The 56,052-nt window shown below is 38.0% G+C and overlaps 1 protein-coding gene across 1 annotated transcript; it reads right to left on the minus strand.

Moving 5' to 3' along the window:
• Positions 1–13,450: 13,450 nt before the first annotated feature.
• MEF2C (myocyte enhancer factor 2C) lies at positions 13,451–48,871 on the minus strand (the record flags this gene model as incomplete). Its single annotated transcript, XM_009576794.1, has 8 exons — positions 13,451–15,079; positions 22,005–22,140; positions 23,024–23,153; positions 24,080–24,103; positions 25,372–25,544; positions 40,369–40,416; positions 41,582–41,768; positions 48,728–48,871. Coding segments are annotated over 8 exons (1,164 nt in total), but the record flags the coding sequence as incomplete, so codon positions are not given.
• Between the last annotated feature and the right edge of the window lie 7,181 nt (positions 48,872–56,052).

Consider the following 56,052-nt stretch of genomic DNA (forward strand, 5'->3'; position numbering starts at 1 on the left):
CGTGTCTGTTGCCAGGGTTGATCTCCCGCCACTCGCCGCCCCCGGGACCCGCCCGCTCCGCCCGCCATATGGAATGCTTCACGATGTAAAGAATGTGCTCTACTGGGGAGAATGGCTGGGGAGAATGGCCCTACCTGGAAGCTCTGGCAGAAAGCACCAGGGGAGACTCGAGGTCGACCCTTAGGGTTCCGGAGTCGGGGATACAGAGGATCCGAGGTGCCCAACGTGGGGCACGAAGAGTTGAGATAACGACAGATCTGACCAAAGTGTATTAAGGCAAAATTGGTTATAAGCATTCATTATATTGATTGGTCACAATGTTGATGTGTTGGCTCTCAAAGTTGTGGGGCTGGGTCTCAATGTTGGGTTATGTAATACCTTGCTTGCAGTAGATGTTCCCTGTTGTGCTGTTTATCATTATTCGGAACTGGGCCAAATTATCATCTCGGTGCAAAACCGAGATCCAAAGCACTTTAACTGTCGTATAGACAGTAACACTTCGGAGACGGCCCATCCACTGACAGTCTGGTCTGTATAGTAAGTCCCTGTGTAAAGTCTAAGTATCGCAGCCCTTACACGGGGGTTCTACATGGGATCTGGAAAAATCTCCTCGGCTTGATCTGTTCTCGGTCTTTTCTAAAATCCCTGGCTTTCAAGCAGAAGTTTTGCAGATGCTTACCCCATCATCGACTGCCTGACAGCTCATAGTCCTAGCTATGAAGACTGAGACATGTGTTTTAATACCATCATCACTTTATATACGAGGTTCCCTCCAGAACGCTACGTGATGATTGCTACGTGTGCCTCCATCACTTTAGAACCCTACAGAGCAAGGCCGGTTGCTTTCTTCTGCTTTGGGCAACATGGGGACAGGATCAGAGATAGGATCTACTGCATATTGTAGCCACAGAGAACAGTTTTACACTGTAAATTAAATCCAGTCCTGCTTAGCCTGTACTCTGGGACAAAAGGGCATTAACCTCAGGGAAATAAAGTCTCCCAGGAGTGAGGCTGAGCCAAGGTGCTGCTGTGCAAAGCCTGTGTGGTCTCTGGATCCCTCTCTAGCTGACTATTTGCATCTACCAGCTAAAGGGTTGCTAAACCTGGTGAGCAAACCATAGGAGTGGGACCACCTGCTGATGGAGAGCATGATTGCACCAGTTCTCCAAAAATCAGAGGAAATTCAGCAAAGCAGTGGTGAATAGGAGAACAAGTCTGATGAGGAGCGGCTGAGGGAACTGGGACTGTTTAGCCTGGAGAAGAGGAGGCTGAGGGGAGACCTCATCGCGCTCTACAACTACCTGACAGGAGGTTGTAGCGAGGTGGGGGTTGGTCTCTTCTCCCAAGTAACCAGCGATAGGACGAGAGGAAATGGCCTCAAGTTGCACCAAGGGAGGTTTACATTGGACATCAGGAAAAATGTCTTTACTGAAAGAGTGGTCAAGCCTTGGAACAGGCTGCCCAGGGAAGTGGTGGAGTCACCATCCCTGGAGGTATTTAAAAGACGTGTAGATGAGGCGCTTAGGGACATGGTTTAGTGGGCATGGTGGTGTTGGGTTGACGGTTGGACTCGATGATCTTAGAGGTCTTTTCCAACCTTAATGATTCTACGATTCTATGATTCTAAGTATGAGGTTCCTTTTAAGTAACTGGATTTAGTCCAATGAGCAGAATTGGCTTTTTTTTGGTAAGGGAGGGGGGTAACTGCCTGGGGTCACTGGCTGCCAAAGAGCAAGACGAGAGAAAATCACCAAACACTTGGGAGCTGGAAAGGAAGGGTCTTCCTGAAGCCTCTCTAATTCTAATACTCTGCATCTCCAAAAAATAGGGCAGAAAACCTATATAGGAGAGACTGGTACTTCTCTCTACGGGCAAAATTAGCTTCCTCATAATCTAATAGGCTGGAGAAATCTGCTGCCATTCAGAAGATGGGAGGAGAAAAGGTCTGGCTAATGCTCTCTCTTCAGCAGCTCTTCATAGGTTGTTTGAAGGAGACTGATGTTAGCGTTAGCAGAAAGACTATCCAAGCTTAGCTACGTGGCCTGACCCAGCTGGCAGCATAACTACAGAAGTTTCTCAGAAAGAGCAGTTTAGCTTTGTCAGAGGAAATCAGTGCGAGTGGGCAGCTCACACTCTCACAGCTATAAAAACTTTTATGATAAGAGACTATATTGGATAAAAAAGATTGAGAGGCTTATACTGTCTGCTGAAAAAATTAGCCCTAGTTCAAGAAAGTTTTACTGTCTCTTATATAGTGTTATCTTTCCACGCTTGGCAAACAGGCTAAATAATTATGAGGCAAACTGGTTCTCCGTAGGATAAATAGTCGTGTTCTTTCTTCCAGCTTCTGACTAGGGAAAAGAAATTTTTCAGTTAGTGAGAAACCAGAGGGGGATTTTACAACTTAACAGAGAACAAACCTTTTGGTACAGGCTAATTGATGCTTGTTTGTGCAGCCACCGTGGCCTAGAAGCTGAGTCCTGATATCCTCAAGTAAGTGCGTGATGAAAGCCTTGGCTGAGCTGAGCCTAGAGGTGACGCTGTCTGACTTTTTCTTACTGTGAGCATTTTCACTAGCATTCTCTCTCAAGCAAGGTTTTCTTAAAATAGTAATTATCACAGGAAAACTTTAAATAGTGGAATATCACATCTGCAGGAGGAGATATTAAATAAGAGTAGGGAAATTAACTCTTTTCTCTCCCTGTTCCTTGCAGTCTTCATTACTGGTCTTGTGCTCCACTCCAGCAGCATTTGCAGCCTCTTGCACTGTACAATCTTCAGACAATTCCTCTCAGTGTCCTAGGAAATGTTCCTTCCCTCTCTCTTTTTAGTCTTCTCTAGGGCAGGAGATTTCTTGCCATGATCAGTACCCCATTCCCGCTGGGTGGCTCAGCCTGCGATTATACGTCATTCCAGAAACTCCCTGCTCAGTTTCTCCCAGGGAAGGCTCTAAATCCCTGTTTTTCCGGAGGGCTTTGCCTGCCTGAAATAGTAAAAGCCATAGTAAAGCGAACTGATTGGCTTCCCAGACACAGCCTTTCAAACAAAACATACTGCATGCACACAGTAAACCGCAAACAGATAGAACACCCCTTCACAAGGTGCTTCACCTGTAGGATAGACGATGCAGCAGCAGAAGAGAGAGCCCAGTCAAATAAATCAGCTTATTCAAGAAAATGACTTCATTATATAGAAAATGACTTCATTATATAGAAAACAACTTCATTATGTAGAAAACTTGCAAAGTCTCAGAATTATAAGCAGTTGATTATAGTTTCCATGTTTCTTCCTTCAAGACCCTCATTCAGCTGTTACTGAGCCTGTGATTTTCAAGTGGGATCTTCCTACACAGAGCATAAGTAAAATCAGATAAATTGTGAGGAGGCGAACACCTCCCTCATTATCCTGGTTTGGAGCAGGAGCCTTGATCTGATCCAAAGAGGGGAGCCTACACTGGCCTGACTGATTCTCCCCAGCATGAACAAGTGGATGGAAGAGGGATGGAGGGGATTAGTGATTCTAATTAATCAGGAATGGACAAGCCAAAAGTGCTGAACCCAAAGTGAAAAATGTGATCTAACTGCTGCTGGGCAGCTACATAGAGGAGCAACGAAACTCTCACTTATGCAAAGATGTCCTCAAACTAATGCATATTTTCACAAGCAATTTATTCATGATGAAGTCTTCTTGAAGTCTTCTTGTAGACACACATTTAAACAGCACTGTGTGAACTGACCACTAATTCTCAGCTTATATTTTCTGATTAAAATTATTTATCTCACTAGAAATATATGATTAACTCTCTTTCTAATATAATAGCATTCTGCCATAAATTCTGCTAAGTTATATAAAAGTATCACCAGAAAAATGAAAAAGGAACAAAATGGCACCTTGTATATATGACATATTAAAAAAAAGAAGAAATCATGACAAGTCAGGAAAAATTTGGGATATCACTTCGCATAAGGAAATCTTCTGAAAAATAAATCCATGCAGATAGGCTATTACATTAAATCATCTCTCTTTTCTGTCCCCCACCTTAAAATGTGTCAGACGGAGATAAGCAACCCCTCAGGTCCAACGTAAAAGAAATGTGCTTCACAGCCTTCCTTCTAGCCAGAGCATATCTAAGGCAGGAAGGCAGAAGGGGGCTGAGGGAAGAAAAGGGATTTTTCTCCTTTTCCTGTTATCCATCAGCAAGGGGAGAGAGGGACAGCTGAACATTTGTTATGGTGTTGCCTTCACTGACTATGCAAGTTGTTGGAGTGCTTTTCTGTGGCTTTTCTGTAACTGCCTTTCCCTAAAACAATAGTTCATTTGGCACTGTGTTTCAAAGCTGCTGTTCATCTGACAGTTTTCTGAAGCAGAAAGAATTTTGCTTTCTCTGAGCCCCATTGATGCAATGATGGGGTTTTGTGTGTGTCCTCATAGTATCCTGAAAGCATCTTGGAATAATAAGAACTAAAGAGAGGAAATGCTAGATATTTAATACATTGACTGAGGAATTTAACTGCAATATATATTTAACACGTGAGAGGCTTGGAAAGGCCAGCAGTGGAAAAAACTCAGGAGGTGATTGATAGGTATCTGTTGCATATTGGAAGAAGAAGAGACTCCCAAATTCTACCAAACTATAATATATTTCATGTATATCCACATTTCATCCTGCAGAAATAGAGTGAGTCAGCCACAGACACTGGGTCCTGCGTTTTCAGGAGACAGAGTGTGCACTTCCTCTGCTAAATTCAAAAGTTCAGAAAACAGTAGCCTAATGACTCAGAAATTCTTGCCAGTATGACACTCCTGTGTGTGCTGATCAGCTATCTTTGTTCTTCTGAAAACCTGGACTAAAGCCATGCTGTTCTTAGTCTTTTCAAGGTCCTTTACCTTTAAAAGGGGATTAGAAGTCATTGCACTGGTAACTTCCATTGCGTGATCTGCAGGTTGATTCTAGTTCTGCAAACTGCCAAACAATTGCCGTTTACACTTGTGAGCAACACTGACACAGCTATATGAAGAGCTAGATCAGGATTAGCTTTACAGCTATTTAAATGTAACTTCTATTTTTTAACCATTCGAATTTAGAACAGCTGAGATTTCAAACAGATTTCAAAAAGATGGCACTGAAATTATGTTTGCAGACTGTTTACTCTTCTTGTATGCTTTTTCATTTGTCCAGCTGTGTTCTTCTATCTATCTTCTATCTTGGGACAAAGCTTGTTTGTCTGCAAGAATCGAATGACTTGATACACTGAATTGTTCAGCTAATATTCAAAGGGTATAAATAGAGAAGAAGTCATTGCAGGAGGCTGTGTTTGACAACGGCTCAGCCTCTGCCTCTACATGCTAATGCAAGATAGATTTTTTTTAAAATGATTGTTATATTTATGCTGCAACTGTCACAAGCATTTTTTATGAGTTGCTAAATCACTCTCACTAAATGATTTCATGGTTAGACTATTAATAAACTTGACTGGTTCACAGTCACAGATACAAAAACATTTCTGGAAACTCCTAAAATAACTCAGTCTATACTCAGAGATATTAGAGGCAGTAGAAAACATAATCTGGAAGCCCCTGAGTTTGAGCTGTGTAACACACCCATGGAATTTTGCTCAGGAGTTTCTGCACTTAGCCCTGTAATTTTGATTAAACTACAACACATCTTTCATTAAGTTAGTCAGTCTAGATACAGAAAACAAAGTCTGCACAGGGGTGGCTAATCCAGCATATCCATTTGTACACTGTGCTTGCAAAAGCAATCTTGCCCCTGAGCACATGGCATACATTTCCCGATAATGCTGTTCCGTGGAATTTCCTGTGTAGCTGGGTACTCCGACAGTGAACAAAGATTTCATTATTTATCCTGCGCGTGTATGTGTTTTATTAACTAAAGCTTGGTCCCTAATACTGGCATATTTACATATGCGAGCAATTTTTTTCAGGGTGGGGGTAGTCCCAGTGCATTAGCTTGCACTTTGCAGACAACTACAAATCTGTCTTTCGAGCAAAGTTCTTGTGCTTAGATGAACAGCAGGTATGTGAAATTACAGGCCCAGGTCTGTATTTGTGTCACTTCTCTGTTTTCATTTTCCACCCCCATACTTACACACTGATATTGCCTCATTCCTGTACATGCGCATTAATTCTATCAATCACGCATCCTTAACTGTACTTATGCGTCTGTAACTTATGCAGTTATTCATTTTTCCTGGCTGTCGTGGAATAAATAAACAGGTGCATGCTTACACTTGAGTCAACTGGGTGTGCCTCACAATATTGAAAAAGCAAAGCCATGCTAAATGGAAAGGTCTGACAGTTCTAGCTCTTGGCTTATTATGCATGCTGACTGCTTCATTTGTACTGTATTAATTTCTAACACTGTAAAATCAATATGCATAGTCTGAAAAAAAAGTGTTTGCAGGGAAAGGAAGGATGTTTATATTATCTAGTCACAAGAACTGCCATAGGGCATCAGATCAAAAGTCCATTTATCTTATTATCTTCTCCCTGACAGTGGTCTGTAGGGGATTTTCAGGGGTAAGAACACAAAAAAACATGGCATATATGAATTCTCCCCTAGAATACCTCTCACTTTCCAGAAATGAGTTTTCCTTTACTCCCTTAGCTGGGAACTGTAAGCGTATCATTTTGCTTAACAGGACAAATGGAGCCATGTCCTGTTAACTTACCTAACCTCTTACGAACCTAACCAGGCTTTTGGCTTCCAGGATGTTTTATAGCCATAAGTCCCACAACTTAATTACCTGTAATGGGGTCATCATATCTCCTTGTGAACCTGCTGTCTGATGGTTTCTTTGGACATCCCTTGCTTCCACCATTTTTGAGAGAGCACACGTAGTTTTTTCCTGCAGATCTGCTGTCTCCATACCATTCACATAAGCATACACTCTCTCATTCATTTTCCAAGTTGAAGACTCACATTTTATGTAATTTCTCCTTTAAAGCAGATTTGTCCCCAGATCCTTTTATTCTGTATTCTTTTTGAGGTGGAGTAATGTGTATTAGATCAGGGTTTCCCACCATAAGAACACATCTGCAAAGGATGTCATAATGATATTTTCTAGTCTAGCACTCGGTTCCTTTCCAAAAAAATCCTAATGCAGTATAAAAAGTTGCCAAAAAGTGACTTGGGCCTCCACCAAGCAGAGATAAATTTACTTCAGATGACTAAGTGCCGCATGTATTACATTTTCACAAGCTTGTCTTTGAAGGTGTAGAGTGTTGCTGTGAGGCAACAGCCACAGTGCAATCTCCTCCAAGTTTATGTCTTAAACTTTGCTGAGTGAAAAGTTCAGTATCCGTAGTCTGAGAGAACGGCTGTAAACCAGGCTACTTTTCCTTGGCTACTGACTATGAAGTGAGCATACTTAGGCCAGAAACCTCTTTTCAGCTTTTCCAAATTAAATAATATGTAATACAGTAAATTGTAATTAGAGAAAGTTATGTTTTTCCTGATAAAGTGTCAGAGGGAAACAAAGGGGTTGCATTTCAAGCACCATTCTTTTGAGATATATTCAGATATGTAGGCACAGAAAAGTGCGGTTTTTGTTTTTTTTTTTCAATATGAAATTCCCTCCTTTGTGATGATTTTCTCAGTGGTTCAAAATGCAATCTGGTAAATGCAATTGATTGCATTTCTACGGGCCGTGTTGGTGGTCTGCGTGCTGCACCTTGGCTTGTTATCTCTTTGTAGTCAGATTCCAGACGCTTTTTCCGTGTTTCTTCCTTTTGAGTTTTGGCAATACAACACACCTCTGTACATAGTTGTCACAGGATGCTGTGTTTTCACTGTGAGACTGCACGACCTATCCTGAGCAACTCTACTAATACAGAAAATAATTAGCTATGTCATGTACTGTCATAACAAAATTGTGGTTTACACCAATTATGTTTATCATGCAAATATATTACCTTTAAGTTTTTCCCACACAGTGAAATGTTCTATTACATCAGTTCTTGTCTTCAGTCAAAGAAGAAACCTTCACAGCTAACAGTGATCAACCACCGCCCCCCAGAACGAGGCAATATATTTTCTAGCCTAGAACAACTTCTATGTGATTGTCCAGACAATTACAAACAGTTACTTGAAACTGAAAACTCTGGGCAGGCTATGAAGGAATCACAGACAGAAGCACAAAGACAGAACAGGATAGAAAGGACAATTAGAAGACCAGAGTTTGCAGCTTTCAGAAGCAATGTATGCATTTCAAATTCATCATTCGCACAAGCATCCTCATGTTGGCTTTGAACAATCTCTAGCAATTAAGGGAACATGGAATGGAACCAAAGCATGCTCCGAAATCTGCTGGAAGAGGAGGAAGAAATACCTTCATCAGTAGAAATACTACTGTTAGCCATAATGCCTGCTAACAACAGTTAATGTTATCTTGGACGTGTTTACACGAACTGCAGAGAAAGCAGTATAGATTTACCTAGTGCAGGTGCTCTGAATACTCAATGTATTGAGTTTACTCAAATTACTCAAAGTGTCAAGTGCAGTACGTGAATACAAAATAAAGGTAGCCTGAATTTGCTATGGCTAAGAAGTCTGAGTTTCCCAAAATCAGGGACTCCAGAAAACCGGAGTTCCATTTATATGTAGGTGGGAACATCCATGGACCAGGTAAAGCCTTGCTGCATTGGTCTGCATTGGTAAATTTCCACTGAACTAACGAGGAACAGGCTGTTTGTCACTAGAGGCATGAACAATGTCTTTCTGCTGTTTACAGACTAAATGGACTGATTTTTTAAAAACCATTCCTCTTTGCTGGACCCCCTCACCACCCAGTATTCTACCTGTGGAAATGTAGGCATTACATTTGAGGAAGGGTTAGGTATGAATGGGTTGACAATAAGCAAAGGAATAAACAGAACTGACAGCCTGAGCTCTCTTTTGTGAGACATACGCAACAACTGTCTCAGCATAGGTTTCCAGTTCTAAAAAGATGCTATGTTGCTAAAGAAAAAAAAGGAAAAACTTTGGAGAGAAAGCAAACACTTTGGATAGAGAAGAATGGAGAAGTTATCCCAGACCACAATTGCTATTCAGAATGACATATGTGAGCCTAAAGTGAGAAAACTTACTTAAAGAACTGGTGACCTCCCCACTTCTATTGCAACATACAATTTTAAAAATTGTTTAAAAATATAGTTCATAGAATCTAAAGCAAAGTAATCAGTATGTGTATGGTTATTTTTCTGGAGTAATAAATAAGAAAACTGAGTATATAACAGACTCTATTTGCTACGGAATTCCTTTTCCAGTGCAAGTATAGTATTATCAATATTAATCACATAGATGACTTGTTGCAGGAGCAAGTACTCGCAGATATGAATTCTCTAAGACATCAGAGAGTATTACACTTCAACTGCATTTCCAGAAATACTTTGCTTATCCTTGCCAATGATGACAAAAAGTGATATGCTTGAGAAAAATGTATTATGTAATAAAACCAATAACATTTAATCTCAGTTTTAGCATCTAATCATTATGCTGTATCCAACACTGCAATACCAGAAACACTCCTTTTTAAAAAAAAAGTCATTAAAAGCAACAGGTAAATAACAGCACAGCTGTTTTCTTTCATAAACATATTTAGAAACTAGGCCTCGTAATGTTATTTTTGAAATTGCCACATTCACCAAGCACCTTAAGTTATTAATAGCTTGTCTGCCGCTGGCATGAAAAAACATCTTGTTGAATTAAAGCGATCCTTGTATTCTTAGACTGCAAAGCTATAAATGTTAGAGGGGAAAAATTAAGCAACAACAAAAAAGTACACAAAAGAGAATAGATTAATTCTGACGCAGTCCCTATGAAGTTATCACGTTAAAGAATATACTTAAAGCATAGACCCAACGATATATGATTTTGACACAGAACATGCATTTTTTGTAGGGTTTTTGCATGGTTCTCTGCAAAACTGGGAGAAATTGCAGGACATGTATATACAGGAATCTGGATTCCGTGTCAGGGACTTAAGTACCTAAAAGCCAGGCATTATCTCACCTAGCTCCTCTGCTAGCTCAGACATCAGGGCCAGATTGAGATGACCTCATTCAAAATGACACTAACTTCCAGAGGAGTAATGGAGTTTCTCTAACTTGGTGGGATGATGTGTGGTGGGGCATTAACATTTGTGAGGCACCGACAGGCTCAGGGCGCCATAAAAAGGTGCTTAGCTTTCTAAGCAAGCACAAGTGGCAGGCAGACCATTGTTAAAGTGCTGATTCTTTCATGTGTTACAGTGCAAAACAGTAAAAACGGAACATTATTTAAATTAATAAAAAAATGCACCACAGACACCGTATCACTAAGAAAGCCAGTAACTTTACTGATTTGTCTGCAAAATACAAATTATACCTTATTTCCAGCAGGAGAATCTTTTGAAATTTTCCCATTTTTGTTCACTACAGACAGCTGAATTAAGTCCCTTGAGATACACAGATGTGGTTTAACTTAGTTATAACATCTTGTCATCTAGTGGCGACAAAGTCCAGCTTATGCCGCTGTGAGCCTCTACTTTAATATTTGTTGCAAATGCTTGTATGCTCCCATTTACAAGCTATTTTGTTATCACCATTGTTTAATGGAAGCAAATCCCCATGAAAGAGAAGAAAAAAAGAAAAAAAGGATACAACAAACCATCTGAAGCAATCCAAGTGTAATGCCTGCGGTAACCCAGGTCTGATATTAGTTACTCCACACAAGACTCTGGTACTGCATTTTTTATTTTTTTTAAAATGAGTTACTTAACTGACCTTTTTTGAATCAAACTGAGGTACGGATCAGTCTGAGGTATGAGCAGGGAAGGTAGAAATGCAACACCTGATTATGAAAATAATCAAACAGATAGTTTTGATGCAGAAGGTCTGTGGCTCAAAGCTTGGATTGCTCCACATCTTTGGTTAAAATATATTAACAAAAGCCTTTTATTACATCTACAGTCTGAAGCATTCTAACAGACACCAATGTTCCATCAGTCCTTCAAGAGACCTGTAGTGGCAGGAAATTAATGCCATATAACTGACGACATCACAGCAGATGGCACAAACAGGAACAGATGAAGTATGCCATGTTTAGGCAACAGCCTTTATTGAGGTTTCAAGTGGCTTTTAAAAAATTACAAAGCATTTACCTTCAAGGCGAAGGAAAGAGGAAAACAAAACAGCTCTGTTAGGACTATAGATAAAAGAGGGTATATAGGATAACACATACAATACAAAAGGGTTGACATCCTTGAAAACAGTCTATGAGTTCTTTTAATTCTTACGCTAGCTTTACCTGAAAAAGATCTGAGGACAACAGATATTTTTATATTATTCATTAAAAACTGCTAAATTCCTCTTCTGGGAAAAATATAAGCCATTTTGTTATAAAACACAACTTTTGAAAAACACTGAAATGACAAAAGCTTTACTGCGAATGGCTCAATGCATACAATATACAGGTTGTGCAGATAGGGTATATCATATAATTGTCACCAGCAATTAAACACTAACTGACAACACCTTTTAATAGAGGTTAGCTTAGCTATAACAATACTTGCAGATGTCTAGAATGCCACTTCAGGTGTTTGAACTTACAATTAAGAATGTTGCCTAAAACATTATATAGCATGGGTTAAGGTAAAGTAAATGTTAATACTCTTTCAGGGCTCTGCCCCAAACTCCTTAAATACAAAGGAATCACACAATAAACCCAAATTAGCTTTGCAAATACAATAAATGGTAAGGTACAGATAAAGGAACAAGAAAGGTAGACAGTTATAGTTTACAGAAAGTGACTTCACAATCAAAGTTGTGCTTCTTATCATTAGATCAGTTTGCAAATATGCATTATCCCCCACAATTTTGCCAGTATAAGTTAGTTGCCCTCTGCAGCAGGAACAAGAGGGATAACTGGCATTTATTTTCACGTGATTCTGTTCTACTTGTGTTTATACAAAAATCACTGTCAGAGTTAATATAAATTGCCCAGGCAATACTTTTCACGCTACTTTCTGCTTAGTTACTTGCAGTAATATATTACACTGCATCTTCGTTAAATACGATATCTTTCCTTTTTCATGCGTTGCTGAGGCAAATCGCAAGGTAAACTATTAATATGGCTATTCTTCATATATCAATAGACCAAATCCCCTTCCCCACTGACAAGTTTCTACTACAATACTGATAAAGTTGTATTTTTTCTTGAAATGACAAGGTACATTTGTGATATATTTGCATATTTTTGACACACCAAAGTTTAAAATTCTCAGAAGAGAATACGAGTATAGGTTCATCTGAAGGTGAAGAAAGTGGTTTCAAAAACAGTTTTTTTTGTGTTTTAAAATTAATTATGGGCCCCATTTTACCTTTTTTTTTGTTTTGTTTTCATTTTTTGGTTTTTTTTGGTTTTTTTTTGTTTTTTTTTTTTTAAACATGCGTATCTTTTTATTTACCCTGCAGATTGCTACACAAGATAAGATGGATGCATTAGTAGCACAGTATTCTGCTTAAAGAGTTTCCAGATTATGCACTAGCCCCTGCACGGCTGAGAGTGCCTGTAAGGCAAGCTTCTATAAAGTCATGATAAGTGAAAAGCGTATGTTCTAATGCACGCCGTAGTCTGTTCATCATTCTCTACTACAGAGAGGTACACTCTATCACTGAGCAGTGCACAGCAACTGCATGTATAGGTGGGAAATGGAGTGTGGATTTCCCTTAACAAAATATTCTGTGTTGATATTTAGCTGTCACAGCTATAGCCTTCATCATAGTGTCAATGTATGTAGGTGAGAGTTGGAAGGACTCTTGGAAAGAGGAGAAATATTACAGTTTTACTATGGCACTAACATTTTGCTTAAACAGTTTTTCCCTTCAGCAGAAAGGTTAAACTGAAACATTTGACTATACCATTTTCTTCTAATAAACAAAAGGGACAAAGAGGGACTTAAAGAAACGATACACTCCCTCAGGTCAAGCTAATTTAGTCAAAGGAACAATACGAGGCAGGAGAAAATGTGGATGCCATATGCTGAAGCAAATCTTGCTGGGGTGCAAATACACAGGGAGCGTTGTTCAACAACCTGCCCACTGTGAGATGACGTGACCGCAGAGGTCCATGAGAACCAGGGACCTGGTGGCCAGTATTGGCTGTGTAAGATCAATCGACTTTTGAATGGTCCTTTAACTGATGATCTCTCTAGGGGTTTTACATCTGTGAGAGAGGGGAGTAATCTTTATCATAGGCATGTTCGTGCCGATCCCTCCCTTTAACTCTCCCTACCGCTTCCGCAAATATTCACCTGCACTCACGTAACTGACAGCCGTTAGAGCTGTACATCCAATTCCGACAGGCAGAATACCAGCTTCATTAATGAGAAAGGGCCAAGTTATGCCACTTTGTCATTTAACCCATGGAAAACTACAAGATACGCAGGACGTTAAGTAATAGAAGGGCCCTTAACTTGTTACAATGCACAAAACAGCATGAAAGAACTAATCAGTATATACAATGGATCGCAGTTCACCCAACTGATTGTAAAATGCTGTATTAAAATGATTTAAGTTGTTACACCATGGGTAAATTCTAACTTTTTACAGATCAGTCTTTCAACAGCTGACTTCGATCTGTAAAATGTATACCCAGTAAAAGAAAACCAAAAGAAAATAGTTAAATGTGCAACTGCACAAATATAATTCCCCACTATTAAGATAACAAAAACTTTTGCTATTACCATAATTATTATATATATTAGAAAGCTATACACAAGCATGTTAATTTCACAGATTTTTTTAAAAGATTCTTAATATTTTATATAATTAGAAATACACATTTCAAAAACAAAACTTCTGCAAAGAGAAAACAGTTATCTTGGTTAGCAAAGCATGGAGTTCTTCATGGCTTAGGGTAGTGCTTTCTATACAAAAAGTCCTTTTTGTTTGTTTCTTCAGGACTGTTTAAAAGATTAGCGAAGCTATCAAGGAAAAAAGAACACATTTTGGCTTAAGGAAACTACAAAAGCCACAAATGCTTTGCAAACTCTGTCTTACTTTTTAATATGAAAATAAGCAAAATGTAATGTACATATTTTTATATTTTTTTTTATTTAATAAGTGATGCAGACCCAGAATTTTTAAAATTAAATATGTTAGCCCTCGAACTCAACATTTTTACAAGTATGGTCCTCTTTAAATGTTTTGATCCTTTTTAACTGAGTGCCATACTCTAATGATATGCCTGCATGTTTGTGAGCATTTTCGGTATGTTAGGTGACCCAGTCTCTTTCTAGCATCAATTCATGGCCACCCAACCGCTGGGTCTGTCAAAACATCTGTACATTTTCTATATGTTGCATAACAGCTGCTTTCTCTCTCAGTAAAGATCTGCCATTTCTGGCAAATGTTTTCCTTTTGTCTATTTACATGTAAATAACGTTGAACCTGCAACATGACACTATCTATTGTAACATACATTTTGCAAGGGAGCACAACAGTGAAAAGAAGTTAGCCTTAAAATCTATTTTGTACAAGTGTTCTGTTGTACAACTCAAGTGCTAAGCTTATCTCAGCATTTGTTTATCCTTATATTGTATCACTGAGGCAATTTAAAAGTACTTTTACAAAACAGAGTACCTGACTTTTTTTTTTTCCACACACAGCACATATAATGCATATCGACCCCCCCTCCCCCATTAAGGTATAGCACACACACACTGCAAGAAAAAAAACTAATAGGTAATAATGTTATCATGTTGCCCATCCTTCAGAGAGCCGCATGCGCTTGACAGAGGGGCTTTCCCTTTCGTCCGGCGAAGGTCTGGTGAGTCCAATGGGGGAGTGGAATTCGTTCCGGTGATCTTCTCGGTCACTTCCATCGTAGGAACTGCTACAGCTGCTCAAACTGTCAACAGGAGATCTCCCCGCCTCATGGCGCGTGTGCTGTGGGTATCTCGAGGGTGTGGTGGTACGGTCTCTAGGAGGAGAAACAGGTTCTGACTTGATGTTGAGGCTTTGAGTAGAAGGCAGGGAGAGATTTGTACTCTGAGATAAATGAGTGCTAGTGCAAGCTCTGTAGGAGGAAAGGAAACCCAGTTACAGACGGAGGAGGCATGGAGCCCCCAGATATGCACAAACACTCACACAGAACACCAGTGTAAAGGCTCGCGCAGGGCCAGCGCACGCAGAGAGCACGAGGGCTGTTTTCTGGGCAGAATTCACAAATTCAAAGATGTGAAAGCATCGCAACAAACATGGTCGGCTTGAGCGGGACGTGCCCTCGGTTTGAAAGGAGGTCTCGCTTTCAATCTCTCTCTCCTTTTTCTGACTCAAGTGTCACAACAAATTTTGGAAGGCGAGCCTTTGCACTGTTGGAACCACCTGCAGGTTTCTTTATAACTAATGCTTGTGTGTGTGTATGCACTGGCTGAGATAGGGGAGGCACGGACTTTCTGCTGGCATTAATCCGATTAGTTTGAATGCACCCAACTATTTTTATCGCAGTTCATGCGACTTCAGATGCAAAACAGAAACAAAAATTTGGGCCAGGTAAATATACTTTTCAGAATAGAGTTGACATTACTGGTTTTAGGATTGACATTAATAAAATACAACAGGCAGGCAAGGATTTAGATATGATTTTATGGTTTAAATCTATGAATCCATAACTTCAGAATGCTTTTGAACAAACTACCAAAGAGAAGCTGAAGAGTAGTGGAAGATATCAGGGGATTGTACTGTTTGCCTATAGGAGATCCCAGCTCAGTGGATGCTCCTAGCATCGAGAGAAACTGCTAAGCTAAAACTTTTTCAAAGGCAAGCTATATAACTATTCTAAGCTCATTTTCTTTCTGTGCATTTTTGTGGGCAGGTAGTGGCAGAGGAAAGCTGAAACAGGGAGGGAGGAGAGTGAATACTGAGAATGTGCTTTATCTCTATGGGAGAAATGAGATCACTTGCATCTGCAGGATGTTTTGTACAAAAGCACCACCTCCTGGTAAAACCTGACTTTTCTCTTCGCTGTTAAAATAGAGTTCTCAACATGCAGTTCCATTATGTTCCACTTCAGGGACCATTTGCTAGGCTGAAGTTAGTGTCTAACCCCAGAGACACAGTTTCAAGGTTTCTCCTCCTGGGTATTTATATAGGGGGAGATGGAAGGCAGTAGGGGCAACAGACCACTTGGCCTCGTAAGATTTTAAACCCAAAGGCATGTGCAGGCTTTTTTACTGCAAGCAGAAGAAATATTGGGATTTACAAGTAATTTCTAAGCATGTAGAAGAAACAATTAAGTTTAGATGTGGTCTTTTCACTTATTGAAATATTCCACTTTTCCTGATATCTCATCAACTGGGAGTTCAGCTTTACTTAAGCAACATCTACTACAACTTCGATGAAAGACAAAATGTTTTCTTCTGGGAGATTTAAATGGAACTATATGGCTTCAATATTGAATGATATCAGCTGCTTTTATCAGGAATTATTGCAGTCTTTAATAATGGATGGATCTTGTTGGAAAACAGAGAAAACAGGATGTTCTACCTCCAATTGCTTTTATCTACCCTTCATCCTACACAGCGGAATGTGCCAAATTTGCAGCGATCCCTTTCATAAGTCACAGAGTTCGTGAGTAATAGCCCTCACAGTAGCAAATGTAGGCTTTTTTTTTTTTTTTTTGGCAAAGAGGACATTTTCTTTGCTTTTGTAACTATTAAATTAACACATGTAAGAAACTGTAAATATCAGACTTTGTCATTCCAATTTAGTGAAATATTCCACTCTTTTCCTGAAAAGAATCCAACAAGAATCAAAAATACATTCCTGTTGGTTTTTTTTTTTTTTTGCTTTTCATTTCCAGTGACTTTATTTTTCAGTTGCTTAGGAGATACTAGGACTTCACCTGGGAAAACAGGCTGCCAGTTTAGCATGTATGATAAGATTACATATGATTTTAGATGCCACGCTTATAGATAAATCTGAAGGTGGAGCCTGGAGATTTGATTTAGAAGTGTTTGATATGAGCAGATGACATGTCACTTTGCAAAGCTGGGGATAGCTAAAAAACCCATGCTAGTTAAAAACAACCATATTCTGTCAGATTTGTTCACATGGAACATACTTGCATTCTATTGTGTGACAGCCCCCAAAGGAACAAATCTAGAGGGATAAGCTACATTTTCAATGAAATAGAGCTAGTATTGCTATACTGCAATGTTGCTTTTTTAATAGTGTTTCAGAAGCAAATATGAGAATGCATCTGCATAGACTTTTCTTTAGATTCCTTGTGATTCATCAGCAGGGTTATGTAAACACCTGGCATATAAATTTGTGGCGGTTTTAAAAATGCTATAGGTTGATTGCATTTTGAACACTTTTTTGTAAATTGAAAAAAGATTAAGAAGTAATTTTGGCAGGTCAGGACTAAATTTTTGAGGTTTAAAAAAATATAAATAAATTAAAGCAATTATTTTGAGTCATCATTCAATTTTTTTTTTTTCTTTTTAAATACAGTCTTTTTCTGCTAAAACTATTTCTGAATTTTAATATCTGTTTTTTGGTGACTAGAATTTACATTATTTCATTAAAATTTTCTGAAACATTTTAACGAGAATCTTATGTAAAATAAAATGATCAATTACAAAGGAAACCTAGTGTTACACACAGATGGTGAACAGTGAAATAGTACATACTTAGGTGCAGTCTTTAGACCTGTATTCTAAACACAGAATTGACCTCTAGAATAGAAGCTGTATTATAAAAAATGAGAATTCTCTCTGCTACAAAATGGTTTATTTTCATGTATGTGTGTGTGTGAGTGTAGAAACAGCTATTTGTATCTATGAGTATCAATGTATATTTTACACTGTTGTTTCATATAATTATGTAATTTTGGTCCTATTTTCATCATTTGAAACCTACACTAAGTTCACTGGAAAAAAACAGGTTTTTAATACGGAAACCACAGAGGAAATAAAGCAAATTACTTCAAAGGATTGTGTATAATTATAAGCACTCAATAAGTGCCATGCAGTCCACTCATGTTGACGTAATCACCTTTTTCCATATAGTGTATGAAAACATTCCATTTTATCATTACAATGAAGAAAATTGATGTTTTAACAGCAGTTCCTATTAAACCAGTATAGTGATGTTTATTTAGAATACAAGAATCACATGGGAGAAATGCTGGTTCCTATCTGGGTTCAACACTGAACAGCTACACAGCTCTGCTGTGTAAGAGGTGGGAAGCAAGTCAGGATGCAATGAGCTTGCAAGTGAATTTAGTCCTTGCTGATGCCAGTGAGATCGGTTCTGTGTGTGTCTCCATCTATTCAAGTCTCCAACCAGTATGGAAGCTCAGCATGCACAGTTAGAAGTGCAGATCTGAGTAGGTGATGAGTGAGGACACGAACGTGCACCAGATACAGGTGTTTACAGATGGAGAAAGCGGTCTATTGAAGGAAGAAAAAGCCTCACAAACCTTTTCTTTTATTAGTTTACTTCCACACTTCATATAATTTTCCCCCATAAATATATATAAGGAACCACTGAAAATTCACTGCAAAATTTAGTTATGTAACTTTAGTTATGTGCCAGTCTGTTACTAGGAGAATAGAGGATATTTTTGACTTGCTAGCAATGCAACCTTCCTCCCCTCCCTCTTTTTTTCTTTTAGGTAAAAGCAAAGTTGCTTTTTTATATTTTTTGATAAATGTAAAAGCAGAATAAAAATTTCTGTGTCAAGATATTTTGATTAGCTCTCATATGTTAAGGTCTACCCTTTAAAAAGCAATTTCTAAATGAAGAATAATATGAAACTGAATCACTGGAACATCTTATTTACAATGGTGGCATAAGAAAAAGGCTCAATCCTAAATATATAAGGTTTTTATTCAAAACAAGGAAGTTGTTAGAACTGATACAAATTCACAAAACATGATGTCACTGCATCTAAATTTTTCAGTAAAAATGATTCAATGGAGAATATTTGCCCATATGGCTATTACCTAATCAAAATTAATCATTGCTAAGTAATAAGCTTGCTATGTAAGAGTCACAGAACAAGTCAACAGTATGCATGAATTTGGACAATCTTTTGTTCAGGTGGGTAGAAGTTTGGAGAAACTTCTTTTACATAAACATTTATCTATACTGAAGATTCTTCAAATGAAATACTGTTTTTATGCTTGCACTTACACTGTAGGAAAGCCAAAATTTCACCTGTGGATGATACTTAAGGTAAGGAAGAAAAGATTCTCTCTTAGACTTGGAAATATGGATGAAAGAGAACATTTTCCATATAATAGACTTGTGCCTAAAAAATTTAGATCATTTATTTCAAAGTTTGGAATGGAATTCCCTTCTGGCTAGCAGCAATTAACTTCTGGTAGACTTTTTGGTCCATGTTAAATAAGCAGTAACCCTCTCTGTAAGATACATTGCAGCAATATTCAGAAAAAATCCAACAATTTTGGGAGGGATTGATTTTCAATAGAATTTGTGTGTATTTTTTCCAGATGTAGACCTAGTTAGAAGACCATGAAAGTACTATTTTGCTTTTTAACCTAAAAAGTTGAAAAGTCTGACTTGTTTTAATGTCCCAATCATATCAAAACATGCTCTACGTTGTTATCCTATTCACCAGGCTCAGCAAAAGGCCAAAAGCTGTGCAGACAGGGAAAGTGAACTACTCCCATGTCCTCAGGTATTTGCCCTCAAGCCCACTGGCACTAGTATGGTTGCTAATTGCAGAGCCAACATGAAGAGTTAAGAGTTAGATTGTAGAGATCTTCTTCAATTATCTTAGAGATGGTTCTGACAGTGCTGCTGAAATTGTTGGGGACTTATCTGGAGCAAGCTAATACGTCTAACCATATCTTATTCTATTACTAACCATATTCTGCCATGCACAAAGGAAGCAGAGCTGTTTTGCATGTTTAGGCTTCGGTGAAAAACAAAACCTGCTGGAGAACTAGGATATCTCTTCCAGTAACTGTTTTCTCACAGGTCTTTACAGCCTACTGTTACCAACAAACATCTCACTGTTGCCAAATCTTTCCAGCATATGACCTCACTCAGCACAGGGATTTGGGTTGTCAAATCCTTTCTAGATCTATTTTCTCAAATACCTGGGGATGACTATAATTTTGTGTGATTGTTTTAATCTTCCTGCAAATTCTAGCTCAGGTTGACTTGGACTGAATATGTTCTGTATAATTTAAAGTTTTTAAAATAATCCAAAAGTTAGCACAGGTGCTTTTGCACATAGAACTCAGTGATTAAAATAATATAAAGAAATGCTTATGATTTTCTGCAGATAGAAGACTTCTCCAGAACTGTCAGAGAAGAAGCTTTCATAGCTGAATTCTTTTACAAATCACTGAAAGAATAATAATAAAAGTAGCAACTCAGAATGTATTCCACCAGCCACAGCCATTACACTTTGACATTCTGTGATATGAATTAGAAACAGATGACGATGTGTGACATATCTGAAAAGGCATGTAGTTAGTTTAGGATTTAATTTATACTTTTTTGGTTAACCAAATAGCCTTGTTACATTCTTTGGTACACCACTGAAAACAATCAGCTTATTGTAAGGTTATACATTGATATCTAACATGTGAGTTTTCAACTTATTTGAGACTTTATGTCTTTACTTATACAGTTAGCCTGAATGTTGCCCCAGAAACAGTGCAAACTCAAAAAGAAAATAGAAGAAGCGTAAGAGATAGGTATTAAGACTATTTTTTCTAGCACAGCAACTATTTCAGTTGTATGGTTTTATGTAGTTAGTATCTATATATGCTTATTTATATAGAAATGAGGTTTAAAAAATTTTTGTTTCCTCTGAAACACTTGTATAGCTGTCCTTTAAAAAGCCAAACCGTCTGTACATGGTAAAGAAATTATAGTAAGTTACAAAAAGTGGTCAGATAAATTAGAAGGAGAATTTTGAATTTTAAGCCACATTTATAGTATTAAATAGTTTCAAACTATGGCAACCATCTTGCAAAAAAATTAGCACATATGTGCAACACCTCTTTTGTTTACTTTTCAAATGCATGTGAAATAAATTTCTCCTCATAAATACACTCCAGCTGTTTTCGGCTTCTATTTTTATAATGAAAACTTTTAAAATTCAAACATGTCTAGCCATACCTTGGGCTACTTGTGGCGTGCTGGTGAATGCCTACAGTCTTACTCAATAGAAACTGCAGATACCAGATTTTTGAAAATCATACTCTTAAAGTTCACTTCAATGAGCCAATAGCTTTTTCAGGAACGCATTAGGTGACTTCCCTGTGTGAATTTTCACACTTTTAAAAATCCTGAAATGATTTAGCAGTGTGTTTCACCAATCTTGAATAAATGTCTGGAAATTAGCCACTAGAGGGCACGAATACCTATCCTCCTCAACACAGGAAAATCACAATGAGTTTTGTGGGCTTACAGTTCTTAGGCCTAATTATGTTATTTGCTCGTAGAAAACATTTCCAAAGAAATGAAACTTGAATGTCAGAGCTGAGCAGAAAGGAGTCTGTGATTATTATATAAGGTGAAGGCTTAATCTCAGGTCAAATCATTATGTCACTCTTACTTGATTAAAAATATTTAGAGAATTTTCAAGTTTACTGTAAATGTTTGTGCTATAGTAACTGGAAATCAAAAGCATAAATGGCAAAATACAGCAACAGCACAATATAAGTGTTTAGTTTGGTCTTTAGTAGTGAAATAAAATGCTATTTAAAGAAACAAGGAGTAAAACATGAACAGTAGTTTTTACTACACTACGGAGAAAATGTCACAGACACAGAATATTTCATTGTAGCTACCTAGCAAACTTTTCATGAAATACATAGTTCCAGTTTTGGGAAATGGAGCTCTTACACATAATAAATATGTGCTGATATGTTGTCTTGATCTATTTCAGATTTGGGATTACTGGGGAGACTGAAGTCGCTGTAGAACAATAAAATAAAGAAAACACTGCTTACCCCAATTGACTGAGGGCAGATGGTGGCATGTTATGTAGGTGTTGCTGTTGCCAGCCAGTCACAGAACCAAGATGAAGAGCACTGGCTGTATTAAACCCAGAGAGAGATGATATATCTGCACTACTCAGAGAATATTCTAGATTTGAAAACAGAAAAGACAGCAATTAGAAGAGAATTAAAGAGGAAGCAATTAAACAATAACTAGCATCGTAATTTTCACATGTCACTTCATAAGCCTTTTAATTTTAATTACACCAATCACATTAAGTTGCAGCAGAAAAAGTAGACCTTCCTCTTCCCTCAACTCATTAGCTTGGGAGCAAATAATGCATTAATAATTATTCTGTAATTTAGCAGGGCTTTTCTGGATCTGGAAGATCCAAAGCATTCTTAGCCTGTATATCCACCATAACTATAGACGCATTCTCACGGAATCAAAGACTTGAAAAACATAATAATATTTTGGTTGCAGTCTTTCTTGCAGGCAGCCTGTGTCTGAACAATGCATGTCTTCTCTAAGAGCACGGGCTCTGCACGCCAGCATGCTCTATACAGCAGCAATGTGCAATGGGAACTGGAAAGGATCTCCTGAGGCTTCATTTCTAGTCTCTCCCAGGTAACTATGTGATAGCCCACAAAGTTATTGAACTCCACTTTGAAGCCAGTGAAGCTGCTTGCTCCCACAACCCTTATGACTTTAGGAAGGTGCATTCAACTATATGAAATTACCTGTGGTATTAAAAGGACTAAGAAATGTCTTTTAAGTTACATTTCTTATTAAAGCCAATCAGGGAAAGCTATCAAAGCAGTTTTCCATTCGAACAAAATAGCTAACTTTTAAATAGATATGTTTCAAGTTAGTTACAGATATAAAATAACTAAATACAGAGCAAAAGCATATCAGCTATGAATTTTTCAGTTTCTCCCAACGAACATTAGCTAATTCATTAGTACCAAGATAGACATTTGTCAGCATCTTGCTCCCTCCCCCACCCTTCACATCTTGCACCCATACTTACCAGTACCATATGTTGTTGAGATGGCTGATGGGTATCCTCCCATCCCTTGCCCTGGTAGAGTAGGAGTTGCTACGGAAACCACTGGAGTAGCCAATGACTGAGCAGACTGGGAGTTATTTATCCTCTGATTCTTTTAAAGTAAGTAAAATAAACATATTATTGAGTAGTTTTAAGTCAGTTGAGTGTATTAGCTTTCTGGGTATGTTTTGTGTATGAGAAATACAGGCTGATACAAATTCCTAGAAATTAATCATTTAACATGTGGCTTTTATGAACTCTGCCAACCCTATCATTTACAAGACTTCAAGAGACCAGTTGTCACCATAGTAACCCATTACATCAGTATCTCCTAGGTAACTGAACTAGTAACAAGTAAGATTGCTTCTATTGTGGGTAGAAGAACAGATCGTGTGAAAAATCGATGAAATGAAATATGTAAACCCTATTCCCATTGTTTTCCTTTTCACTCAAATGAAAAAAAAAAAAAAAAAGGGCAAAAGAAAAGACCCCAAACCCAGCCCCACTGGATTTTGTGCTTTGGAAGTGAGGGGCACCCCGGGGCTGCTGAGCACAGGACTCTTACCAGCAGATGGTGCTCTGACTACTTCGTTTTTGTGCCATAAAACAAACTTCAAGAGCAGTAGGTAGCACAGCAGTTACACGCTTATCTTTAACTCCGGGGCACTAGGTGTTGCACTGTAAAAATTGCACTGGAGAACTCTAATCCTGTGAGTGGCAGGATAAAATGAACACAGAGCCACCAAAAAAATGCCAGAAGGCTGCGCCGACTTCAACAGCGCAAGTTTACACGCCCTCAAAGCACCAGCAACAAGAAAGCTTTATTCTGGCATGCACAATTTGAATACGTGCAACAACTGCACCTGGCCTACCATATTGCTAAATTTCAAAAATTATGGTGACCTTTCTGTTCACAAAACAGTTGTGGTAAAGTTTTCCATTTTATTTCAACTAATACTCCACCTACACAAGTATCAATCGTACAAAAGAACTTCTTTTCTTTTCCTCATTATTAAGATGAACATCACTACCACTTACCAGAAGCAGATCAACGTCCTCAGACTGAGTGCATAGGAAAGGAGCATTAAAAATTAGTGAATATAAATATTTACCAGGATGCAGATTTCTAGCCAAGGGAATAGCTTAATCTGATAGGGGCAGCAAATTAAACACTTTCTGAGCATAGTTTGGAAAGATAACACTTCATAGATCTCCTCTTTGTCCTTCTAATGGGATGTTTGTTCCAACTGCAAGGACAATCTATCCAGTTTTCAAAACAAGACTTCCTCTAAGGATTCATTATTTCTTCCACAGCCCCAGTGGCTGCAGACTGTGTTGCTATACCTGGTTTCAGGAGACCTGACCATTCACAGAATCCCTTGGAAAGTATCAGTTTTAAGGACCTTGGAATAAATCATTTGATGCAGACAGCCTGTCACTGCCTTGGTCGACTTTGAGCATTGCCCCGTAGGAGACTATTTGTTACTTATCCTCTCAGAAGGCAGCATCACATTTATGGGGGGTTTTAGTTTGATGTTCAAAGTTAATTTATTATGCGTCAAGCTGAAGTAGCCAGCCTGGAAGTTGTTTTAATAGTGTCGGTTACATAATGGAAAAATGTGTTTATAGTGTCACTTAAATTTACCATCATGATCCTTTTAAAATTAAGCTAACTTTTAATGTTAAATCACTCATGAAAGATTTACTTGCAACACTAACCGACTTTCGGAAGGGAACTACAAGATACGCATACGACATCTTCACAATTCAACCTTCTAGCATAATAGCCTGCCTAAGTTTTGTTAATCCTGGCAGGAGATACAGCAATTTCCTTTTTATCCTGCTCTATCTATTTACTACCTACCATTTATCGTTACAAAATTTGGCCTTTGGAGCTCAGAGTGATAGAGTTCAAATTCATTTATTTGTAGTTAATCTGCCATCTGCTGAGAGTCTGTGTGGCTAAATATTTATGAAAAACACAATAGGTTAGGAATACTCAGGGTTAAATTCAGCCTTTATAACAAATCCAGGAAAGGCTTTTCCAGCTACTAGGAAAGAGAGTGCAGAAGTTTAGACTGTGCAGGACACAGTTTCTATTTTGCAACTCAATAGAAAAAAGGGAGGAAGTAAATATGACTTCATAAAAGCACTTGAACAGGCTCTGCCTACATCCTCAGCTCGATGTCAGACCTTAAGGTTAGGCAGAAAGACCCAACAAACAAGAATGTTGAATGTTATTCTGCTGATTTTAGTTGCTTGAGCAGGCCTTGAAATTCCTAAATATCTCTTATCTGAAGTAGATAAAAAAAGCTTTGAAAATGCATTACCACTGATGGCATTGTATTCTTGCTGCCAGGTGGAATAAGCACACGGAGATCTGGTTTACGGTTGTTCATTCCCAAATTCATTGGAGGTGGAGATTTTGCTTGCATATTCTTGTTCAAGTTGCCAGGTGAGACCAGCAGACCTGGTGAGTTGCGGGGGTTGCCATATCCATTTCCTGTTTAGGTTAAAAAAAAGAAAAAAAGAAAAGAAAAAAGACAGAATGATTATAAACTCCGATGTATTTCTTAAGACTGAACACTAAAAATGTCAAGTAAAAAAAATCAACGTAAATACCTGTGTCATGTAATGTATCTTTATAGGAAAGACTATACTTAGGAAAGACTATAGTTAGGAAAAACTTCTTTACTGAAAGAGTGGTCAGGCCTTGGAACAGGCTGCCCAGGGAAGTGGTGGAGTCGCCATCCCTGGAAGTATTTAAAAGACGTGTAGATGTGGCGCTTAGGGACATGGTTTAGTGGGCATGGTGGTGTTGGGTTAACGGTTGGACTTGATGATCTTTAGAGGTCTTTTCCAACCTTAATGATTCTATGATTCTATGATTCTATGATTCTATAGGAAAATACAACACGTGCCGATTTGGAACAAATGGTCTGAAAATGCTTTCTCTCATGGCAGTCTCAGTGACGTGCTGAAATTAACTTGTTTATACCACACTGTTTACAGTACTATGGTATATAGCACCATATATGCGCACTCAAAGCAGCCAAGATCTAACGTTTGCCTTACAAGAGAATCAGGAAAGTCAGACAATCTTACGGCTTAAAAAAATGTCAAAGCTATGCTGTGTTTTCTCGACAACTACAGAGGATTCTGCCTTGCCTGACTCAGCCCTTTCCAGGTCATGATTTTGTTTTGTTTTTAAACAAAGGATGAGTATAGCAAGGCTATAATTTCCAGAAAAGGCAGTGGGAGGACTAGGAAGATTTTTAAATGTTTTTGGCTCTCTTTCACCACACTTTTTGGACCTGATTCTGTCAACACTAAAGTCAATGGGAGCAAGAGCATAACCTTATTTGGAAAATACCACTGTTATCTTTCATCTTCATCTCTCTGCTGCTTTCTGCAGGCCCCAGGAACAATTCTGACAGGCAAATGCTTCATTTGTCTTTTTCAGGAATGGGTTTCCTTCTCTCACCACGTAGTACTGACAACTGTATATCCGTTAAGGTTACTGACCTACCATTCCACTAAAAATGAGACCTTCCTATTTCATCCACCTAATTTCACCTCTTACCCACACAAAGTCTGGGGAAAGAGATGACTTTTTAGTGTAGCCTTGAAATTCTGTCTGCACAGGCTCAAGAGAGACGCAGAAACTGCCCAGTCATAGAGAGGGAATAGCATGAAAACTAGTACAGAAAGAGAAAACGTTCACGGATAAATACCAAGAAAACAAATGCTAGGGGAGGCTTTCTGTTCTGTGCTCATCTTTTGTTCACAGCTTGCAAGCAGCGACATACAACCTAGAAATAATGTGGGAAGATGAGCTAGTAAGTGTGGCAGAGCCCTATGAGTTAGAAGCCCTGGATCTTCAAATTTCCTTTGTAGTCCCAAAGTCAGTGAAGAACTCAGTATCTCACTTTTTTTCGCACGTGAAATGGGGTTTACAGCCCTAAAGGACATAAATGGATTATGGAACTAAAATTGATAAAATCTATGAGGTGGGCATAAAAATGACAACACATGAGAGTGATTCTGTCTTCTAGTTAGGATAATGAAGTGTGTCCAAGCATGACTAACATTATATCATATTTTTAATCCACAAGGATGTCAGCCAATTGTATTTATCAGATCAGCAAATCCATGGAAAAAAAAAAAAGTATCTGTCAAAGACTATTAAATACAAAAACACCACTTCGAGCTCTGGAAGACCCTGAACTGTGAACACTATGCTTAGGACACAGGAAAAGTATCACAAAGTGCTTGACTTCCATATTTGTGAGATACCTTCAATCATAGGTCTGGCCTGGCTTGTTTATTCTCGTGCTTTTTATTATCATGATCTCCCAAGCCTTTGCAGAAAGGAATTAAGATGAAAATTTAGAAGCACTCAGGTCACTTCAGAGATTTTATATTAAAATACTTTTCATAGTTAATCTTGTTGTTTATTTCCTTAATAATATCTTACTGTTAGTGAGATAGAATGAGTTAATGAAAAAAAAGTGTATTTTACACTTACCAAGCTAAAATAGCAGAACACTCTCAAGAATTTTCCATTTTGTGTCAGTAGGCTTTTTTTTAAAGGAACCATTGCTCTCAACGTAGATTTGCTACATATTATGCTCTAATTAATGTTATGTGTTACTAGAGACGGCAAAATTAGAAGGGGCATTTTGAATATACAACAATATTTTCTTCTAGAAACTACAGTGCCTTTTAAAAGTTATCTCTTACAAACTGAATACCAAAAAACTAATGACGTGGAGAAGTGATTAATAGAAGAAACAGAAGCAAAAGTAGAGTTTCTCTGGTGCTGGTTTCATACAGGAGCTATTTTACCAACACGAAGTAAGACTGCCTTGTGAAATCTGTTGTATGACAAGCATTTGTTCAGAGAGTGAAAATGAAGCTGTTTGAAGAAGCAGTGCATTTTTTTTTTTAGTTCTACAACATACAACCTAAGATATTTAATGAAACAGCATGCACTGTAATCTATATGTTTGTTTCTACAGTTGTGATTTTTGGAGAATAGAAACCCTTACAAGAAAGAACTCCCATTTTCTATGTAAGATTTACTTAATACAGTTTACTATTAAAAATTAAGAGAAAGAATGCATCTGTATAAAACTTTACTCTTCAGAAACTTTTGTCTGACCTTTATATTATTTACCTACTGATGTAAAATATTTTGAACAGTGATAACATTTCTTACATTTATATTTTTAGAACATCAAATTATTTTTAAGAACTGCTGCAATCTTCTCTTTACCAGTAGATTTCTGCTGTTCATGGCATATTATGCCAGCTAGCATTTTGGAGCCATATAATAGCCATTCCTCTTTCCAGCCACCAAATTGTTATTCTTTTTGGTATAATGTGTATTCAGGAATGTAAGACTGTGGACCTTAAACCAATGATACAGAAACCCATCATTTGAAAATCAATGATGAATGCATGCATGCGGTTTACAGTTAAGAAGACTCTGCATTTAAACCAGCTCTTTAAACCGTATTCTCTGTACTCAGAAAGCTGTGGCCTGCTCTGAGGCAGCTGTCCCACCTTCAGATAAATCCACCGAAGAGAATGGCCTCATTTACATTCAGAGGCAAAAAAAATGTATAAGACTTCTAATATACAAATTAAACCTTCCTTCATCTTATACTTTAAAATTACACTCTGCCTGGACAATTATCAATTTAGATGTGACTGTATGCAGAACGTCGCATTCCACTATCCACTTGAAAGCGCAAAAATTATATGTCATGTATGAATGGATTTCCTGATTATAGATCATAAGAAAATGAAAACCAGATGGATTTTAGAGCAAGTTGGCTTTACATTTTTATTTGGTTAAAAGCCATATTTTCATTGGAATAAAACATTTTTAAACATTACGGATATAACTTGTAATGTATAATGAAAATAAAACAGTAGATACACAAGTTTTAAAGGGCATATGTCAGAATTTGTAAATTTACAGCATTTTCAACTCAAGAAGGTTTCAGAGAAAATTATTTTTCCTCGTGTTGTTTTTTATACTGACTTGAAAGAGTAAAAATATTTTACACAGAAAAGATCTTGTTTCTAGACAGAAGTAGTGGAGCAGCACGTGTCATGAAATGCAGTGCCAGACTTTGTATTTGGACTAATGGCAGAATATAAAGACAAATGCTTTCTGAGCATAGAATGCTCTTCTTGGGCATGTTCCCACACTTTGCATTTAGGCACAAGTGCCATTGACTTTAGAAGGAATTCTGTCCAAGTACAGACTGCATGATTAATCCCTGCAATATCATTTTTTAAAAACATCCAGAAAAGTTACTTTTGTGCACTAGTAGTTAGTCAGTCATGAAGAATTCTTAAAAAAAAATTCATTTACTGATCGAAAACTACAATTTGAACTATGTTACAAATTCACCTACTACTATCTTAAATGGTCACTTCCATGTTTTAAGAATTTAAGGGTACGAGTAGGGCACAAGCTTATTCAGGACAGGACAGAGATCAAAGTTTACTTCTCTTCTTTCATCCCCAATGAGTAACACCTGTACCTTACATGTAGTTTTGGTCATTGGTGTTACAGTGGCTGCAAAGTGGCTGCAATTCCTGATATTCTCAGAGTTAGGGCAATAATTCTGTACTGAGCATTTAAGCCAGGAAACTTTCCACGTGTTAAGGTAACACAAATGAGGAAAGAGTAATTTATTTCCATATCTCTCAACATTCTTGAGCAGTATTGTCATGATTCAAAGTCTTTAAGTCTTGAAAAATTGGAAAATTTTTGTATTTTGATTTCCTGAAGCTTTGAACCTGTCATGTCTCTACTTGTTTCTTTTTAATTTGTGATTTCAAAGATACAAAATAGCACTGAATGAAAAAACCTCTACGGTAGTCCTAGAAGAATGAAGAACAAGACACACAATTTATATGTCCATTCTTTGATCTCTCTTTCATTTACTCGAATGCTTTTCACTGACCATATGGGTTGAGAATTTACAAGATCTTTAGGACCCTGGGATGCCTACCTCCCATTAATTTTAATAGGAAAAGAGCTTTCAAATTCTCGAAGGAGTTTCAATAAATATTAACGGTCATTTCAAGTTTCCAACAAGTGTATGCTCTTATGGAAATTATCATAATTCTCCCGAGAAGAATATGTACATTCCATTTCATGGAGGATTCCTGCTTCTTACTGGGTTATGTTAAATGCACATCCCATATATATGACATTATGACCGACCATCAAGTCTCTCAAAAAGAATGTTAAATTTAGAATGAATCTATATAAACATGAGAGCCAACTATGCTACAATTTACCTCCACTTCAAAATGTATGTATATATAAAAGAATCAATGCAGTAATAGAAATTTTGCTAAGTTTACACCCTGTTTTGCATTTTTCACTCAGTTCCTTTTCCCACTTTCTGGAGGAATGGTAATTGTTCCTAACAATAATTAAAAGGCAATGAAAGGGTTCCTTTTTGCTTTTACATCTTATGTGTAAATTTTTTTTTTAAATGCATACACATTGTTGGAACAGGTTATGGTTTACCACCCAAACAAAATTGATACCAACAATAAAACACTAATGCCAGGAAGCTGCACTGGTGTTTATCTAAACACAATTTTTGAAAGAGATGAGATAATTTTTAAAAGAGATAATTGAAGGTTCTTACTCACATGTTGCATGCTAGTCATTTCACAGTACATGACCTCTACTAACTGCAAGTGGTAGAAGAAAACCAATCTGCAGATATGCTCACCCAGAAAAAAAGAAAATCTTTACGTTAAAGTAGCTGCCCATTCCCACAACATTACACTAATGGACGTTCTTTACTGAATTACTGGGAGCCATCTCAGACAGATGTGGTATATAAAACCTACTGACTTTGTGTGAAAGAATTCTCAAGCATCTTGTGAAATATCAGCTGCTTTTTGGTCTGAAATAGGATGAAAGTGCTGTGAACGCATAGACATTTGGAAGAACGGGAAGAGAATGAGGAGAAAACTAACTCAACAACTCTTTGTTATAGTTTTAGAAACCAACCATTTAGAAATAATGTAAACAAAAAGGTAGAGATTCCTACAACAATATAAGTTGATATCCAGGTCTCTCTCTAACTCACTCATTCTTGCCATGCAGGTTGTATAACTGTTAATGGGAAATTCCTGCTCTTTAAGTCTAAAGCTATGTAAAGGGCTATAATTGTACTACAGTTGTCCTGTGCTGGGAAAAAAAGACAGTATTCACTAAATCAGTAAAATACTGCTAATACTGTAGGCAATTTAGGTGTACATGGAGGGCCACCTGTACTGGGACTGCAGAAAGCTAAAGGTTACACTGTGCATCCCATTTCTCACTCTGGGTGTTAGTGAGATCTCATTTTGGAAACCAGGCAAATCTCTGCTTCCACTGCAGTGGAGGTAAATGGTCTCATCAAATTTCCCAGGGAAAACTGTGTGTATGATCTGCTTATATTTTGAAGAAAGTGACTCCTCTGTTCTGTGGCTCACATTTTTCAGTTTTGCTATGTCCCTGGGCTGGTTCAAGTCCTCAGGCTCAGATCCTACATACTGATACAGTATGGGTCTTACTGCTAAATCTCATGTTTACTGGCATTAACAGTCCTCTAACCAGTCTTAGGGTTCCCCGCACCGGGCCTGATCCAGACCCCAACCCACGGGCCGACATCCTGGCCCACCTCCATCCCCATGGAGGTTCCTGATGCCTGGGGTTGGGTCTGCCCCAGCTGCCCCCTCGCCTGTCCTGCTCCCTGGCTGGGGCAGTGGGATGGGTCCTGGCTGAGAAGCCCTGCCCTGCTACCCCAGGAAACCCCCGTTGTTCCTGGCCCCCAGCTGCCCCCAGCCCCCAGGGTGTCCTGGCAGCATGTTCCTCATGATTAAAGAATTAAAAACCAACTCTTCCTCTTCAAATCTTCGTGTCGAGTACTGTCAGCTACCTTAATGAACTGTTCACTTGGATGAAGTAGTCAACATTATTTCTAACCCTTGGGCTAGTGCCATATAAAATTTGGAACCTCCTTACAATCTGTTCTATGTGAAGTATTTGCAGGTGCACACAACTATTGCTGAAAAAGGGCACGTGTATCCCATGCTGCAGCAACTGGGCTCAGATTTCCTTCAGGACAGAGACTTCTCAGGCAGAAGCTGAAAGTAAAGAAGTGGCTTTTTGGACACTTGACAACGCGGAACACATTGCAAAGCACATTTCTGGAAATTTAAGGACATGCCATGAATCTAGGAGGCTAGAAATCTGAGATGTTTTTTCAGCCAAATGGAGAAATAGATGAGTTTCTTTAGGTGTAGAATGAAAGACTATGAGAACAGAAACCTGACCTGTGTATCACAGACCATTACACTTCATGCAAATACTTTACTGCTGAGTCAAGTGCATAACTAAGTACATGGCAAACTAACCTGATCACCAACACTGTGGTTACGTTTTGTTGCTATAATAAGATCCGTATTTAAATGTTTCTAAAGTAGTTCTTGCACTAAGTATTCTCCCACTTTAGTCTAGGAGTTCACACCTTAATAAAATAAATGTAAAGGTGGCACTGGACTGTCTACAGAATTAGCCTGTGGCTACCCACATAAAGAATTGTGAGCCACCCTTCAAAACATTTCTTATTGCAATTGGGTTTCCTAAGCTGCAGGCAGATATTTCAGCACATCTCTGGATTCCCTCCTTGCAACCTTTGGAATAAGGGTATCACATAGGCAGTAAGGGTCTGTTGCAAATTATACACTGAGAGAAGGGGAGTGCTCTTCCTTCTTCAAGGATGATCATCCTTATTCCTCCCTTTTTTGCTCAGCAAAGAAACAGAGCAATAGATGACCTAGGTCCTGTTGGTGTTTTTTTAATTTTGCAGTACAGTTACTATTGTCAATATGCTTATACTATTATACTGTCTGATCATAGCATCTTACTATTTGCTTTTATAATTCTTTAATGGCACCTCATTTCAGGAACCTCAGAGCAGAGCTTTAATGCAGAAACACTATCTTTCCTGTATCTTCACTTCTGATTGTATTGACTCATTCATTTCCACTTCCACAGCACTATTTTGTTCTAACATAGTTAATTATCAATAGCTATGCTCCTCTCAAACCCCATATATCTCAAGTTATCTTGTCTGGCTTGAAGCTTCACCTAATCAGCACAGTAACTAAGTTGTAATTATTGAGAAAAATAACTTAAGAAATTACACTGTGGTCTTCAGTTTTGTGCTTTATGAATATTACACTTCTGTAATTCAAACACGTGGGCACTGATGCACAATGAGCATCAGAACCATATTCCTGTGTGTTATAAGTTTTTAAGGTCCAAATAAAACAACAGGGATCAGACAGTTACTTAAAAGTGGCTTACCATGGTAAAACAGCTACCCTGCCCCTGCCACTGGTGCTGTAGCTAGGAATGCAGTTATCTTCCACACTAAGGTTTAGTCTATTAGGAGAGGTCAACACCAAAAATTGAGAGTGGTTTTCAGTGGTGCTTATCTAAAATTTAGCTTGCATAACAGCTTTTCCGAAAATCTTGCAGTAAGTGGCACAAGCCTGATCTCTTAACACGTGCAGGATGCACAAATCGCATCTGGACTGCACCTATCTGAGATACCCCCCTCTCCAAAATATGTTTTCAGGACTTAGTGGGTCTTTTGTGATTATAAGTTAATTCTTATTTCAGTAAAGCAATTAAATAATGCATTTTAGGAGCATATATCTTCCTTCATCTTGTATGCTAGCTGAAAAGATGCTCCATTCTAGTCCTGTTTATGCAAAAAACAAACAGTATTTTTTCTTTTTTTATATGAGCTGTTCTAGAGTCAGAAGAAAGGAAAAAACCCTGACTTATGTCAGAGGGAAAACTACATTACTGAAAAATATAATATTTTCTGAAGATATATAGGAAAAAGATATGAGCCTGGGAAAGGTAGAAGACTTATTTCTCCTCCTGACTGCCTGAGTGAGAGCCTTTAACAAATCATCTGCTTTTAACAAATTATTTGCTGATGACAAAAAATTTCCTTTTTTGGGTGTTTGAAATAAATTATAATTTGGGGGAAAAATGCTCTTTTAATGAAAAATATTTCAAGACAAGAAGTAATTCCAATTATAAACTGAACACATTATGTGAAAATGTACTTTCTTGCTTCCCCAAAGAAATTTTAGAAATAACTGTTAACATTTTTTTCCATAAACGTGTAGCTAAAGTTGTATTGTTGATTTTTGTTAAATGCACAATTATTGAAAAATGAAGAATGCATATTTTAAAATTCAACGTCAGGAAAGTTTCAGGACTACATCTATTAAACACAAATGATATATACTTATATTTTTAACTTAGCAATGTTATTAGAACAGATATACACAGGAAAGTGTTTTGCACATAGATAATGCTACTTAGATTTGTTTTGAAATTTAAGCAGTTGCAAAGTAAAGATCAGTAACTAAGCCATCCGTGTCTCCTCTAGCTTTTATTTCTGGGAGACTGTTCTAACTGTTATCAAAGGAAAAGTCAGCTTGCAAGAGATTTGGAAAACAAATGGAATCTATGGATTGAATAACTTAATTGGGGAACCATGTTAAAAGTTAAAGGGCAGGGGTCACATTAACTTAATACTGCCAGGAGCTTCCACGTGTGGCTGCAGTCCCAGCTTCAAGAGGTTAAATGCATTTCTTGCTTTCTTTCTCAGAGCAAAGTCATTGCTGCATTCCAGATCCAGGAGGCATCAACTATCTCTTTCAGGACTCAGGACAGGCATGAAATCCAGATGTTTGCTAATTTGCAATGCCTTCTTATATTTTCGGAATTTGAACAAGAATACGGATTGCAGTGTGCAACAGAAGACAGTGTGGTGTCTTAATGAGCAAGAATGCACAGACAAAAAAAACAATGAAATCCCTGTCTCACTGAAGTAAAGCATAAAATTCCCACAGACTTCACTAGGATAAGGATTTTATATAAAGAATTGAAATTATTCTTGAGGAACATTTGAAACTGCTTGTCATAAAGGAAAAGAAGTCAATCACGCCTGTCTTTAAAATCCCACTTACAAAGAACCACAGTTTGTATGACTCACTTAATTGTTCATTACACGTGAACTTAGGGCTTTCTCCCTTTCAATCCTTTCAAGCTGTCTTTTTATAAATACAAATATTGAGACACTGCTGATTAGAGAGATGATGAGACAGAGAATAACTAAATAAGTTACTAAGTCAACACTAACACAACTGACAGAAACCTAATAAAGACCAAATTTTCACAGATTTTCACTGAGGTCTATTCAGAATGAGCTTACATGGATCTCTTCATTGGTAAGAGGTCACACGAGTTTGCTGAAAATACACACATCCAATCTTTGCATGACACCCATTGCAAGATTTTTTTGATTTTTACATGGACAGCAGCACTTACCCTTTCAAACTTATTCTCGAAGTTTCACTGATGTAATTTCTACTTGTATGTAAAGAGTCTGAATAAGCTGTATAAAATAGATCAGTTGCTCAGGGCAGAAATAGGACTTAATTTTGGAAAGGCCTGAGTTGCCTGCCTACACAGATACGAAATTCAGGTACTGTTAGATAGACTATTTCCTTCATACTATGTATTAAAGTTGTCAAGCAAGTTCTAGTGTTCTTCTGCTTTATCACAAATCTCCTACCTGTAAGTACTTCCCTTAAAACACTGAAAAAAAGAGTATATATCCTCCTTATATGGAGGAAAGTTTGGAAAAGGAACATTTAATGGCATAATATGAGTGGAAAAAGAGAAGAGAAAAGGAGAGCTGTTGTGTTTTTCATTTCTTATCCCCCTCCACAGGTTTTAAGCCAACCTGCCAATTCATGATTTCTTATTGTTTGGATTTGGCACTATTGCATCACAAACTCTGTTATGAATGACTGCATGTTCTTTCTTTTGGACTGTAAACTTCCTTGGACAGGAACTATTGTTTACTATACTTTTGTACCGCATCTTGCCCAATCTTTGGATCAGAGATCTGTGGGCGACTGCACTCATCGAGTAATAAGGGAAGGGCAATGACTTATCATGCTCTCCCTGGCAAACCCAGTCGTAACAGGTTGCCCATAAACTCTGGCTTGGGAATCATTGTTCTAAGCTCACTTGTTTATTTAATGTATTCCACACTTGAAGCCTAAGAATTATCTTCTCTTGTCTATGCCAAGCATGATTTCAGGGCACAAACGAAAACATTTATGTAACCTTTTAATTTTTTAATTTTTTATTTTTAGTATTAGTTTGCTTATTTATATTTATAGTTTCAAAAGACACTAATGCAACTAGGTGCCTTTGAAATCCTTGCTTATTTTTGATACTGCTTGTAGGCTTATTTGGGCAGATTGCTTCTTTTTAGTAAATCACTCTTTTTTGAGAAGATGCAATCCAGATTGCCTCCACCCTGAGCGCTTATAAATTTAAAAAACCCCTTCTATTACATATATTCCCATGTGGCTTGAAATACTAGTAGAATATATAATACACTCACCCACAGTCAGTACATGACCAAGAAAAGAAAAAGGAGCAGGAAAGCACTAGCAAATTATGATATTGGCTGGCAGATCCAGGACCTCAGCCCTCAGAAGATGAGAAGGCAACTGTTAGCTTGTGGCTAGTTTCCAGAAGGAAATGACTAGCTGCTGATTTATAGATAAATACGGGATTCAGTTATTAAAAAGACGTGGAATGCATTTTTCAAAATGATCTTTTCAGTTTCTAATGATTTTAAACAACAGGTTTAAAGGTAGTTTGAGGATGCTTGATTTAAAAAGAACAAGCACTTAGCCCCTCTGACAGCATTTGTAGAATCCCAAGTACTTTTGAACTTACTCCTTTAGTTTAATATTAATGTTAAGATGGAGGCAGTACAAGAATCAAATAGTGAAATAAACAAATTACAGGAAGTGAACAAACAATTAAAGCAAGTATATTTTTTATTATACCCATCCTGGATTTAAAACTTGAGATTGAATTTTTCTTTCGATTTTATTATTTATAGTGGTTTAAAATGTAAGGAAATTCTGTTGATTTAGATGGGCTTATTCCACTCAAAAGAAAACTTAATTATAAAATACAAAATGTCATAATCGGAAAACCATACAACAAATGAAAAATATAACTCAATCTAAAAATATAAGTCAGTCTGAAAATCAAAAGTTTAAAGTACAGATGCAAAGAAAGGCGTCCCCCAATACTGTTGTATTTTGAGCCACTGAATAAAACTTGAGTTCAGATCATTTACTAAAACTTCATAGACATTATTTATTTCTCGTCAAGTTACTGTTAAGTGGTTTTGTTAAAGGCTATGGTCCCTAAAAATTAAAAGAACTTCACATAGTCTATTATGTAAACAGGTAACATGTCACTTAGTCTTCATATTAGTTATGGGGTAAGCTAGAATGGTTTTAGACCATACCGATTTGGGTCCAAAAAATTCTTGTTTTCTCTTTCAATCAAAAGCCTGTGGTTTGAGAGAATAGTGCCAAAGATGTTCCTGTATTTATAATTTAGCAACTATACTAAATGTGAAGTTCACTCCAATTTTGTGGCAGTTGCTACTATCACATGATAGAAACTATTCAATCAGTGTTTGGCTAAGAACAAATTTACTTTAACAAACTTGAGATAACCTTGGTTTAACTTAAAAATACCACCGACGGTATTTAGTTGTGTAGGGTAATAAGGAAATAGTCAGCTTTTTTATGTTCTATTTATGTCTTGGGTTGACTCCCACGGTAAATTGTGGATGATTTCAGGGTTATTACTTGAAATAATCCAAACCAACAAAATAACATACTTCTCAAATGCAGTTTAACTAATCTTAACTAATCTTTTTCCATTTCTGATATTGCAGTTATAATGTAATTTGTTACAATGTAATTTGTTAAAGTAGTGCAGAAACGGAGGCCTGGTGTTAGCAATCAAAACTAGTTTCATTTTATAATGGCAGAAATGAAACTCTTTAGACTCTTCTTCTTGGAGTATGTTAGTTTGAATATATGCTATTTTTGGACACTGCAGAAAAATGCAAATTCATAATGTTCTAATTTGGCCACAAATATGAACCCCAACAGATTAAACCATGTGATCATGCTACCAGCTTCTAAGATGCCAAACAGAAAAAAACATAGAGGTCTCTGTTTCTTGTGAGGAATGATGAACAAAGAGAACTTTTGATGTTTATTCTTCTGCACCCTAAAGAAAGAGGGTCCAAAATAGTGCCATTGTGGAATGATGCAAGTAAGACAGAGGATTCAACCTTATGGTGACCTTTTCATCTTCCTTCAGCCCTGTATCAAATTCTTCCTACTGCTCTGCATTTAAGAGATTTAGAAAACACTTCTTTAATGGTGTTTAAAGCTCTTATTGCCAGATAAAGAACAAAGACTATTCATACGATTAAATATTTATGATGCATTCCTAGCAATGCCCCTCATATATATGTCCCTCAAATCAATTGCCTGCTCCAAAGTTACATTGCTTGAGAGCTTAATGCATAACACTGCGCCCAGGAAATACAAATTCTTAATCTGTGAGTAAATAATCAACCTATTCCTCTTCCTATGCTTATATATGCTTTTAATATATTTCTAGGAAAAAGTATGTATTTAGAAAGAATATAAATTTTCAACTGGCATATTGATATACAGATTTTATTAAGCACAGGGATTATTAAGCCAAATGCATGTGTAGAGGAACTTTTATTTTTTGTATGTGCGCCTTTTAAAAGAAAACATTGCCTTCTCTACTAATTGCTTCCCAGCGTCGTTTAAAGGAACAGGGAAACCAGTAGGGAGACAATGATATTTCTTAATAAGCCAGTAGAGGGAGCCCCTTAATAGGGCAATCAGTTTCCTATCCGAGCCCCTCCTGAAGTTTCTACTATACACAAGGTTAAAGTGAGACGAAATGCGAACATCGCCAGAATGAATCTTTCTTTAGCTGTGTTTCGCAGGCTAACAAAAGATAATTAACAAATCTGTAATTTTCTATCATGCTTTCTTTTTTTGAGAACAAAGGAGACTAATAGCTAAGTTCCCGTGGTCTGCCTTCCCTCCTCCTAAATTAATACAAAATGACCCCTCAAAGCTTCAGCATGCGTTTAAAGTGGCTTTCTGATACAATGCTGCGCAGTTTCAATTTTACTACAAATGCATCACACAAACATCTGTGACTCATCTATGCGTGAAGATAAAAGGGGGGTGGTCTAACGCAGGCTGGGAAGAGCCAAGAAAGAAAAGATCACTATATCCAGAATTTCTTTATAAGTAATTTTATGAGACAACGTCAAAATTGGCATATGTATGCACATATATAGTGCACAAAATGGATCTCCCAACTATTTTTCCATACAGTTCTTTCTGAGAGCGGTTAATCCAGTAAAATTGGATGTGCTCCACGTTTTACCGCTCATCTTATATTCTTCGAACATATGTGTCTACTTCTGCTTCTCAAACTGAAACAGTAATCTTGCCATTGTCTTTTGTAATCCGTATTTGTAATAATGCAACATTGCTGACATTGCTAACAAACCACTGAGTTTACTGAGCAAAGGGGACTACTCTGACAACATTGCTTTGATAACACAGACCTTAGCAGGTACAGTTCTCGTGAGTTCTATGGGAGCAGGACTTAAGGGGCTAATCTTTTTCTCTACATGAGTATTTTGAAAATCCTTTCCCTGTTGTGTACCAAAGCACTTAAGTAAATACATAAAACTAAGCTTAAGTTAATTACTGATTATTTAAGTAAATGCTAACAGATTTTGCTGAGTAGCAATGGTCTTAAAGCAGAGGCTTGAAATCAAATCCGTGCTCTGTAGATAGAAGGCTAATGAAAGACTCTGTATCGAAATCTTTACTCAAGCTTAAATTCATAAAACGAAGCCCCAATTCCACTAAAGTCAATAGAAAAACTCCTTGTGACTTAAAAAAGATCAGAGTTTCTGACACTGGCTTCAGTAGGAGTTTTGCTTGAACAGGCCTATGCAATGAACCCGAAAGTTTTTATCGAAAGGCTCATGTGAAGGAAAACAGACATTTGTATTCGTGGAGTTTGTTGAGGTGAAAGATTTTTGACATTGTTGAAAGTAAGCCTCTTCCTACAAATAAGAGAAGCACAAATATCAACTCCCCACCCTGCAGCTGGGGGAAATAAACCGATGCCGATCACTTTCTAATATCCCACCTCCAGTATGGAGCTATTTTAGGACTCAGCCTTTGAAGGAAGTCCTTTGTTCACTTAGAAAAATAAATATAAATTCTTTTCTCTTTACCTGCACTGGTGCCTGCACCGGTTGTGAGGTCCCCACCCATCAGGCCACCTAGGGGGTTGAAATGAAATACTACAAATGAGCACGATAAATTATAACAGGCAAACATTCAAAACATTTTCTCTAACTTCAAACGGCCTGCTCCAGTACCCACCACTGTTTTCCTCTGACTTCAACAGGCATCCGATCAGACCCGTAGTCATAAAACTGTAATGTTTAATGTTACCCGTACAAGATATTTGTCTTTCAAGGACAAACAAAATATGTAATACACAACATTTCTTTATTCTATATTCATACTTCCACAGCATATGAAAAATAAATTATATTTGAAAGTTATGTATAGTAGTCCTTCATTTGAAAACTATCTTTAATTCAGTATTAGTCAGAAAAGCAAAGACTTCCACATAGCATTGGGAGGAAGAGACTGAAAGTTCCTGTCGAGAACGTAACTCAGAAGCTACAACATATATTTACATAGCTTTTAATTTTAATTTCCTCAGCCTTTCATAGACATTCACTCCAAGGATTTTTAAAATTTCTCTTTGCACTTGGGGACCTCAAATGGTTCTTTGAACCCGGGGTACTTAAGGATCTTGATGTTGCTTCAGTCAGACAGACTGAAGGAATTTAATCCCCATTTATCCTATTCAGAGGTGAGCCCTCATCATCACCAGAGTAAAGCACAGCCTCTTGCTATACAAGGAACTCAAGTACAGAGCTAAACTAACATTTACCCAACAAGGAACCTGTTGGCATAAATAATAATAAATTCTGCGTTTAGCCTCTAGACTGATGACTTAAGTAACGAGTGTCCTATTAGTGTCCTATTTTACTTGCTTCAACTTGTTTGCGTTGGCTACATTTTCTCCCCTGCCCGCTTAAGCTTTATGGTATAGTGAGTTCTTGCATGAATTAAGTAGACAAGCTACCTTTTTATGAAACAGCAAATTGTCTGCCCTTTTATCCTTTATTGATTTCCTTTAATCTTAGTCAATATTCAGCTTTTTCTAGAACTTTTTTTTTTTATTTTCTAAATTGGGAATAGAAACCCCTTTGGCTCTTCTTTTGATTTTTCAACACAGCAATTTTGGACAAATGGTTATGACCGGTAAAAACAGAGTTCTTGTTTCTCAGAGTACAGTGTAAAGTGACCTAAGGCACACAAGCATCTGATAAAAGAGCATTTAAAGGGATCGGATTGAACAGAGCCTACCTGTGTTACCTGCACTTGGAGGCCGATGCGTCACGCCAGGAGACATGCTATTTCTTTGCAAAGAAGGATGAGCCAGCGGCAAAAGGTTGGGGTTTCCCAGTGAGCTGACTGGGTTACTGTATACCAAACTGTTGTGGTTGGACACTGGGATAGAAACTGGCATCTCAAAGTTTGGTGGTGGAACAGCCTGTACAAGCAAAAAAGGGAAACAAAGACAAGAATAGTACAGAAACACAACAGCCTTCAAGTACAGTTACTCTATATTTAGTTCAAATATTTTGTAGTTGGTGGTTAAAATATTTATGCTTGTCCCCCTCCCCCAAGAGTCAAGAGAAGAGTTTCAAAAGAGTTACCAAGGCTTTTAAATACGATTTTTCAAATCATGAGTCCATCTTCCTTTAATGCAGCTTGCACACTTACTTTGTAAGAACTGGAAAGATTTTTCTCTTTTTTTTGTTTAAAACAAAACCCTGCTTTATGAGGCTTAATTTTCTTTTTCTTTCACTCCGTGAAGTCGTAATTGTTCACTTGTGATATCTAGTGTCACAGATGACTGCAAGATCAAAGGTACATGATTATGATGACTTCATTGCATGGAGAAAAATTAGAAGGTGTGGAATGCAAAAGGGAAAGCTTTAATTTCAGCTTATGTTGCTTTAGCAACCAGAATGATCCCAAATCATGTTAAAGGCACCAACACAGTAAATTACTTTTTTTGAAGTTTCTATCTTAGCTTGGGGGGGCTTAAAAGAAACAAAGTTCTACTCATGGACCGGTAGCAAATGCAAGAACTTTAGATGCACATCAGTCTTTGGGTTCTTTGTGGTTTTTTGGGGTTTTTTTTTGCCTTTTTTTTGGGGGGGGGGGGTGATGGTGTTTGATGATGCCTTTTCAATATACTGTTTTCGTACTTTAAGACAGGATCCTATCCTGACCAACTCTCCTTTGCAAGAATCTCTTTCAAAAAAGAACCAAATTATGGACCACTCTGACAGAGGGTGCGAGGAGATGCAGTACCTGATTTTCATTATGCTCTTAGAAAGCCCAGCTCAGATTTTTTATTGGTTGGTTGATGTGTTTATTAGTTGGGGTTTTCTTGGGTGGCAGTTGCCTGAATTTCTGTAAAATTTATGACTCTGGTGGCATTCACATACATTAGAATGCCATATTTAATTTACCTGATTTAAAAATAATAAATTTCTTGTCTTTGTGAATGGAAAGAAAACTTTTTCAGAATTACCTGACAGCATTTTAAATATTCAAATACCTGAATGCAAACGAAGTACCCCTTAATTTGCCATTTAAAAATCTTATAAGCTTCAAGAGTCTAAACTAATAAAAAAATTCTTTAAACCAGCCTTGTAACATCTTCAGAGGGAGGAAATCACAGATTTTAATTTTGTTCTTGGCAGCTGATAGTACTGGTAAGTATTCAAGGACCTAGAGGGAGTATGTTGAGAGCCAGACACATAATCTGCTGTGTCAGGCAACAGAGGTGCCCTGACCTTGTGCCACCCACATGTCTCTTCTCTGGCTGGCCAGAGCTGTTGGCTGCGCCCTGCGTATTACAGCACTGGCCATCAAATTATGGTTATCCTTTAAGGGTTTTTTTTTTGTGCTCTCCCCTTTCTAGGGGCAGACATAATTTTGCTCTAAGTATAGAGGAATCATTTTGCTTAACCACTGAAACACAGAGCAAGATTTTAGTTCAGGGTATGATGTGAAGGATACATTACACAAATGCCTTGGGACTTATTTCAAGGTGTTAATTTAGCTCTGAAACCCTCTATGTAGCCTGTGGCCTTGGTTTGTGAGAGATGGCCATAGCACAACGGATGAGAGCAGGTAGGGCACTTGAGCAGATGGACCTGCTGGCATTGCTCCCCAGCCAGGGCTGCACACTGGGACTCGCTTCCCTTTGCCGAGAAGCTGAAGTGCACCCCAAGGGTCCTATTCTCCATAGAGTTGAATGGTTTAAGTAGAGGTGGGAAGGGGAGGAGAGGTGTCTTGGGAATCTATGTGTTTAGTGGATAAGGAGAAAAACTACACGTGCTGCTAGGTCTGTGTAGGGATCCTGAAACATACTAATGTTTGGCTCTCACAAATAGAAAAAAGAGAATAAATGATTACGTGATGAAAAATGTAATTGCTGAAGTATGTTCTTTATTTCTTTCAGGAGCAACCTTTTTTTGCCTGCAGATGTTTTTACAGTTGAAGTCCAGCTCACTACCTGCATGTGTGGCTTGTCTTTCAATGGAAAATATACAAAGTATGTAGCACAAGGAGCACCAGTATATGTCATGACTGAGGTCTAGGCTCCTTGGAAATAGTTCATATAGCATAACCTGAAACATTTTGTTAGCCTGAAGGTATGCTTTGAGCAAGACACTCTCCTCATTGGCCTCAGAAGGACCCAAGAGGTTCCCAAATCCCATGTAAGTCAGAAGAACATGGCTGCTCCTGGAACTCAAAGCCAGCTGCTGCTGCTGGTTTCTGCCTTTTCAAAAGGTTTTAGCCAGTGAATTCACATGAGAATAGATGTCTTAGCTGCACCTCCAGCCTGATGCGAGACATGAATAAGCCAACATGGAGTCTCTTGTTATTGCAATGTTCAGGGCTGTGGTGGAGATCTCTCTGCCTGGTGGCTTCGAGCACATGATCCTCCCTGCTTGAGTGCCAGCCCATATCAGATTGAGTGTCACTCACCGGGGAGCACTTTGCACAGTGTCTTCTTCATCTCTGTCATGAGATCCGTGAAATCTGCCCTCTGAGCCTGGGTAAACAGCTGACGACACCAATATTGTCTCTATTTTCTCAACTTATCTTCCTAATCCCAATATCTGTTGAGCTATCTAAACTAAAACACAGGTACAAACGCAAATCTGAAGGTCTTGCCAATCCTCAAGAGGCTCGTCTACTTTCATCATTATGCTCTGTATTTTTTCCATGTACAAACCAAACCCTTCAAGCGCTGCAGTCTTCTTTTTCTACATTAGTACAGCACAAAAGAGCTCCAGTCTTGGTTGCTCTTGCGGCTGCCAGTCTCACTAGTCATCACTGAAGCATACAAACATTGCTGAAAGAGATACTTAGCTTTCCTTTTGTCATTTAAAAAATATTTTTTAAAACTAGTTAAGCAAATAATTAATTAATTTCTGTAGCAATGGTTTCATTTTCACCATTTTACCTACTGTCTGTTTACGGAGTACTTCACAGACAATTTTATCAGGGCAAAGTCAGTTTACTCTGTGCTTTGCAGCACAATACTCACTATATCTGGAATATAGTAGTTTTTATTTCTTCTCCTCAGTCGTCAAAGACTAGAGAGAGAGGTTTATCTGGATAAGCACCAGTATTAAACAGTAAGTCTCTAGCAACAGTTTTGCTCTGGTTGCCCAAATTTTGTTACAGTCTTATATGTCCTTTACCAAGAACTGCAACCTACTGCAGATTCCCTAGTCGTTCTTGGTGGTAAGTCACGGGGCGTATCTATTCCAGCTAGGCCTGATGGCATTAAAGCTTATGATGCACTTGCGTAATATCTATATTAGTAAATTAAACTTGCCTAGGAACTGAGGCCATCTGAGGCCACAGGGCAGTCCATGTCCATACTATTAAGCTTTTTCAAGTTCAAAACCATCATGACTACATATAAACTGACAATTGGGAATTGTTCCTGGCCTGGCTAACTACCAAAAAGAGCTAAGAAATTGTCTGGGAGAGTGTTATTTGGCCAGTGCCAAAAGCATGCCAGGGACCGTTCAAACAATTCAGGGCAGAGATAAGCACCTCCCGCTGCCTTGGTACGTTCTTTGCCATTTGCTAATTTACTAACATAGGCGTAGCCTTACTCTAATGTGTATGCAGCTTGCCATATTTTGCTTTTTTTTTTTCCCTCTGTCTCTTCTCCTTTGGACACAATTGCCAAAGAGGGCAGATGGCTCACCTGAGATGAAACCGCCGGTGTACAGCACACGCTGTGTTAGATGTGCGCTCCACAAGCTGTGGTATGTTGTGCAAAGCAAAGTGTGGGGGACTCAAAACCCTTGGAAATTAATGGACCAAACATTCTGTGTTAAATATTGTTTTTATCCTTCCCATGTTCAACCAAGCCTTCATTTATTTAGAGACAGAGATACTTATAGCTCCCTTCTAGTGGACTATTTCTGTCTCCTCTGCTTTCATCACTCTTATGAAAACTACAAATAAATGTCTAATTATTATCAGATGTTTTAGAACAATATAAATACTTATCCCCAGAAAATTATCTGAGGAAACATTATTGGCCTTAGCTGTTAGGAGCAAAAGCCAATTTTGTTTTCATTTGGCAGCAGCTTTATTCTGCTACAAGACCAGGCACAGGCATTGCATTGTTTTATGTATTTTGTAAGTAGTGATTTAATGACTTGACTTGGTGACTTTTTGTTCAATTTTGCTTTCTTCCCTCCAACTTTCTTGGCTATCTTTGATGATCACAAGTAAATGAATATAGCTTCCCTGACTTCCCTGAAGTTACACTGATTTGTACAATTAAGGATATTATTGTATATAATATTGTACAACAATACATTATTGTATATATTGTATATAATATATTACATATATATATAAAAATATATTATATTTACAAATTTCCACTATGTGCTAGCTTTGAGCTCCATCTTGCCCATTACATCCTGGCTTATGCCAAGAGAAGGAGCTCCTGTTGCATTAGGGGAGAACACCTGCTGATTCATCCTTTTGTGGTAAGCAGCTTGAAGGAGCACACAGACCTTGAGCTCTGCGTGTGAAGTATTCAAAGGAGGGATATTCTGTCTTACATGAAAAGAAACGCTAACATTTTGCAGTTCTGTATCTCTGAAGCACCTCTGAAGTAATTTCACAAAAAGATAATACATTGTACCTTGTAACATCGCTGCAAGGTAGGAAGTTACATTATACCCAAAATACAGCTCAGGAAACCAAGTTAATCACCAAGTTAATAGCTGAAGTAGGACTATATTTGATGTCAAAAGGTCAAACTTCATGAAAGCAACCAGAGGGAGGACAAAAGTGATGTACCATGTTTAGATTAAATGTGTTGTTTCCAATTCCTAGAACCTTCCTAGTTTCATAGCAAAGACGATTTTCCCAAATGCTTATGGAGGTAAAGAAAGTGATAGGACTCACTACCACAGGAATGAGTTTTTTTCCAAGATTTTTTTCATGTCTTAAAATTTCAAATTGTTATAACATGTGCTGCTTTGTTGGAACAAAAACAGGTAGCGTGAGAGAAACAGAGGATCTGAAGGACCATCCCAAACACAACTTTTAAGGTGGGAAAGTAGCTTGGTTAAATACTATTTGATTGAAATTCCGTCACTTTGATTTAAACAAGCCAAAGGTCATCCTTGGAAGAGGAAAGGAATGGCAATAGGTAAAATTTTGACATGAAAAAGTGTTAAGCATTTCAGCTTATAACAGTCACCCTAAATGTTGCAGTCATTGTTTGTCAAACTGAGTTCCATCCTGAAAAATCAAATTCATGGTGACAGCTTTTTTCCCTGAAAAAAACAGCTATGCAAAAGAAGCAAATAAAAAGGGAGGTAAAAAAAGATGGAATATATATGTATTCCTCCCTGATATTTTACATACAAGTTGGGCATCCTTAACCAGTCATTCCAAATACTAATTTATCAAATTTGGTGCCATTCTGGTCTCTGGGAAAATCTTTATTATTTAAATTTTTTTTGCAAAAATATGTTTGCCATGATATGAGACCTTCTTCAACTTTTAATTAATTTGAGTGAAAATATTTCTTTTGAGAATTAATGGAAGGAACGCTTACACTGCATGAAACAGAATCTGAGCATCCTTAAAAGGTATCCTCAGCTTAGGTATCAGATTTTGTATGCACAATTGACTAGCACTACAGAAGAGACTTTGCTCATTCTGGATATACAGACATCCTTTTTGGCAGCTGACCATACAACCTACATGTGGGAATGAGGAATGAACACATCCAAATGATCTCTTTTAGAAGCAAGCAATAACCTATGCAAATTCAGATGCTTCTTTGGACTTGGGCAAATCTTTGGTTTGCTACTTTCTCTTCCACACACTTTTGGAAGAAGGGCCAAATATAACCTCCAAACCTCCACATTCTTTTTGTCGGCTTTACAAATGTAATATTAAACGTATGACAAAGTATTCTTCCCTTGTATTTCTTGTGCAAACAAAATAGCACATGCAGAGTTATTTCTCTTAGATATCTGGCAAGGCATATGACTGATGGTTAGAAATTTTGACTTGGTTAACACAAAATTTAGCTCATGTTAAAGCATTAAAGAAATGCTGATGAGGTCAAAGCAAATTCTCTGATAAAGCTGTAAAATCACCCCAACACACAAACATGTCTGAATCCTACCATTAGGCTCTCATGCAGTCTGTTTCTCTGCAGCGAGCAAGTAGCTGTAACCCTTCAGTGCTGCAACTGAGTTTAGCAGAGGCACTTGAGAACTGAAGTGACATGCACAGAACGCACTAATTACTATATGTAAAGGAATTTCAGTTCTACATCATTTTTTTCTATATCACCACAGAAAGTATTCTGTGGGTTTGTTAGCCTGTCCACAAAGAAAGATTTCCATCGTTATTTTTTAGATCTAATTTGGGTGAGTGATGTGGTAAAACAGTTCTGTAAATCAAGTGAATATAATGTATATCTGTATATTTCACTTCCTTCTGTAGGTTTCACCTATAGTAGGCTTTGTCTGTGTGTCAGAGGTAGAAACTTGGAAGAAAAATATGTCGTGTGAAATTTTCTGACCACAGTGTTTAATTATATATTGGGCTATTAAAGCCTGTTTCCAGCTGAAATGTTTTCCTTAAGAAGCCAGAACTGAAAGGGTTATGGTTTGTTACTGCAGCAGTTATCAGCAGACAGCCATCTAACCTTTGGTACTTACAGGTATTTTATGGCTCTTGATCATATTATCAAATTCTTCATTAATTTTTTTGTATTTTTCTTCAGTGCGTGGGGTGAGAGCGTAAGAGGAGTCAGGATCGGGGCTTTCACAACCTTTGTTTTCTTTCTTGTTCAATGCCTGCCAGGTTCAGAGAAATATCAAAAAGTAAAAAAAATGAAAAGGAGCTCAGAGTACTTACACATAATCTTTGCCTGCTGATCATTAGATCAATATCTTCATTAATTTTTCTGTACTTGTCCTCAGACTCAGGGCTGTGACCTACTGAATCGTCTGCATCGGGGTCTGGACTGTCACAGCCATTAAGTCCTTTCTTTCTCAACGTCTGAAATACATAATTTAGAAAGTTCAATCCTTGACACGGGCTGCAAGAAAGACTCAGCAGTGTTACAGTAACACAAACTGCCCAGCAGTGGAAGGTTTTACATTATGCTTTAGAAGTGACTAGAGATGCACCACACTGATGCTGTAGGTCTCCAGTTACGGGTGGCAAGAGAGGACCATACAGACCTCTTTCTTCTGAAACTGGGATCAGGCAATAAAGAATGAAGCTGGCAATCTGGCAAAGTGCCTGTGCTAGTACCCCCCCTCCCACCATATCCAATAGCATTAAGGCATTAAGATAGCCAGACAGAATCCAATTTATTTTAACATATTTATCCATTTGAAATGAATAAGCATTAAAACCAAAGGATGCATACTGTTTACAGTGGAATACCCTGGTGTTTTCCTTTTCTCTAAAGAAAGATATAGGAGGAAGAGATGAAAAAAACCCTGCAACAAATTTAGGAATTCATGTTCTTCACAGAAGAAGAAGGACGAGTATCTAAATTGAATTCTTCCTTTGAATTGGATATAAGGGATGGCATTAGCAATGCCCTGCCATTCCTAAGTGTATGCTTTTGATAGGGCAAGGGGGAGGACGGAGTTGCTAATGCGGCTGTGAAATACCGATTAAGAGCTTCTAGACATGGTGTTTACTTTTTATGACTCCAGTTACAGTGCTACAAATGCACAGTGCTGAAGCTTAATGTACAGGAAAAAGCACTGCTAAAACAGATGCTTAGTGAAAACTCAAAACAGATGAATTTCAGGTTCAACAGCTCAAATCAACCTTCACAACCATGATCATCATCACCAAGATAAATAACAGAGATGAAAAAGCGTAAAACCAGAATGAAATCAGTAGCTAACAGTTCAGAATGGTTGCCTGGCCTCCGATAGGTTTTAACTGATCTACCTCAACAGATCACCAAAGAACAGTTATTGGCTTTATTAAGGTAAAAGAATATGAGAAGCAAGCCTGCGTGGACCCCCCAACCACAAGCAATAGTACACAAAGTCAGTATTTGTAAGATTTATCAAATTTAGCTTTAAGAATTTCTCAGTTAAAGTTTAAGAATTTCTCATTTCTCTTCAAAGAGTCCATTTGGCTATTACTACTTTATTAGACAGCTTGCAGTTAATTCTGAGTTGAAACCTGACTAAGCAATCTCAGTTACAACATAATAGATCACATAGCACTCTTGTGTTAATAAGTGGCTATGCTTGTGCTATGTATTAGTGTGGGATGCTCTAACTGGTTTCTTTTTGTCTTTTCAGAATGGCTACCTCTCATCTGAGCTTTTTGTTCCTTTGGTGAAAGTACATTTCCTAATTATTTTCTTTATGGCAATGCCCAGTTTACTACCGTTAAAGCCCTCAAGTACTATAATGTCATACCTTGTTTCTGTACTATCGTATTTATTTACTAAAAATTAGACTTCATTTTCTGCATTTTACCCGAGACTTAAGAACAGAGCCCTCTTATTCCTGCAAAAGCTATAGAGCTGTTCTCCTTGTGGACACACACCCCCTGAAACCTCACATTTTCATCAAGTCAGCTAAGTGATGGTGATCTGCCCTAAGAGATCTGGGCCTTCCAAACTCATGTTATGGACCTCTGAAACAGATTTAGGCAACTGTGGAAGGCAAGCTCACTGTAGATCTTTCTTTTCAAACTTCGTATCTATACAGACTTCACGTCTAATCCCATGAGCTACTACTGACACACAGACAAAATTATAAATCCATTGGAATCAAACCATAAGAAGCTAAAACAACCTGAATGATTCTCTACAATTCTCCACTCCCTTTTATCTCTCTTTTATCTTTTAAATGTTAACTAGCAGAACAGACATAGTCATGTATGATTTCTACTGCTACTAGTTGAAACAAGCCAATTATAGAGGGCTTTTGCAATCAGCTATTGTTTGATAGATTTAATAGGTACAATGCGATATATTAAAAATGAAATTTCTCATTTACATCTGAATAATCTCAAGTAACGTTCTTCTCTTCGTATAAGTACAAGACAGTCATCCTCTGAATACATAAAATACTCTGGTTTCAAGATCCATTGGATCAAGCTGTCCAGACATGAAACCCAGATCAGCACTCTTGGGACCTTTTCTTGAGCTCATCTGAGTCACTGATGGAGTCCTGCTGATTCACATGGAGTCTCTGAGGAATGATGCTGATGTGATGACATCCTCAACTCCAAGCTTTGATATGACAGTCCATCTCCTCTATTTACAAATGGCAATGACCTCTTTTTTTCCCAAAGGTCAACACAGCTGCAACTGAATGGGCATAGGTAAAGGAAGGGAGCTGCACCTTGACCCTACCAGACAACCTAGACGAAGAGCAATATGAAAAGACAAGAGGGGGAATGTTTTGCAGCCTCTTTGAATCTTTTCTTCTCCCATCATTCCCAAATCCTTGTCTGCTGCATACACAAGACTGTGTCTGGGTGAAAGAAGACACACCTTGTCCTCAGCACACTCACAATGCCCTAAAGCTCTGCGACTGTCTACTTAGCATGCATGTGAAACAGTCACTTCTGTGGTTTGTAGAGGTTCAGGAATGCACTGCCATCTTTCAGATGTTTAGAGGATGAAAGGCAATGTAACCCAATGAATGTCTTGCAGCAATCTCCAAAAAGAGACCAGATTCCCTCCCAACATAGTAACGTTTTTATTTTCATACATATTTATTTTTATTTTCATATCCTTAGAAAGCAGGTTGCAGCCACACCAGGCAGAGAAGAAGCAATCTCTGTTTTCACCAGAAAAACCAAAGACCAAATTTAGTAAAATCATGTTGGTATTCTACCCAAAATTAACTTTAGCTCTAAAGAGTAGAGGCAAATCTTTCCCTTGCAAAACCCATCAATCTAGTGTGTTTGGCTGGTACCTTGGCTGACATGGCTAACCAAGCTCACTAATGCAGTGCACTTCTTCCCTGCTCCCCCATTCCCCAAAAAGAAAAAAAAAAAGAATATGCTTCAGTGATTTGGGGTAAGGTTAGGCAAGAGAAATTTCCACAAGGGTGCCACAGTCAGAGGCACAGCTCCTAGCTTTGTGAGTGTTGGAACTAATGCCTGGTTCCCTGTGAATTGCATTTTGGGGTAAAGTGCAATATCCAGAGCAGTTTTCCTGTGGCTGGGTCTCTTGGGGCTTCTCTTGCCCCCTACCCATCCTTCTGCTTATTCTTTGTTGCTTCTGTGTGTAAGGACACATACTGTAACACTGCCTTCAGCTGGGAGTCCTTCTGGGAGTAATTTCTGGTTCTCTTTTTCTGCACAAGAACATATAATTTTCATGAAACTTGTTGGAATTTCATTGTCTGTGAGACCCCTCCCTTTGTGCCAGATTTGCTTGGTACCGAATAAAAAATGAAGATATTATAAGGGAAAAGACAGAAGAACAGACTGACAGACTGCACAGGCACATGAACACCCACATACACAGTCCTCTGGAGAGGAGAGCAGGCTGAAAGTGACATACTTATCCTCCGCGCTAAGGTACTGAGTGGTATTCAGGACAAATATAATGATCCCGAACATCTTAGCATTATCTCTGGCTTCTCAACATGCAGGCTACAGTTTTGCCTGTTCTATTGCCTTGTTTGTTACTCTACTCTCCTCCACATCATTACCTAATACCTCTCATAAAAGCCCTCTGTTGTTGAGCTTCAACATGACACAACACAAGCTGGTACAGCACAACTGAAAGTGGCACTGACCAATATCTAACTGATCCATCCTTATTCGCAAGCTCTATCGACTCTGTGCCAATTTTTCCTCTTCTCTTCTGCTCTGTGTTACCTCTTGAAAGCAGAGGCTGATTCTGGACATCAGAGAATTCAGAAGTCATTAAGAAGACCAACTGGGTTTCAGCAGGCTAGAATCTTTGACCCAGTCTTGCAGTGATTTAGAAACCATTTTTCTTACCATGTTAAGCTGTCATAGCCTCTTGCAAACCCTGGAAAATAGCCAGACCCATCGCATCCTCCTGGAGATTAGCTAGTTTCCAAAGATTTAATGACTATTCAGGGAATTTTTAAGAGGATAAAATTACACAATTGTATAGTGCATTGCATTCTAGAGAACTCCAAGCCAGATTTCAGTTATTTTTAAAGAAAATAAGCCATTTTTGAACTACGGAAGCTCTACTTCTTCCAAGCAATTAAGCAAGTAATTATATTGGACTCCAATAACCTAAAATCAGCCAAAGCATTTGAAAAACAAAATGGTTAAAGGAAAACAACCTTTGGCTGAAATCTCATATGCCAGCAATTTAGCCTAAATCCTGCTCTATAAATCTCAGAGGAGAAGTGCTGACTTATGACATATAGGCTGCTGTAAAATGAAGTATAAACAATTATTTACTTTCATTTCATGCAAAATTTATCATCACTACAAAAGCACAAAAGAAAATATGGCACTACCAGCCAGATCTGATTTTATCAAGGCAATGGAAATCATCGCAATTTGAAGGCTTTTGAGGAGGAAAAGCCTTTCACTTTCCTAATCCAGTCTCTGTTTCTGCAGTATTATCCTCTTCAATCTTTTTTCATCCTATTCTTTAGTTTGCTCATCTTTGTAGAGGGGTATCTCCTTTCTTCTTAATAGGTTCATCTGCCGTGGAACTGCTCCCCACAGCACTCCAGAGCTTGAGAAGCCACACATATTTGGGCTTGGAAATGCTCACAGTACAGCTGCCAAATTAAAAAGACCAGGTCGGTTGATAAGGCCCCCAAAAGGTTCAGACCAGCCCACTCTGTCTGTTCATTTTGATATCCTCTGCATCAAAGACCTAACCATTGCAAGGTTAATCACTATCTTCATTTGTGTAATGAAAAGTGTGATCTCATTGGCTCTTCGTCTGTAGTCAAAATTTACAATGTGGAAAAATTCAGAATTACAGGTCTACTTCTACAAAGTCCCCTATCTGTTATGTGTCTAGAAGCCACCACAATGATCGCTAACTGATAACCCCACTAGCGACCATGACAATTCACAGAGTTGTAATTTGGTAAATTATATTCCACTGTCAGAAGACAAAAACCACAAGTGCCCTCCATTTTCCACTATCACTTTCTTTCCTGTATCTGGATGGGATAAAACTTTTAGCCACAAATGAAAAATGATTTGGTCTCTCTTTTGCTCACTGGAGCCACATATCTACGTGGCAAGGCAGACAATAGCCAATTACAAAGGAATGACATGTTATTGTGTTCAACTGCTTTATTATTTATAGCCATTCCAAAGAACCCAGCCAAATTTATGGAGGTCCCCCAAAAAAGCAAAAAATATTTAAATCATGGGCCCGATTCATTTAAGCATCAGTTTGCTCTCTGTGCAACAGAAACATTAAAGTTAGAAAGTGTTGAGCGAAGACAACCTTCACTCTCTTCTCACACAGTTATATAATGATGAAATTTTATGATGAAATTGCATGATACAATGTATGGTGCAATCAAGTAATGAAAGGTTCTAGTGAAATGAAAAACACAAAGAGGAAGAGATAGGTTGCTATGGGAACCGTCCATCTGAATTCCCTGACTTCTGTGTAACTAAAATCTCAAATTTTATGTTCCATTAATGTAGAGTTCTTAGATTTTTACATTTAATAATGAACATAAACTAGTATGCTGGTACTAATGTACTTTAATTGCATGTTTAGGAGAATCAGATAAAACATTATTATACTTACTGTTATCTAACAAGCTCCAGACAAAAAAAAAATGTATACCAGTAACACAGAAAAATGGAACATTTCTTACCTCTTTTGTATAAATCATAAAATGCTTTTGTGGTTTATACTCTTTTTTGAAATAAGCTACAGGGCTTATATAATAGCCGAACTTCTATAACCACATGTTAACCTTTTTGTTACTATTTTATTTTCACCGAAGTTTCAAAGAAAAAAAAATTTCCATTGTCTGGTCCTGAACGTATGTCTTCTTCAAATGAATGCACGCAAGTCTGCTTTACACAACAATACACCAAACCCTCTGCTTGGATTTGCCTCTCATTTTTGCATGCCAAGTGATTATTCTCTCCTCCTTCAAGTACCTTCTCTAATCACACCTCTTGTGAAACCAAACAATGCCGACACCCTTTGCCAGTAACATCTGCTTCTCTTTGCTTACAAATGATTGACCAGCGCGTTATGAATGTTTATACATATATGCTGCAAGCTCATCAGGACACGAGGTTTCTACCTGCTTATGCAGTTCAGTCTTTTCTCTTCCACTCATGCTCTTGACATGTGCCAAGGCATACATACAATGTTTTGTAATAAACCCAAATTAATCTGTGTTTTTTTGAAAGGGCACTGGGACAGTGGGGTTTTTGCTTCTTTGTTCTCCATAGCTGTGCTACGTAGCTTGGGCAGGGGGGGAGCTTTGCAAGGCAGTGCACCGGGTGCAGCCCCTGAGCCAGGGTGACAGGGCAGAGCCCTCCGGAGGTGCAGTCTGTTCGCTCGGACCTTGCAGTCTGCAGCAGACCGGTCAGCCTCACCACATCTCCTGCTGCCTCTCTGCAGTGTGTCTCCTGCATCCATACGAGAGAGCACACCTTGCCGTCTGGCTGCTGTGCCTGGGTTACCCCTCTGGAGAGATGGTGAGACTGGACATGGCAGAGGTTTGCTCTCTAAAAGAAACCAAGTGCAATCCCTTTCTTTAATGTCCAGTGCTTTTCTATTCAGTATTGACTTAAATTACTCAGGGCAACTTTGTCTTTGTAAGTATAAGAAGAAGGGTATGTCAGATTCAGAGATCTCATAGCAGCTAATCTAAACCATGTATCTTTCTGGATTTTCTCAGAAAGAAACAAAAGGAAATCATATGAAGACTCCAGCATTAAAGCTCTGTATTAAAATTTCTGTTAATGCACGCGACTAAGCTCACACCCTCCTATGTTCATAATTATTTCATAGGAGATGCAAAAGACTTCTGTCCATCACTGCACTTGTAAACTGTTTTTATAAAAAGAATTTAGATCCCGAGGTTCTAAATAAGGATATTTCCTCATCCTTCAGGCTCTTCCCATCCATCGTCGCAGCGCAGAAGGTCTGAAAACCCCACAAATCCCCCCGGGCAGCTGACGTAGGATTCCTACGCCAACCCTCAATGGTGGGGATCGCGTTTCCCTGGCCTTGACAGAGGAGACGGGCGGCA

Source organism: Fulmarus glacialis, unplaced genomic scaffold (genome assembly GCF_000690835.1).
Source record: "Fulmarus glacialis isolate BGI_N327 unplaced genomic scaffold, ASM69083v1 scaffold33874, whole genome shotgun sequence".
Classification (NCBI taxonomy): Eukaryota; Metazoa; Chordata; class Aves; order Procellariiformes; family Procellariidae; genus Fulmarus; species Fulmarus glacialis.